The sequence below is a fragment of the Pelodiscus sinensis genome, chromosome 1 (genome assembly GCF_049634645.1).
Source record: "Pelodiscus sinensis isolate JC-2024 chromosome 1, ASM4963464v1, whole genome shotgun sequence".
NCBI classification, from domain to species: Eukaryota; Metazoa; Chordata; order Testudines; family Trionychidae; genus Pelodiscus; species Pelodiscus sinensis.
In genome coordinates this window covers 183,133,952-183,206,040 of record NC_134711.1, presented here as the reverse complement: position 1 = coordinate 183,206,040, position 72,089 = coordinate 183,133,952, and the positions used below count along the sequence as shown (strand labels likewise).

The 72,089-nt window shown below is 43.8% G+C and overlaps 2 protein-coding genes and 1 long non-coding RNA gene across 3 annotated transcripts in view; all 3 read right to left on the bottom strand.

Annotated features, from left to right (window-relative positions):
- Positions 1 to 24,636: 24,636 nt before the first annotated feature.
- On the bottom strand, positions 24,637 to 59,957 carry LOC142826956 (uncharacterized). Its single transcript, XR_012901248.1, has 3 exons — positions 59,840 to 59,957; positions 42,454 to 42,510; positions 24,637 to 25,637 (listed from the first exon to the last, which is right to left on the bottom strand). It is a non-coding gene; the product is annotated as an uncharacterized LOC142826956 (long non-coding RNA).
- On the bottom strand, positions 32,766 to 35,690 carry OLIG1 (oligodendrocyte transcription factor 1). Its single transcript, XM_075910959.1, has one exon. The coding sequence runs from the start codon at positions 35,688 to 35,690 to the stop codon at positions 35,007 to 35,009; it is 684 nt and encodes a 227-aa protein (XP_075767074.1). The 3' UTR covers positions 32,766 to 35,006.
- Positions 59,958 to 70,436: 10,479 nt separating the features above from the next.
- Positions 70,437 to 72,089, bottom strand: part of OLIG2 (oligodendrocyte transcription factor 2) — a 3,066-nt gene continuing 1,413 nt past the window's right edge. Inside the window, exon 2 of the mRNA XM_075920185.1 lies at positions 70,437 to 72,089. This exon is cut by the window's right edge and continues 303 nt beyond it. Coding sequence (XP_075776300.1) covers positions 71,477 to 72,089 — 613 coding nt within the window. The 3' untranslated portion in view covers positions 70,437 to 71,476.

Sequence of the window (72,089 nt, the reverse complement as noted above, 5' to 3'; positions counted from 1 at the left end):
TCAGCCCCCTGCCTCTCCGCCTGGCTGCCCTGGGGGCCGTGGAGGAGCCGCGGCAGTGCCCCGGCACCGGCGTGCCCCGCCGCGTCTGGCGTCTGGACACCAGCAGCGACTGGTGGGACCGCATCATCCTGGAGCGCTGGGAGGACTGACAGTGGACCCGGAACTTCAGGATGAGGAGGGACACCTTCCTGGAGCTCTGCGAGTGGCTCGCCCCTGCTCTGCGCAGAAGGGACACTCGCATGAGGCCTGCCATCCCCCTCCAGAAGCGGGTGGCCATCGCCCTCTGGAAGCTCTCCACGCCGGACAGCTACCGATCCGTCGGGAACCAGTTCGGCGTGGGGAGATCCACCGTCGGAGCAGTGTTCATGCAGGTATGGCACTCATTGGCCACTGCGCCGGGGGGAAGGAGGGCTGCAAGGAGGGGATGGGCCACCCCAGGGACAAAGGGGGGGCGGGAGGTGGCGAAAGCGCCCCGCACCGGAGGGGTCGGTCTGTCCCGGCCATACTACACGCCGCCAGGGGGGTTGCTTCCGGGAGTGGGGCGCGGGGCACTGCCAGGGCATGAATGCTCCCAGCCACCCGGGCGCCCCACTGATTGGCTCTTTGCTGTGTCTCTCTCCGCAGGTGGTCAAGGCCATCAACCGGGTGCTGCTCCGCAGAGTGGTCCGGGGATTCGGCGCCCTCAGCTTCCCCAACTGCGGGGGGGCCATCGACGGGATACACATCCCCATCCGTGCCCCGGAACACCAGGCGTCCCGTTATGTGAACAACAAGGGGTACTTCTCCATCCTCCTGCAGGCCGTGTGTGACCACCGGGGCCAGTTCACGGACATTAATTTGGGCTGGTCCGGCAAAGCACACGACGCCCGGGTGTACCGCAACTCCTCCGTGTGCCAGCGGCTGCAGGACGGGACCTTCTTCCCCGACCGCCACATCAGGGTCGGGGATGTGGACATGCCCGTGTGCCTGGTGGGGGATGCCACCTACCCACTGCAGCCGTGGCTGATGAAGCCCTACACGGGGCACCTCAATCCCTCCCGCCAGGCCTTCAATGCCAGGCTGACCAGGGCCCGCATCGTGGTGGAGGGGGCCTTCGGGCGACTGAAAGCCCGCTTTCGATGCCTCCTCACCCGTCTGGACCTGGCCGAGCACAACATCCCTCCCGTGGTGGCAGCATGTTGTGTGCTCCACAATTTATGTGAGAGAAAGGGGGAGGCTTTCCTGCCAGCCTGGATGGCTGAGGCTGACCGCATGGCTGGCCACTACGGTCAGCCCCACACCGCCACCGTCCGGGAAGCCCAGCGGGGGGCCGTCCGGATCCGCGAAGCCCTGTGGGAGAGCTTCCTGGTGGAGGAGGAGGACTGACCTCTCCCTTGCATGCCCCACTAGGGCCTTCTTCCACCCTACCCCCCTTCCCCTTTCCCCTCCCTACCTACTGTCAAATAAAGACACCTGTTTTTCAAACAAAAACGTCTTTTTATTTAACATAACTGGGGTGGGGGGAGGGAGGAAGGGGGGTGGGAGAGGGGAGGGGGAAACCTGGGACGAGGGAGCTGGAAGGGGAGGGAAGGGAGGAAGGGAAAGGAAAGCTCAGGGGTGGGGGTCCGGCTGCCTCTCCTGTCTCGCAACACTGTGGGTCCAGGGGCATTGGTGGGGAATGGTTGTGGAGGGTGGGGCAGGAGGGATGGGGGGTGTGGAGGAAGCAGGAGCGGGAGCAGGAGGGGGAGCAGGGGGAGCAGGAGCAGGAGCCAGAGCAGGAGGAATTGGGAAGCGGTCGAGCAGGCTCTGGAGGTGGCCTCGCAGGGCACAGCCCTGCTCCTCCAGAGCCTCCAAGCTCCTCCGGCGCAGCCTCAGGTCCTCCTGGACCCAGTGCTCCTGGATGCGGAGCTGGAGCTCCAGGAACCGGAGGTGCCGCCTTTGGTACTCCTCCTGGTTCCTGGCTCTCCTGCTGGCCTGGGCGCGGGCGGCTGCTGCAGGCGGGGTGGTGCGCCCTGCAGTCCCAGGTGCTGCGGCTGTGGTGAAACAAGACCAGCGGTCAATTACCCCAGGGGCCCAGGTGTGTGAAACCCAGCTCCCCTCTGCAAGGCCAGGGCCCCTGCAGGATCCCCAGCTGCTGCTCCGTGGTGGGCAAGGCCCAGGCGCACGGTCCCGGGGCCCCCTCTCGCCCCAGCCCCCCGTACACATAAGGGGAGCACGATGGTACTCACATGTGGACGCCTCCCCGGCCTCGGACGACACAGGCGAGTGGCTCTGTGGGATGCCTCGGGGGTCCTGGGTCCTGGGCAGGCTGCCGACAGGCTCCTGGCTCTTGGAGCCCTCTTCCTCCTCCTCCTCCTCCTCCTCCTCCGTGTCTGGGAGCGGTCCCTCTGCCCCGGGGTCTATCACCTCCCGGGGGGCAGGGACGGCATGAGCCCCCAGGATGCGGTCCAGAGCCTGGAAGTGGGGGCACGCCTCCGGGTCAGCCCCTGGCAGGCAGGCCCGGGAGTAGGACTGCCGCAAGTCCTTAATTTTCCAGCGCACCTGCTCCCGGCTGTGCTGGTGGCCCCTGGAGGCCAGGCTGGCAGCCATGCGGCCGTAGACAGCCGCGTTCCTGTGGCTAGTGCGGAGATCGTGGACATTGGAGGCTTCCCCCCAAACCTCGATGAGGTCCACGATCTCCGCACTAGACCACGCGGGTGCCCGCCTCTTGTGGCCCCGGGCAGGCTCCTGGGAGCCGCCAGGCTGGTCCCGGGAAGAGGGGGAGGGGTGGCGGGCATCGGGTTGCTGGCTCATGGGGTGTCAGCTGCTGGGTGTGCTGGCACGGGTGCTGGCAGCCTTGCAACTGGCACAAACCCCGTAGCCAGCCCGTGGCCCTTTAAGGGCTCCGGGGCCGGGAGGGGGGCAGACGAGTTTCCCTGGTGTTGGCCAGAGTGGCCACCAGGGCAAGCTGGGAAGGGCTAGCCTCCCACTAGTTCGAATTAAGGGTCTACACAGCCCTTAATTCGAACTAGTAAATTCGAACTAGGCTTAATCCTCGTGGAATGAGGTTTACCTAGCTCAAACTAAGCGCTCCGTTAGTTCGAATTAAATTCGAACTAACGGAGCGCTAGTGTAGCGCCTATGAAAGTTAGTTCGAACTAACGTCCGTTAGTTCGAACTAACTTTGTAGTGTAGACATACCCTGAGAGAGGAGTGTACGTGTGTTGGTATATCTATATTTATATCTTTATCTAAAATAATACAGGTTTTAAATCTCTCTAGTCTGGCACTCTCTGGTCTGGCAACATCCGTGGTCCGGCATAATGTTAGTTAGCCAGATGTCCACTTATCATGAGTGTGGTCAAGTTTCCCATTAGCTCATAAAGTCTGTTTACAGCCACCAGTCTTGGCTCTCAGTGTTTTGTGTTGTTATTTAGCTCTAATTTACCCCTAATGTCTTTTAAAAGCCTAGTAAGCAGTGGAAGTGTTGGTAATGCTGCTAGACTACATTGACATCCTATGGTTTGGCAAATTCTCTGGTTTGGCACTGGTCAGTTCCTGAGGGTGCCGGATTAGAGACACATACGTGTGTGTGTGTGTGTGTGTATATGTATATACAGGGCTCGACAAACCGCTGTTTCTACTCGCCCGTGGTGAGTAGATTTCAGCCGGTCGCTCCGTGCGCCCCATTCACTGGCACTGTGCGCATGCGCAGTGCTGGTCTGGCGCATGTGCGGTGCAGGGCTGGTGAGTAGATCTATATATCTATATACAAAGGGTTCGCTGCAGTTTGTCGAGCCCTGTATATATACATATATATATTGCCTTGGAGTAGGCAGAAAACTATTGCAGTCGCTTTATCAGAATCTGGAGAGCCACACAACTACTGGGACAAACACAGGAACAGATTCTGTCTCTCTCTCTCTCACACTCACACGGGTTTCTAGTTTGATTTTGGTCATGAAGATATTTGGGCCGAGTGCAGCCAGTCTCAAATGGGTGTTTTGATCTTTCAACACTTATTCTTTTAAATATTGCAAAGAGTAAATATAGAATCTTGGGACCTGTTATCTTAATCTCCCACTCACCCGCAGGAAAGATGTAAAATGGAAAGGCTAAATTGTGCCCTATAGGGATAAAGAACCCACTTTAGGGTATCATGATTTATGCCTACAAAAAGGAGAAGACATTTGAGCCTCAAATCAATACAACATTTGAGGATTCTGGGATTTTTTTTTAAAGAAAGAAAGAAAGAAAGAAAGAAAGAAAGAAAGAAAGAAAGAAAGAAAGAAAGAAAGAAAGAAAGAAAGAAAGAAAGAAAGAAAGAAAAAGAAAGAAAGAGGTAAATACTCATATTAGAAGTTTCTGAAGAAAGAAAAAGTTGTTGTCCTTGGGGATATGTGTATTTTCCCCAGGGAGTTTTGCTACTGGACAATCTCGGAGACTATGAAGTGATGTATTTAAAACACCATTGAAAGATAGGAAAACTGTGAAGAATCAGTGAAAGGCAAAGGTGCCTCTTTTCTGAGAAAATAACTCTACCTCCTACATTTAAAAAAAAAAGAGAAGTATGATTCTATATCCAACTGATAATTCTGCCTTCGGTGAATAACCTTTTAAATTAAAAAGTATTTCTTGCTGACAAACTGGCTTATGGTATTCTAATTATTTTGTACCTGACCATGCTGATTTTAAAAAATCCTTTAAAGATGTGTTGGTTGGATTTTAATTTTATTAATCTATGATTCTATCCCTAGGAGCCTGAGCTAGTAGAGGAGGAGGGAACCCAGTATAGGAGAGACCCCCTGGAGACCTCAGTTCTGTGACTGGAGAATTGTGCCCAAGAGTAAAGCTTGCATTTTAAAATGATATGTTATTACTTTGTCATGGTTATGCCTAAAGGCCTTGAGCTGAATCTGGGGGCTCCTTGTGCTAGGCACTGTATAGCTGAGTGACAATGTCTTTTGGATGCTTAAATCTACTAAAGCCGCTTCACGTAATGGAGCTACACTTTTTATGGCCACCTGGGCATTTTCAGTCCAGATCCTCTGAGTGAGAGGTTATAATTCAGTGGTGGATTAATAGCCTTTGTCATTGAAAATTATGTATATTTAAATGATTGAGTTCTGTCACATGCAAAGACACGGTTTGCATGCCCAAATCGAATTGCCACATGAACGCTATTTAGTGACTCAACCTAGGAGTGCAAAACTGAAGGGTATTTTTGTGCCTGAGGAAAATCATGGGTAGAAGTTTGTAGTCCTCGTTGAGGCACAGTGTAAATTTGGTTCTGAATTCAATGCAGATAACTAACAGTTAGGAGAAGATGCACTGGAAATGTCATACACATGTTACAGTCCTTTCTAGTGCTTAAAGCATTCCTGATTGTAGGGCCGTGGTTGTCATTTGGTTTCACAGGAAAAGCGGCTGAGCCAGGACAAGATCGGTGAAATGTTTTTCAGCAGTTGTGCCACAAGTTTGCATTGACATGGAGTGAGGAAAGTATCTTTCTGAGGCCCAGGAGGAGTCCCATTTGAAAAATACATCATATGTACTCTTAAGTTCTGTTACAAACAAACAGCATCCAAGGCATTCACCAGCACGACCCACTCCAGTCCCACCCCTCCTCCTCAGTGCTCTATCTTGGGTTTTCACCAATGAGGCTGCCCATAAACCTATCAGTCTGAACCTGCTCTAATGGCCAGTGGTGCCGGAACAATTTGTCTAGTGGGGTGCTGAGAGCCATTGAACCAAACTGTAAACCCTGTGTATTATGGTAACAACTTCAAGCCAAAGGGTGCTGCAGCCCCCAGCAATCCTAATTCCAGCACCTATGCTAATGGCCGGTAATGCCTTCACAATAAAAATGATAACCCTGATATAATATCACCTGTGCAACATTCATGCTATCTAGCATGCAACTCTACACTGATCTCAGCATCTCTGTCAAAGTGCCTTTCAGCCAGCTAGACATTTGGCTTACTTTTATTGTGAATGATTAACAGAAGTCTAAGTATTTCCACAAGTCAGTAAATATTCACATATCGGTATTGTCACTTTAAAAGGATTAGTCTCTTGAATAAGATCTATAATTCCTCTTCCTAAACTTTCTTTAAAAGATACAGAAATACAAGCACTGTATCCCCAAAGATAAATTGCCCTTTTTGGAGAATGACATTTCTTCCATTGAGATGGGCCTTTTTTTCTTGGTTTTTTTTCCCCCCATGAAGCAGCCATTCAGGTAGAGCAGTGCTGAGAGTGCCTTGTGAAAGCTGAAGAAACTATTTGTAAGGCTGTGGCAGACTTGGACATTCCAGTTGGCAATGAGGAGAAAGAGCTGCTTGTTTCTGGGGTACCAGAAAAAAAGGCTGGTGCAGGTGGTGATCCATCAGTAAAACATTGTTGGAAGAAAAGCTTGCAGGTGCTGATTCTGAAAATGGATGTGTACTTCCTGGATCTAGCACAAGTGAAAGAAGACTGCCAATACAAAACAGAACTGTACTGTTGCCTTAAGAGTGAATAAAAAAAGATGTTTCAAGGCTGTCGTCGGATCTGGATGGTTTGCCACAGAGGACAAAAAGTCTCCTATAAAATTTGATTTAAATAGTCCTATCTCACTTGTGCTCTTGGTGACCAGATTCAATTGTGCTGGTGTCCCCTATGCAGTATGATATCATAGTTTCAGAGGAAGGCTTTATGTAGAGGTCACATTAGTTTGTCCTGTGGATGTAATCATTTTTGTGTCACAGACAATGTTTTACTGTGAAGATATGGGCCAGATGGCTCAGCCACTTGCAGTCCAGAGCTAAACAGTGTCTTTATTGTTGGTGAATAAACAGAATCTATTGTCTGCTGCTCATGAAATTATAGTGTCCATCACTGTTTAAAGATGAAATGATAAATTATCACAGATAAGTAAAGAATATGTAAAACCAGAAATAAAAGGGTGTGGACCTCAAACCTTTCCCTGTTGTTGGTTGTTCTCTTGTCTTTATAAATATCTTTTAAAATATCAGCAGTTATTTCCACAGACCTTATTAAGCATTCAGATTCCCTCCTAACCACCTACCCCCATTAGTCACTAATTTGATCTGCAGCTCATGCCACTAGGGGCAGGAGGAACAAAACAAAACCCACCCAGAAAAATCTGTTTGATTTTTTTTTCTGTTAGTCATTTTATACTACTCTCACACGTAGCAGAAAGTTACACAGTTTTGTCTAAGCAACAAGATAAAATCTTTTACAAGCTACTTTTCAGAAATCTACAGACAGAAGATCCCTTCTTTTGTTTTGAGTATTGCAGGAACCGGTAATACAGACCCCACTCTCTGACATCTATGAACAATATATATCTCCTAGCAGAAGCAATGAAGGAGAAATTATTTGCTCTTTGGGTTAGCTAGTATTAATTGTTTTCTGGATACTCATGCCTATTCTAATAGTCTTTATGCTATGTGGAGAGAGCACATATTTTTCTAAGGAAACATATATTATCTATTTAAGATCACCCCAGCTGTGGCTTCTTATAGAGCAATGTCAGAAGTATTTCTTTCCTCTCTTTAATTGCTACCAAAGCCAACCTTGACTGGCAAGGAGAAAATCACTGACAGGTTTGGGTTCAGTCCAGACCTTCTCAGAGATTCTGTCAGCCAACTGTTTGGCAGTATGCAAATATATGTAAATTTGGGGACACTGGCTGAACACCTGCAGAAAGTGACCATCCTCACTTATGCTCTCCTCTACCTCCTATGTAAGTGGGGTTTTTGAAATGTGGCTTGGTCTCTTTCTGTCAGTTTATTATGTATTTGTCAGCAGAATGTTGGGCTGATAAAAACTGAACTGTACTCTTTGTCCTGAGGAGCTGCAAAGCTCCATGTGGAACTGCAAGTGCCAGGAATAGTAAGATGGCTCCTGTCCAGCCCTTGTGAATCCTTCTTTCTGTCTCTAGGACCTTAGTTTCAGTATCCAAACTCTTGTGGGCTTGCCATGTCAAGGAAGGCCTTCTGTTTGCCTGGGAGTAAAGATGGAGTTGCACCAAAACAAAAAAGCTCATTCTATCTCACAGCTGGAACTTTGGACTTGTAGGAATACAGTTGATCGCTGCATAAAATCTGCATCCAATTTGTACCAGCCAAGAAGAAATGAGGCACCTCCAGCGAACACAAAGCTACCAGCCACATATGTTTTCCAGCTCTGAATTGTACAATGGCTAGAAGAAGCCTGTTAGATACCGCACCCGTTAAAATCAGAGGGAGTTTTGCTATGGGCTTCACTGAAGCAGGATCTGGTCCTGAGCATCTGTATAATTATCACAGAGTGACACTTTCTTGCAGATTCCTTTCCCTGTATATTTTATAGCTCTGTATACCGTGCTCAAACATCAACTGTAATTAAAAGGAGTGTTTTAAGACTCCATTTTCAAAATCAAATACAGCACATAGAGGAAGGACCAATGCCATCAGGATCTCCACATGCCAGTTCAAAGTTTGGTTCACAATTATTGCTTAATAAGTAATAAGTGTTAATCTGATCTTGCAAAAACATATATACCAAAGGAATACAATGAAAAAAGTGAACACATTATTAAACTGACAAATCAGATTTAGTACAGTACAGAAGGTGGGGTGAGGGAGAGGAAGGGAGGGAATAGCTATTTATGAGTCAATGAATGGCTAATCAGGGGTGATAAGTGGGGAAGCTATCTTTGTAATGTTTAAGGTAATTAGCATCTTTGTTAAGGCCCATTCGTAAAGTGTCAAATTTAAGCATGAAAGAAAGTTCTGAAGTTTCCCTCTGTAATCTGGTGTTAAAGTCTCTTTGAAGTAAGATGCATGTAGTAAGGTTGTTAAGATTATGTACAGGTAGGTTGAAAGGAAAAGCAACTGGTTTTTCCTTGTGAAGATGTCTGATGTCTGATTTGTGGGCATTAATTCTTTGGCGAAGTGTCTTAAGGCATAGTTCCTCATGATCAGGCCTTGACAAAAATTTTAATCTACTCGCCCGTGGCGAGTAGATTACAACCTGGAATTGATGGCGCAGAGCGATCTGCGCATGCGCAGAGTGCAGAATTGCGTGGCTGGCAAGCAGGGCTCGCTGCTGTTTGGCGAGCCCTGCTCATGATTATCGCTCCCTGCCTTTGGTAGTCTCAAACTAGGCTGGGTTCTAATTTAGATGTGATCAAAGGTAGGGACAAGTCTGAGTCAAGTTCCTGGATTCTAAAACCCCTGGACTTTGAGGAAACTCAAAATCCAAAATTCTAAGCCAATTTTCAGTCAATGCAGAGTTTAAATTGCTAAACAATTCAACGAATGGCCAGTTCGACTAATGGCCAGTGTGTTCCGATTCCCCAGGTTGGGTGAAGTTATTGCAAAGGAACTTAATGCTCCCGCTGTGTTCTCTGGCATTATTTGAAGTAGGGTCACAACCCGAAGTCTTAATTTATTGCCAGATTCTGTCCTCTTGATTTACACCAGTATAACAAAATTACCCTAGTGAAGCTGGAGTAATTGACCATGTGGTCAAACAACCTAACGTGCACCCAAAGCAATGTGGAAGAGCTTGTGAACCGGATCATTGTCTTAGGCGAATCCTAAACAAAACACACTTACATGGAATTTGGGTTCCTCTCAGTTGCTTATCAAGTTGCAACCATCGTAAAATAATAAAGAAGAATATTTAAAGACTATAGACTAGATCACTAAAGCCATGGTGTTGATAGTTTACATGCTAGTTTGTTTACTCATCTTTGATGATGCAGGGCATTCGATTAGATGAGCATTTCCTAGGATGGCAGCCACAATTCCACTGGCACATGATTTTTTTTGTCTTACTGTGTGCTAAGGCAGCTCGGGTGTACCAGTTTTGACTCCCCGTGTAGTGCCATATCCAATTTAAATTCATTCTCTCTTTCTCTTAAAAGAGAAAAAGAAAATGCTCCGGCTCATTTTTCCTTACACTTTGGAGCCTAATGTAGCTGCATTTAAGTAGCTTTAATGTCCTTTCACTGATGCTGCTTGCAGGGTTGTGGCCACTCAGGCAGCAGTAAGTTTGAAAAAATGACCCGTCTACACCCAAACAATAACCAAATCCCCCTTTTTATGTTGGCAACGCCCACTGCTTTCTGTTCATTTCAGGACTCCCCACGTAGATGCAACTGTTTGACCAGCCTTCTTCTGAACAACTTAATTAAGCAAAAGAAAAAGTGTCAGTTTCTGCCAACCTCACAAAAACAGAACTGTGGGGGTAAAAAGGGTACACAGCATTAACCCACATTCCTGACCTGGCTAACTAAGGGAAAGCTTTGCTTTATAGCACTGCCAGGAATATTCTAATTCTGGGCTGCCATTCAAAGTATCAAGACATGTTGTTTTGCACATCACACCAAAACACAATCAAAGCAGCAGTAACCTGCGTTTTAGCTACTAGTATTGGAGTTAGCCTCAAAATGACAAATTCAGACAACTGTAAGATCAGATAACACAACTTCTCTCTCCCTTCCCTTTAACATAAGCCTGCAAGGCCAATTAATTTCTTAGACCATCTGGAAACAGGAGATCTTTTCTCCCTTCAGGAAGGCAATGTGCCATGGACAAGTACAAGGTGTTTCACTTGCTCCTTACACTGGATATTTGGTTTCTCTTTCTTCTCTAGATATTGCGAATGCCCAGGTTCACTACTCCTCCGGTGATAATTATATACCTGAAGCTTGATTCCTGCCAACAACAAAACAGAAGGTAACTATGATGTCCTTTGTTTCAGGGAGACCTGGGCTAACCCTTGTGGGATTTGTATACCTTACTCATGCTGAGTAGCGTCTTGCTCCACAAATGGTTCTATTGACTTTCACTTGGGAGCAAGGAGCTATTCAACCTGAGCAAAGATACCAGAATCTTGCCCTGAATATTCTAGAATCTGATCCTGCACCTCTGAGATAATGGGAGAGTCGCCATTAAGTCCATTCAGGCCTAATAAACCATCTTGTTAGTCTTTAAAGTGCTACATAGTCCTGTTTTTTGTTACAGGGCCAACCTTACCCAAATGCAGAATACGCAGCTGCATGGGGCACCTGAAAATTTGGGACATCACTGGGTCTTAATGTCCACCCATCTGCCTCTTCCTAGCTCTGTTCTGTGACTGCTGCAGCCTGGTAAGTCTAACTCAAGAAAGAAAACTGTTAATTTAAAAATGAAAAAGCCTGCCAGACCTATTAGCAGATCACTGAGCCTATGAAAGAGCCATTCAAGTAGTAATGAAACCATTTAACAGGCATTTGCCAACCCCAGGTATATAATGTCCTTTTTTGAATTTACTGCGTCAGTCAAGAGGCCCTGAGTTTAAAATTTTCTTTAAAAATATTTCATTAGTGTGTTGCTGAAGATAATAAAATCACATCTCTAAAAAATTGCCCCCTCCCCCGGCTGCCATTGCACATAGGGGCACCAGTGTAATAGTACTGCATAGGGCTCCATAAATCCTACGGATGGCCATGGAAGCACTATGGGGCTGTTTTGGTTAAACTTTGCCCTGAATTACACACTTGCATCCCTATGGGCCCTTTTTCTTTCTCCATTAAAAAACCCCATCAATAACAAAAACTAACATCTTCTGTTTTCCTTCAGAAACATTCCCAGACTTTTGCTGAGAGACTTCAGTGTTAGGCCCCAATCCTTCACAGGCTTACTCACAGACTTACACTCATGCTTGCTTTTACATGCTATGCCAAATACCACTGCGGACAGTGAGACTATTCATAGTCCATATAGTTAAACGTGTAGTCTTTGCAGGATCGAGCCCTCCATTTGTGCTCCCCCACAGCCTCCTATTTCTTTTTAACTGCATTTTGCAGTCCAGGAGTTGGTATTTCTCGGTAGTGACCTTGTACTCAAAGCTGGTCAGTAACCATTAAAATAATAGTAACTAACCCTGCCCCCACCCTCACCCCAACTCGAGCTCCTGTTTTACATCCGTTGTATGTCTTCCTGAAACGTTCCAGTTCTATCACTTGCAATCTGTTCATTAAGCACAATAAAATCCCAATCTCAGAAATTAAATGCATGAAACAGCTGTGATCTCCTGTAATCTTGGATGGGTTTTTTCCTTCAAAATTTGTAAATTCAAACAAATACGGGAACACACAAGGTATGTTATAGTGTGCTTCCCCACCCCAGTGAGAAAGTACAAATGTAATTATGCTCTAGACATGAAACACAGCTTTAGAGCATCTCTACAAAGGCTTAGAACTAGCCCCATCATATTCAGTGGTATTGCAGCTACCAGATTTAGGACAGAGTATTACTCTGTGTCCTCTTAGAACTGGAGCAGGGTATGTTATAAACATTCAATCAAAGACCATTTGCACCTGAATAAATGGCAACAGATAGAAGACATAACTTTTCCTGTTTGCTTTAGTTCAGAATAAGCTATTGCCTACGTTATCTGCACAGGCTTTTCTATGGATTAGCCTAAAGCATGGGGTGTGTGGCTGACATCAAGGCTGTAATGAATGTGAAATGACAACTGATCCAATATTAAAAGGAAAGAAATGAAAAATCTTGTTCGCAACCTCTGACTGTTTCATTCTTTTAACACAACAGTACAGGAACCATAGCCTTTATTGTGATTCATATCGGGGAGGCTTCTTAACAAGGCCAAGCTTGATAGGTGGCTCTTGTTGGATGAAATTTATGGCCTGGTACTTCCTCAGTAAGACTTCCCACGTTGAATTGTTGAACATTACTGACCCTGATGCCCAACACAAGGGGGGTGGGGATTTACACAGATGTCTGGTAACTGTGGAAGGTGCAAAAATCCAGAAGAACAACCTGCATCACATCCATTGGAAGCGGCTGGTTAACAAAGGTCAGGGGGAGGCCTGAGCCAGTGTGTGAGCCTCAGTGTTTTGGTGCAGTTTGTTTTTTGATTAGTGCAGTTCATGACCGGGCCATCCCACCTGAATAACAATCAGTCTGATTCACAACAAGCCCGAAGAGGGCAAGGATGCCTGCAGAGCTGTGCATATGGAGCCAAGTCCTGGGAAGTTTAGAACCTTCCCAAACCCAGATGGTTCTGTTTGACACGTTTGGCACAACCCCAGAAGTAACCTATGTGAGATAAAATCATCAGGATCTTGCCCTCAGCTATATTTACAGAAACAAAAGACATATGGGAAAGCTAGTGCTACTGTGGATTAATGAAAATGGATAAAATGGAGATTTGTTGCTGCAGGCATTAAAAATGGATGTCTGTAAATTTGCTTTCTTATATGACAATCACTTCCCTCACTATATTTCTTCTGTCTTGACACAGAAAAGTGCACCATCTCTTTGGCACTGCTACCAGAGGGAAAGGTGACACCAGGAGCCCAGTGACAGAAGGCTAAGACTATCAGACCTCTAAAGCAAGTATTTACAAGGGTAAAACATTGAGTGATAGGCAGAGAGGACTGGGTGCACAACTCCCCTTTGTTGCTAGTCTCCAGTTCAGTGCCTGCCAGTGAAAATCTCCATCTTTCTAATGATTATTTTCTGCCTCTGTCTACCTGAGCTACTGCCTATGTCTGCAACTGTACTAGCTGGATTTCTCAACTTAAGTGGGTCAAGGCTGGCCTGGGTCAGTATACATCCAGGTGCTTGAGGGTGATCTTTTGACTCACTGGCAGAGACCCAGCACTGCAGCATGGTGTTAGGGTTCACTGTGTTGTCAGAACTGCTGTCTTAGATGTGATGCAAAACTGAAGTCCTGGCCACGGGGAGCTATTTAAAATGTCCTAGCACTTCTTTGGGGGGGAAGAATAGGGATCTTAACTGTGGTGTCCTGGCCAAATTCCAGCTTGGGAATGTAACAAGCTGTCAGGTTCTAGGATCCTGCACAGAGGTGCACAGTTCTGCTGACTTACCCCAGCATGCAGACCAGCTGAGTCTGATGAGCTCCAGTACAGGAGCTTGCAAAAAGGGGGTTGTTGGAGGCAGAGACAACTAGGGATAGGAAAAGAGAAAAATCCTGTGAATAATCAGTCTCAGGAAGACAGGCTAAGATTTAGGAGTGCTGTTTAATAAAATATGCAGATCCAGAAAGGCAGTAAATTTCAAGTAGAAGATTTTGTGTGTGTGAGTGTGTGTGTGTGAGAGTGCGCGCGCGCGAGTGCTTACAAGATAATAGTACATGCTGCCTGTGCCATTTCCCCTACTCTTTCAACTGGACACAACAGCTTCCCTTTCTGTACAATTGTTATGTTGCACTCTACTTTAAAACTGGTGACACATTTCAGTGAAGGACTAAATATGGCTTATGTGCAACTCTTTTCCCTTTCAGTGCATGTTACTGTCCTTCAGGGTGAAATGTGCCATGTCAATGTGAGCCAATTTATTATTACCTGTCCTAGGACCTGAAACAGGTCCATATGAAGGAATGTGTGCGTGTGTGTGCTTTTTTTGTAAATGTGGACCACAAAGGTGTGACTGCACCCCCATGATTCCCCAAGTAAATGGGGATATCAGCCCCATCTGGCCAGAGCATGGGGGAGGAGGGCTCACGCAGCACGCTGCTCCTGCCTTCCCGTGGCCCATCGGGGCATGCTTGCTTGGGGAATTCTGGGGTGGGGAGGGGTTTCGCACCCTTCGCAAACCATCCCATCCCCCACATAGGGGCCTGTGGGAAAAAAAACAATAGAATTTATAATCTTGAATGTCCAAACCTATGGAACATATGAGCCAAATGATTAGAAACAAATCATGTTCACAAATAGCTCTTTGAAAATTGGGCTTTAAATCTCTATAGTCTCATGAGTATCCACCACATTTTTCAATAGTATATTTCGAATAATCTAAAAACGATTTCCTAATTAAGGTTAAAATATCAATTTAAATGTCAGGCTTTTTGATCATTTATACATTCTAAGTTTTAATGAGCCTCTCCTGTATATTCATGTTACTGGGATTATTTAAAGACATTTAATTGCATGTGTGTCCGTAATAAATAAAACTTTTCAGTAATATATCAAAACAAAGGGAAATAGTCAGGATTAAACCATTTCTAGTACTCTTATTTTCACATTTTTTGGGGGGCCTGATCCAAAGTGCCAAGAAATCAGGGATAGTCTTGCAATTTATTTGGGATCACCCATGCCACCGATGAGCCAACAAATCCATTAATACTTTGATATTTTAAAAATAAATATGCATTTTTGGCAGCTACAAAATGGAAGATGCTGCAGACCCTTCCTACAAGTGTAGTCCTTTCTACTATGTGCAGTCCCAATGCGTATGCCACAGTAAGTGCATGTAGGATCAGGCCCAAACCTGACCATTATTAATACAGACATAACAATGAGCATATGAGAAATGGCAGAGTTACATGCTTGCAGAAATATTCATATTTTCTGCTTGCATAGTCCCGGATTGTAGATTAAGAATTAGATCCTCCCATTTAATATATGGGGAGGGGCCAGAATCTGTCACTATTACCAATGTTTAGTAGTAACTTTTCTGATGAGTCAACCCACTAAAAGTGCTGGCATTTCTCATGGAGCAAGGGCTGGTCTATATTTAAAATTCTTCAGAGGCACAGCTGCGCTTCAGTGAAATGCTGCCTATGCTGAGGGGAGGAGTTCTCCTGTCAATATACATAATCCACCTCTTTGAGAGGCAGCAGCTCTGGTGTCAGGAGAATTCTCCCATAGACCCAGTGCTGTCTGCAGAAGAGAGTTAGATGGATTTAACTGTGTCACTCAGGGGCGTGGATTTTCCCCTGAATGACCTAGTTATATTGATCTAATTTCCTAGTGTAGACCAGCCTTTAGACACTTATTGTGAGTAAGAGTAGAAGAATATGGCTCTAAAATAACTAGTCTGGAAGCAATTTTGCCATCTTTGACCTTTTTTTAAGCTATTTTCTGTAATGTAAAGCAAGGCCCCAAGTACTACTTCTCAACCTCAGCTGAATCAGGACAAAATAAGCTGACCCTTACAGCACTAAATATATATTTAGAGTAAAGCCACGGTATTGTATGAATGTGAATTTGATGTTCCTGTGACACCGAACGTCATACAGAAGACCACGTTTATCTACACTCAGGCCTATTCCTTGCCTGTCTTTCCCCCATCCCCATATTAAAGGCTTTTGTTCTTCATTTAATTAATTTTTAGCACTTGCTATACGATTTTTATTGTCATCCAAAAAAAGATTCTGGTGCAAATGCCCAAATACCTAGCTATACCCAAAGCCCCATCCATTTTTTGTATGGATGGTGCCTAACACGGTGGGGCCACAATCTTTGACTGAGGCATCTGCATGATACTGCAACATACATTTTTTCAATGTTTATTTATATTTATATTGTGTTTTAAAAATTTTTGTAAGCCGCCTCGAATATTTTAAATAGAAAGGCAGGGTAAAATATTTTAAATAAATAATACATAATAACAAGGAAAGTGAAGGAAGGGCTACAGTAAGCTCATATTGGATATCAGGCAAGTTTTTCACTCGGGGTTGGGAAAGAAACAGCAGGTAATGAAGAGTGGCATCCTTTGGTGGAAGCCAACTTAGCTGACTGATGAGGGGGAATTGTGACTTCACTCTCTGCATGTGATATACCTGTGACAGGAATCAAGCACAGGGAAACAGGACAAGCATGGGAGATCACTAGCCAGCCACATTAATGACTTCATTTAGTGCAGAGATTAAGAAAATCATAAACTCAACTTATCACTTATTTTTTTGTGGTGGGGAGGAAGGGTTTGTGCAAAATTTGGATGAAGTAGATTTTATGGCTCTTTTTTTTTTTTTTTTTTTTTTTTTTAAATGCAACCTCAGCCTGGCCATTAATTGTGCAGGTGCAATTTTGCTCCTGCACCTAACTGTGCCTACAGAACAGGAGGCCTTGAAATCAGGCCCTGTTGAAGTGGATCACTAGGTACTGATGCCGCATAATGTCTTTTCCCCACCCTGCCTGGCTACATACCCACTAGAACCTTGGATCAGTTTTAGTTGTAGGCAAAGGAAACCTTGTAATTATTTTGGAGAGACAATTATCCTTAGAGGGAAGGACCCTACTGGTAGCACAAAAGAGAAGTAGAGAGCAGGGAAGTGAAGGGAGCAATATTCAGATAGGAAGAATCACAGAATTTAATGGTGTTGCATTTTAAAGATGTGTGTTTAAAAGTGATCAGCCACTGTATGGATGAAATAGCTGGAGTATTTACAAATGGTATTTTTATCAAATTATACATGACAAAATATTAATGAAAATGTAAAGTTTCGACCTTCAGCTTACTGCATTTGATGCAATAGTGATGTTGCATAAACAATGCGCTTTCCATCCTTCAAACTGCTGGAGAAAGTCAGTTGGTATGGCAGTTGCATTCCCTCTTCAGTTGCCTGAGAAACGTTTTGAATATCCTTACCAGCACCTCCTGTTTTCTAAGTCCCCCTTCTTGTACTTGAGTTCTTTTATTCCCTGAAGCCAGTGTCCGAAGGCACAGACTGAGGTTAAGACCTTGTTCCATATTCTGTACCACTTAGCAGATCCCTCTTCAGTGCTCTAACCCCAAACAGTAGATGATAGTGTTTAGTGACCTGTCACACTGGTACTTCAGTCTTTTGTTCTGTGAAATTGGCCTTCCTCTTTTTGATGTGAGAGGATTCAGACTGTTTCATTACAGCCATCAGCTTGCCTAGTAGTACACCAAGGTCAATGGAACAAGGAGAGAGCGAGCTGTTTCTCCATGAGCACCATCAGGTCTGAAATGCTTAGACTCCTTTGAATCATAGGTTAAGATCCCTTCAGGGCTGAGTGAGCTCTTCATGTTGGGAGGTAGACAGACAAGATCCCATGCTGTCTGCTGTGTGGTAGTCTTTTGGAAGAGGCTTTAAAAACCAAGTTCCTGTTAACTCTGCTTGGATATATACACATATGGAGACCTAAACTGATAATGGGTATCTTGGTACCAATTAAAGAACCGAAATAGTTTCAATTGCCGGTAAGGCCTGTATTCTTTGCTTCATCCTTCTTGTGCTTGTATTTTGTAGATTTTACTTTGGGCAGTTGGGGAGAGGAGTGGGAGAGAAAAGGGCTGGTAAGTCAGCGTGTATCACACTACACTGACTCCTCACTGAAGACCAGATCCCATTCTATATCTTGTCACTCACAAACAAACCTGTGAAAGGCTTTAAGGGCCTACACTGGATTTTTAAAGGTAGGAGATGGAAAACTATCTACAGCTGTATTTACTGCATGGCTTTGCCTTGACTGTCCCTTGTAGAGACCATGGCAGTAGAGCATCCTTACAATTGCAAAGACAAGAGTATCGCTGTGGCTTGGCCTTCAGCCGTGAGGAACCAGTGCTGTCTTCTTACCAGTGGAAGATGAACCCTGCCAGCTCATCAAAGTACTTTCCTTTCCTCTCTGGCACTGCCTCCAGCTTGCTTGGCTTATGCTTGAGACAGTTGTTGTTCTGCCATGTGACGGGGAACTGGGAAGATGTAGTGGTGGTGTCATTTGCTTCCTATGAGCATGTGACTAGAACTGAATGGAAAAACAAAAGGAAATTCTCTCAAATTTCCCCCATCAGTGTTCCCTCTGATCTTTTCCATCCATGTGCGTTTCTTTCCATTAATGTGCAGACTAAATTTTATGTACACTGAGGCATGTGCAAATGAACACCACCAACTGAAAGACAAAACCTAGCTGTGGGCACTCTGCTAATCAGCTGGGTGGCATATGAATTTCTCCTGAGTGGCCGCACAAGTGCATAGCTTACAGGGAACACTGCCCCTGTTTTCATTTGAAAAGCAAAATGCTTTGGATTGTGAACTATGAAAAAATTGGCTAGCATTATTGCTGTCATTGAAACTAGAGTGTTTGTAGTTATTCCCTCTGGGTTTTATATAGATACTTAGCTGTGTGGGTCTCTGCAGATGAAGACTATTGATGAGGTAGAGCAGTGGTTCCAAACCTGTGGTCCACGGACCCCTGGACGTCCACAACAGTACTGGAGGGGGTCAGCAGAAAATTTAGGAAAGAAAAGGAAAAGAAAAGTAAGGATTGGGCCCACCCTGGAACGGGGACTATCCACTACTAGGCACTTTTTGCCTAGGGCTCATTGTTCATGACCGGCCACATGCACGCTGCCTCCCGCCCTTGGGATGGGATATTGATACTCTGGGAGGCACCATCCCTCCTCCCGCCACCACCTGCGCTGCCATTTATGCTCCAGGCCTTCCTCCCTCCCAGTCCCACGGTGGGCCTGATCCTTCCTTTTCCTTTCCTTTTCTTTTTTTTTCTCCCCCGGGGTTCCATGCCCACCCAAGGGAAGAGTGCTGGGGCAGGAGCTGCCTTGGGCCATAGGTCACCCCTCACCGTATTCTCTGTGGATGGGCAAGTGATTGAAGGGGTGGGAGCTGAGGAAGCAACACAGGCCAATGAACGTGCTGGCCACTACTTTCTGCCGCTCCCCGTGGTGGTGAGGGGTCTGTAAACATTTTAACAGATTGAAAAGGGTCCGTATGCTCGAAAAGGCTGGGGACCACTGAGGCAGCGTGCTTCTCTAACCCAAACTGTTGAGTAATGAGCACAACTCACTGAGGGAGATTCTCTCAGCTCCTGCTTGAAATGGCTGGGGGGCCAGCAGGTCTCTGGGTTATTTCTGTTGAAGGCAGCTGAGGGATCCAGTAGAATCAGTACTGAATGTCTTACTACTGTCCCTTTCTATAACATCATCCATCAGTGTCACTAATATTGTCAGTCCATCAGAAACCAGTGCAGTTTCTTTGCCAAAGGCAGGCCTGGAGCCTGACTGAGATTGGTTCTGGCTATTGGACTATTGTATGCGTCTGGGCCTTTGATAAAATGCCATGCTCCAGGATGTAGTGGTGATAGGACAGGACTAAAGTGTTGATTGTTTGCCTTGAAGAAGCAGTTTGCACACGAGGCATGGACATTCCTCAATGGTCTGAGTCTTTTCTGGCATGATAGGGCCAATACTGGATGAATTTTGTATAAGTCCTTCCTTCTGCGCTGGTGGGTGAGTGCTCCTTGGGTTTGAAGTCAGACACAAGCATTTTGGGTTTTCTACTTGTCCTATTGTCCGGAACTAGTCTGCTGATCATCATTTGGTGGCTTCTAAGTTAGAGGTATAATACATTTTATTTTGTTTCCTCTTCAGGGCTCCTGTGCTGTAGGCGATCCAGTTCTGAGACACTATCTCTGCTCTTGGCTCTCCCTCCATTTCCAACTGGTGCAAATTATTTGATTTCATTGGTATAAGCCCATGTTCATGTTGTGGTTAAGGCCATCTCTATGCTACCTAAACAATTGTGTCAGAAGACTCAATTACATCACAAGTGCCTTCTGGCCCAGTCACAGCATGATTCCATACTGTGTTGTGGTTGAGGCTGTACACTTATGTCATATTCAGGTGGAAGCACTGAAAACAATTTCCAAACCTGGTTTAAAATGGAGCTGATGACTGACCCAGTATCCTGGATCTCATACTCTGGAACTCAGCAGAAGTTCAGGTCTGTCCAAGTTCATCTTCAGTGTATGTGGAATGTGCTTGCTACTAGTTTGACTTGGTGCTAGCTTCTATCTCAGAAATGGGTACATTTCAGAGATGCTCTAGTTTGTGAAGTGCTCTGGACTCATTGTGGTTTTTCACTAAAAGAGAGATACCTGAGTCCTTCTGAAATTGCCTCTCTCACCTACAGTCCCCAACTTAAACCCCTCCAGCGCATTATTAACAATCTACAACCTGTCCTGGAAAATGACCGCTCACTCTCACAGGCCTTGGGGGACAGGCCAATCCTCACCTACAGAAAACCCCCTAACCTCAAACAAATTATTTCCAGCCACCACACAGCACACCTCCATTATACTCACCCAGGAACTCACCCCTGCAATCAGACCCAGTGACAACTCTGTCCACACATCTACACAAGTGACATCATCATAGGACCTAACCACATAAACCACCTTATCAGAGGCTTTACAACTATACATCTATTAATGTGATCTAGAATTCTAGAGCATCAAGTGCCAGCCTTCTGCTGTGTATATTGGCCAAACTGGACAGTCTCTACAACAGTGGTCCCCAACCTTTTCAGGTTGTCGGGCGCCAGGGGGCGTGGCCATTCGCCCGCCGGGCGCCAGGGGGCGGGGACACTTGCCCGCCCGGGGGCGGCCCCCCCCAGCCACATGCCCAGGGGCGGGGCCCCCCCCATAGCCAAGCGCCCGGGGCTGGGGCCCCCCCCATAGCCACGCGCCCGGGGCCGGCGCTCCCCCCGGGGACAGGGCCAAGGCCGGGGCCGGCGCTGGGGCCAAGGCACGCACGGCGCCCCCGGGGGCGGGGCCAAGGCCGGCGCCGGAGCCGGCAAGGGCACGCGCAGTGCCCCCGGGGGCGGGGCCAAGGCCGGGGCTGGCGCCGGGGCCAGGGCACGCACGGCGCCCCCGGGGGCGGGGCCAAGGCCGGCGCCGGAGCCGGCAAGGGCACGCGGAGTGCCCCCGGGGGCAGGGCCAAGGCCGGGTCCAGCACCGGGGCCAGGCACGCGCGGCGCACCCAGGTTGGGGACCACGGCTCTTGCAGGTGGGGCTGCATGGCAGGTGGCTGCCCCATGTTTCAGGGCTGCTGCTGGGGCCACGGTGCAGCTGCTCCTAGGCCAGCACAGCAGTGCTAAAAATAGCACTACAGCCTGCCCAGGTGCAGCCATAACACAACCCAGGCAGAGGGTGGGAATCCCAGGCTGCAGTGGGTCTGCTGGGGAGAGTCCCTGGCAGCAGTGGGGGTCAGTGTGGTGGGGGCGATGATCCAGCGGCCAAGGTCCTGCTTCCTGGCCCGGGACACATGGCGGGGGAGCTGTCCTGTGTGCCACAGTTGGAGCTGGGCTGCAGTGAGGCTGCGCACCCTGCATGCATGATGTCAATATTGGTGCACAAGACAAAACTTACTCTGCTCATGGATGGAAAATCTTAGAGGGAACACTGGTTGGCTAGTTTAGATTTGGAGTCAGATTCTTCAAACACCTCTGCTTCTGTGTAACATTACTCATGTGAGTAGAGTTAATCACATGCTTAAGCATTTATAGGTTTAGACCCATAGAATGTTGTTTTGGGGCATTCATATCTTGGTGAGTAATAAACCTAGGAGTTTTGAAATGTAAGCCTGCTCCCCCCATCTCATAAGCATGTTAAGGATCTTAGTGTTCTGAAGATCTGCTTTTCTGCACTATTGAAGACGGGTTAGTTAGATACTAACTGCAATGGATGTTAGTGAGAGCTGCAGACATTGCTGAACATCAAGACCAAAGGAACTCAGAATAACCCAGGAGGAAGATTAAAATATCCTGAACATTTCAAAAAATCTCCATGTTACTCTATAGCATAAACTAAAACTTTGAATGCTTCAGAAATGGGATGAATGGAAAATTCATTTCTTGTAAGGTGTCAAGCTAGGAACCTGCAGTGGTACCTCTGGGGGCAGATGAAAAATACAACTACAGGTCACTATAACAGGTTTCTGTAGCTATCTGATTACAGCTATTCTGTTCTTGTTGACCTTCGTGGCTGTGTTTTTTTGTTTTGTTTTGTGGGTTTTTTTACTTGAAAGAATTAAAAAGTACAGATTCTATGAATAAATATAACTCTTAGCTCCATCTTATTAACCAAAAGCAATTTAGGGATAAATACAGTGAGTGTTAACAAAAAGCAAAGAATAGAAAATTGTTTAAGTGGCCAAAGAAACTTTATCCCATTGTGATGCAAGCCAAGCTATGCCAGCTATATGTAAATGTATGCAGTAGTCTCTGTGCATGTGTCCACTTTGAAGTTGCCATCTGAATTTAATTCTGCCTTTGTGATTAAATCAGGCCATTACGTTTAATCTCACTTAATAGTAAGAAACGTTCTTTGTTGTTTTCTATAGGCAACATATTCTGCCCCTAACATATACAGCTTGGCATTCACACTTTACTATTAATCCCCGATGGCTGATAATTGCTTCATCTCCAAGTTCTCTGTCCAATTCACAAGGGAACTGATTGCAACTATTCTTCCCCTATACATTAATGCACTGTTTTGGTCTTACTTCTTTGGCTCAGTGAACCCTATCAAGCTGTCCACATTTTCTGGGCATGTGGGCGTATTGTAAGTTGTTAAATTAAATTCTGAGCTGACCCCCTAAACACCAGAATCTATTAGCACTGCAAGTTAGCTGATTGACAAGTGGGGCTACTTTTCCACTCAAAATCCTGAAATAGAAAACAGGCTAAATAAGGCTGAATATTTGGTTTCTAGTGAAAATCTAAGGTCTTCTGCCTGCTGCCTTTCTACTTACATTTTCATTACTACTGCAGAATCAGTTGTATTATTGCCATTGTGTTGCTTCATTGATCTTACATATGTCAGTTGTGATATTTCTCTGGAGAGGCGGGGGAAAAGACAGTCATTGGGACTTACCTTTATTTTTCCTGAATCTAAAAGTGAATGTGGAAATTTCTTTTAATATGTTCAGTAGAAGTTATGGTTATTGCTATTTTCCCCAGAAGACAATTTGATTTCATAATTACTAGCTGCTATAATGTAGCCCAAGACTGCCCTGGTTTTCACAGAAATGTAAAAGAATTTACACAGATCCCTGCTGGGGGAACTACTTAAACAGAACAGGAAATTCTGAAACAGAAATACCAGCAATTTGAAATGTGTTCTTAAATATCTCATTTGTTTTCTCCTTCCTTTATCAAGAATTTCACATTAAAACAGATTTGTAGGCTTTTTTGCCAACAGAGAAATAGGCTGACAAAGTGAAAAGAGACACAACTATGAAAAAAACTTCTATTAAGTTCCACAGTTAAGAAGACTTAATTTTGTTCCCTCCATAGCCACTAAGGATGAAAATCAACTTATTAAGTTAATATCTCATAACTATTTACATCTCAGGTTTGCAGCTATCTATTTCTTTCTCATCCAGTTTTTAAATTCTAGTCACTATAACAATAATAATACTTTCCTAGAATTTATCATCCAAAGATTCCAAGTGTTAAACAAATATTAGTTAATGAAGCGTCACAACATCCCTGAGAGGGGAAGGATGAGAAATGAAATTAAAAATATCCACATCAGCTATTTTTATGGTGTACAACAAGAATATCTAAAGTTATAACAGTAACAATTATTTTAAAAAACAACTGTTTTGGAAAGACTATAAACCTTCACACTTGATGGTATAAGCCAGCTTCTTACTACTGAAGGATAGGAAGTCCTATAAGGATCAGTTCTCACTCCAGTCCTAGTCATGCAACCACTAGATGAACTAGTTAGTAAAATAATGTGGCTCAAATGCCAGCAATATGCAGATTACACATAGCTCTACCTATCCTTACCACATATAACCACAGTACTACCACTGAGATGACCCAATGGTTGGATGAGATCAGTTCATGGATGAAGAACACTTGGTTGGAGCTGAATCTCAGCAAGAAAGAAGATAGGTTGATGGGCAGAATCTTCTGCTTCTAAGTCCTTCTCTGAGCTGCCCTCTCCTATATAAACATAAAATACTGTGTGCATTTAGAAATTGGCAAGAAGCCATAACTGTGGAAACCCTTCCCCCTCCCTCTGTCCCCGCCAGCAGACCACGTCTTGTAGATATTTTCTGAAGGAGGACAATGTTGTTTTTAGTAAAAATCCACCCATAGACTATAAAATAATTCTCTATCATATTAATACCAATGAACTTGCATATACAGCCAGCCAAGCCCAGCAAAGGAAAGGTATCCTACTTCATAATAAAGCACAATTTAAAAACAGTGTTAAATAGTCTCCTTTCTCAGTTAAAATCAAGCGTGGAGTGTTTTAGGATACCTCCTCTAATATATCCTCCCCCGCTCCCCAAGGATTATCTCTCCTTCAAACTAACAGGAAAGTCACATAGTGCAATAGAAGAGTACAATGCAATCTCTTTCCTCAATGCTTATAACCTAGAGCTGTACTAGATACTCTCCGCCCTGTCCTTTCACTTATTTACCCATCTGCTCTTTATTTCTTAGCCTTCCACTTAGCCTTAAACTCTAGACCTGCCTCAAAATATTCACTCTTTGGTTTAGTGGGGTTGCCAGAAGACTTGGTGCTCAATGAGTGGTCTGAAATCAGTTACATTTATTAGCCGCTTCTAGATAGATTATTAGTTTTAAAATGCAGACTTGGCTCAAAGTTGTGTTTTGCCATAACACCTCCTAGGATTTACTGAGATTTCTGCAGTTTATGCTGTATGCTGTATAGTATTTCCATAAACATGAGGGCACATATGCTCTGGTGCTGAATAATTTATTCAGAGTGAGTCTCTACACCCAATGATTTTCAATAGTTCACTCCAAATCAGTGTCTATCAAACACGGCACAGATGCTAGCTTGATCCCATTTCAACCCTCCCTTTGGCTCGTAGTAATCTGATTCCTGTGAGACAGTTTAATTAATTAATTAATTAGTTTTCATTGGTAGGTTGTTGTACACTACAGTGTCTTCCGTGAAAAATCACTTTATTCACATCATAAAAGCAATCCTGTCCAAGCACACAATTCAATCTTACTCACTACAGCCAAATAGTGTCTTCAATGGGTGGAGACCCCACTCCTGAAACAGGAATCTGATTCAATGAAAGTAGAAGATGATGTCACTGTGGTTTTCAGGGGCTCTTCTAAAAGAAAAATGATTGGCAAAGAGTTAAATGGCCCAATTCATAACCCCGGCTAATATGGTCTTGTGTGAGAGATTTCTATTGCAATGAGCACGCTGCAACTTCTGTATCCCAAAAGTATTTGAATGCTGTTTAATAAATCAATAATGTCTTATTAAATTATCTGTCTAGATACTTATATGATCTTCATTATTGTTCTTTCTGAGCTGTGTTCCATCATTATTCTTAATGATGTTACTTTGGATAAGATAATGGATTATATAGAGAGAGCTGGCAGACACCTGCATTTAAGGTTGCCTGACACTCCCCATTTCAGGTTATCTAGAAGGAATATCAATTAAAAATTGCATCCATATGATGAGACTTTGATCAAAATGTCAATGCTGGTGATAATATACATAATATTCAGACAACAGATATGAGAAACTTGTTTTGCAAAACATCTTGCTCCTCATCAATAACAAAACCCACACCACATAGCAGTTCATCTATGTTATTTCTGTAAGTAGATTTTTAATATTTAGTAGAGTTTAAAATATCACAAGATGTCCTTTCTAACTACTGATGTTACCCTGCAAAATCAAGCAGTTATACTACAGCATCACTGGGAAAGCTTCATTTTAAAAGTTGGGAATCCGTTAAGCACGGTTATATTTGCTAGTTTATTTTAATTGAACAACTAGCATTTGTCCTAATAATTTTTCTATAGTGCCTTCCATCTGAGGATCTCAATGCATTTTACAAACATTAATGAATTTAGCCTCACAGAGCCATGCAAGCATTATTATTCTCATGAAGTCTGAATCTACAATACTAATCAGATTTCTTGACTCCATGTACTGTGCCCTAACCACATTAGTGTGAAATTCACACCTGTGCAGGGAGGCCAGCACTAGTTTATGCACAATTTGGGCACGTCTACACTGTAGGACAACAGCTGGACTAAGATACAGAACTTCATCTACGTCAATTGCGTAGCTGAAGTTGAAATAGCTTAATCTGGCTTTTGGAGCCGTCTATACAGCAGGAACTGGAAGGAGTAACCTTACTCCTTGCGAAATGAAGGTTACAGGAGTCAGAATAAGAAGTCCTCCAGCTCGACATTATTTTGAAATAACGGCTTGCTGTGTAGACGTGCACTTTATTTTGAAGTAATGTTAGTTATTCCAAAATAACGCTGCTGTGTAGACTTACCTCTTGGGTCCTATTTAAATCCTCAAAATAGGTCTTAAGAGAGACTTAAGTGGTACATAAGCCTCGTGACTAGCCCTCCGGTCAGGGTGAATTTAATCCTTCTAGATTATCTAGAAAACTATGCAAAATGTTGGTAGCAAAACCTGAAACTCTACCTAGTTTTGTGATAAACTTTGTCTAAATTTTGGGTGCTGGGGAAAAGTTTCTAGTTTCAGATAGAAACCAGGCAAAACTCAGCACATTTAAAGGAATTTTTGCTTCATTTTTTAAAATACATTTATTACTAGCTTCAGAGGGTAGCCGAGTTAGTCTGTACTGGTAAACTGAAAAAATAATAAGCAATCTGGTAGCACTTTATAGACTAACAAAACACGTGGATGGTATCATGAGCTTTCATGGATCATCTGAAGAAGTGGGTTGTGCCCACGAAAGCTCATGATGCCATCTACATGTTTTGTTAGTCTATAAAGTGCTACCAGACTACTTGTTGTTTTTTCAATTTATTACTAGCAGAGTTTCAGAGCAACAGCTTATTCTATACATCACATCACCTAATTTTTAAATCCTAGCTGTGAATTTTCTCCTTGACTTGTCACTTGTGATCAGATATTGTCCCGTCATAATTACAGCCACTGAGGCACCAGCTGAAATTCTCAGCAGGCCCGCTGATGGGGACAGGGTGGGGGAAAGGGCAGTTGCCCTGAGGCCCAGCAATTCAAAGGGGCCCGGTTATTAGGTACAGAAGCTGATTTAAAGGATATGTTACAAACCATAGTTAATAGTTCTGCAATGTCACATTTGAGTTCTTTCAGAACTCTTGGGTGATGTCATCTGGTCTTGGTGACTTTTTACTGTTAAGTTTATAACTTTATGCATAGGAGGATGGCTTAAAAACAGGGTAGATGGTAGGTTGGAGGGGAAAAAAACCTATTTGATGTTCAAATCAGTGTGTTTTTAACCTCGCTATGACTTTAATGCACCACTTATTGCAATGAAGGAGGGGGACAGTAATTGTGGTGGCTATATGCCAGCCAGGGAACTTTTTTGGGTGTAGGTTTTTCCCCCAGAGACCATTTCTGTCCAAATACAAGTTCCCTTTATTTGGCTATGGCAAAATAGAGAATTGGGTCTTATTCTTTGATAATCAGACAAAGAAATTCAGTATATGCACAGTTACATCCTCATCCTAGCTCTATCCAATGTTTCCAAGTTTTTAGTACCTATTTCTGCCCATCAAAAAATATAGATAGATATATTCAAAGCCAGTTGTCTACAAATTAGCGAACCTCCCATCAGTCTTAGGGCACTGCAAGAATCAGGAATAAAAGATCAAGCATTTGAACAACAAATGGGTTTTTTTCTGCTTTCTATCATCTATCCTGTTTTAAGCAATCCTCCCATCCATAAAAGTAAGTCAACTGATGCTGGTTTTGTGTTATGAAATACAAATTTGCAGGTAGAACAAGATCTGTCTGGTTCATTTTAAAGAGAAAAGTTCATTTGAATTTTACAACTGACCTATACTCCTTTTGTTTATACAGTCAAGAACATGCTTTGTTTCAAGTGGTCTTAATTTGTTCAGGGATAAATTGTGCATGTCTTGGAGACCTTTTGGAAAATATCACTAGAAGGACAGGGTTATACCACATTTTCCTGATGCTATTAATTAGAATAATCTATTTCTCTCCTCACTTTATACCACTTTATTTTCTATAATCTGCCTGAGACTACAGTGGAAGCTGTGATTCTGTCATCCATTCTTACACAGAAGTCATGGAAAGAGGAAAGCTATTGCTTTCTATTGCCAATGAGTGACTATAGAGGGACCTTGAGAAAGTACTGTCAATTTTGGGATGAATACATTTCTTATCCAATGATCTGGCCTAATTTATGTTCATCTTTTCGTACAATGGTATTATTCAGTTCTAATGTTTGAGTTGCTGGTCAGGTGAGTTTATAGAGAAAGAATAGTAGATCAAGTGGGAGTGTGCATGCAATGGAATGCTTTCAATCACAGCTCAATCTTCTGGTTAGCCCTATCTGAGATCAGAGATGTGATTTTTAGAAAGCTCTGATTAACCAATAGTCTAATGTCAAAGTCCTTAGTGTTTCCATGAAAATGTGAGCTGCATCCAGCACTTTGACTGATTGTATTGTAGCGCCTTTTTTTTCCAGAATGAAAGCTGCTGGTTTTGGTTTTTTTTTAAACCAATAATGAATAACCTGTAAAATGGGGTGAAATTACACACTCTCTCTGTTGTAGAATGTTTTGAGATCTCTGGAAAAAGAGCATAATAGAACAGCTAAACGGTGCCACTGGTTATCTGCCAAATATTGGGTAAAATAGTGAGGGGATAATTTTACAAGCCTTATAAATCGCATCAACTTTGATGTCAAAACCATATCAAAGCAACATCACAGAAACAAATTTAGTCAGTATTTCTAAAATTCTATTGTGAAATGCTTTTATTAGAAGAAAGATGATTAAAAACTTTACAAAGAAATTTACAAAAACAATAGCGAGTTTGGCTTTAGAGAAGGATATAATTATTTATTTTCATAGGACCTGGTGCTGCAGTCTTTACTCATGCAAATTCCTGTTCAAGTAAAGAATGCTAGATCAGGCCTGAAGATGCTTATTACTTTGAAAGAACTGTGTCTAGAACTCTTTGAGTGGTTTAGTGATGTCACATTCACATAACAGTCAGCAGTGCTCCAAATATCAGTGTGTTTCTAGGTGTCGAGTGAGTGCCATGGCACTCATTTCACTTCTTCAATTTTTAGTGCCACCAAACCTACAGACTTTAGACTAACAACACCCAAGTTGTTCCACAGTCATCTTAAAGCCTGGCAAGTTAGATACTTGGGTCACTTCTTAGTGAGTGCCGATAACTTTAATTGGTGTAGCTTTATCAATAACAGGAAAGATACACTAACTAATGTGTTTTTATGGTGTTGTTACAGGAGATCTCTAATACCTCTTTTTAAATAAAGCAGACTATAAAAAAACTCATAGGTAGGCTCCTATGAGAAGAAAATTAAAGGGAAAAAAGTTCAAATGAGCTGGCAGTTTTCAGGGAACAATATTAAAGGTACAATTGTAGACTATCCCAAGGAAAGGAAAAACAGGAAGAATAGTCAGAGGCCAGTATGGCTCCATCAAGAACTCTTTAAAAATATGAAAGATCAAAATAGAATCTTATAAAAAGTAGACCCATGGATGAATTGCTAAGGAGGAGTACAAAAGAACATTGCAGACGTGTAGGGACAAAACCAGAAAGGTTAAGGCGCAAAATGAGTAAAAGGAATAAGAATAGCTCCTTTAGGGTGCATTTATTTCAAAATAATAATGCAAGCATCTACACAGCCATTCCATTATTTCTAAACAATTTCTAAATAACCGACAGCTTATTCTGAAATCTGTAAACCTCATTCTATAAGGAATAACGCCTATTCTGAAATAGCTATTTCAAAATAAGGCATGTGTAGATGCTCCACTGCTGCTATTTTGAAATAGCCCCTCACCAGGGCCATTATAAGTTATTCCTCCCCAGTGCCTCCTGGGGCTCTAAATCAAGATAGCATGTCTACATTAGGGAAGCCTGCCTCAGACTAATTTTGAGGATTTCCTGCAGTGTAGACGTGCTATTTCAAAATAAGCTACTTCAGAATAACTATTCCGAAATAGCTTATTTCGAAATAAGTGTGCAAGGTAGATCTACCCTTAAATACTTTAGGAGTGAGATGGAAGACAAAAGAATGCACAGGTCCTTTAGTTAGTAGGGGAGGAGAGCTAATAACATCAAGAAGTTGAGGTGTTTAATGCCTACTTTGCTTCAGTCTACAATAAAAAGTTAGTTGTGACCCGATATCTAGCACAATTATTATTAACAAGAGGGAAGGAATACAATCCGGAATGGGTTAAAGAGTATTTAGGTCAGTTAGGCAGGGCTTGATTAAATTCATCCAAGGTTACTGAAAGAACTAGCTATGGAATAGACCAGTCAGCCTAACTTTGATACTTGGAAAGATATAACTTGTTCCTGTTCAACAATTAATTTATAAGAACCTAGAGAATAATAGAATTATAAACCATAACCAGCATGTATTTGTCAAGAACAAATTATTGCCAAGCCAATTTCCTTTTTTTGACAGAAATGGGTAGGGGGAAATAATAGATATAATCTAGCTTGTTTTCACTAAGGCTTTGACATAAGTAAACTATGTGCATGTCATGTTGCACTATGGAAATGGTGTCTAGGACAGGTTTAGAATTCAAATAGGAGAACAGGTCTGAATTCAACAAGAGGAATTTCAATAAAAATAAGTGCAAAGTAATTCATTTAGAAAAATAAAACGCATAATTACAAAATGGGGAAATAACTGTCTAGTTAGGTGATAGTACTGCTGGAAAAAGATATGTGGTTCTAATGGATCACAAAATGAATGAATCAAAACTGTGATGCAGTTGTGAGAGCGGCCAATATCATTCTGGGGTGTACTAACAGGAATGTTGTATGTAAAGGTACGTCTAGACTACATGTCTCTGTCGCCAGAGGCATGTAGATTAGGCTACCCGACATAGTAAAATGAAGCGGCGATTTAAATAATCGCTGCTTCATTTAAATTTACATGGCTGCCGTGCTGAGCCGACAAACAGCTGATCAGCTGTTTGTCGGCTCAGCGCGATAGTCTGGACGCGCGGGTGTCGACATCAAAGGTATTTGTCGACCACCCAGGTATGCCTCCTGGGATGAGGTTTACCTGGGTGGTTGACAAATACCTTTGATGTCGGCAGGGGAGCGTCCAGACTATCGCACTGAGCCGACAAACAGCTGATCAGCAGCCGACAAACAGCTGATCAGCTGTTTGTCGGCTCAGCGCGGCAGCCATGTAAATTTAAATGAAGCGGTGATTATTTAAATCGCCGCTTCATTTTACTATGTCGGGTAGCCTAATCTACATGCCTCTGGCGACAGAGGCATGTAGTCTAGATGTACCCTAAGACACAAGAGGTAATTGTCCCTCACTACAGGGCACTGGTGAGGCCTCAGTTGGGCTATATCTACACTGCAGGCTTCTTGCACAAGAACGGCTGTTCTTGCGCAAAAACTTGTGGCGCGTCTATACTGCACATGCATTCTTGCACAAGTAAATTTACAGTAAAGCGTCAAAACAGAGGGTTTCTTGTGCAAGAGTTATTCCTCTCCCCATGAGGAATAAGCCCTCTTGCGCAAGAGCTTTTGCTCAAGAAGGCAGTGTGGACGTGCAACAGGGGTTTTTTTGCGCAAGAAACCTGTGGCTAAAATGGCCATCAGAGCTTTCTTGCGCAAGAGAGCATCCACACTGCCATGGACACTCTTGCGCAAAAGCACATGGCAGTGTGGATGCAGTCTTGCGCAAGACCTTGCAGAAGCCTGCAGTGTAGACGTAGCTTTGAAGTACTGTGTCCAATTCTGGATGCCACACAAGTTAGAAAGAGTCAGGAGGAAAGCAACAAAAATGATTAAAGGTTTAGAAAATCTATCTATCAGGAAATGTTAAAAAGAGACAAAACCACTGAGGGAAGGGGCATGATAACCATCCTCAAATATGTTAAGCTATGTTGAAGAGAAGGCAGATCAGTCATTTTCCATGTTCACTGAAGGCAAGACAAGCAATAGTGGGTTTCATCTGCAGTAAGGGAGATTATGTTAAATATTAGGAAAAAAGCTTTCCAACTCTGAATATGTTTCCAAGGGAGGCTGTGGAATCCCTATTACTGGCAGTTTCTAAGAACAGATTGGACAAACACCTGTTGGGGTGGGCTAGGTTTACTTGATCCTGTCTCAGTACAGACGGCTGGATTTCATCACTTCTGAAGTTCCCTTCTAGCCCTACATTTCTATGATTTTCTTTGGAGTAGGAATCCAGCTCTATCTTTGTTTATAAAAAAAAAATCCTACTTATTTTTTCCAGGCGATAGCTCGCTTTAACACTTTATTTATTAAGTTATGTCCCGAACATCAAGAAATAAGTACAATTTGATCATTAATAGTTGTAATCAGGTAATTATTGTCAGGTGACTAAGAACATCTCATTCAATCATTAACAAGAGAGCTGAAAGGATGCAGGAAATTGTGATTTTTATTATTACTGTGTATTTCCAAGTAAAAGGGTCACACAGTGATGTTACAGTTAAAAATGGTATTAAAATAAACTATATAGAACTACAACAAAGAAAAACAATTTCCAGAAATAAATGCATAACAAACATTTAAAAACAATGTTTACGATATTTCACTTGTATTAGTATACAGTCTGTTGAGGATTCCTGTTCTTTGCAGTGTCTTTTAACTGATGCACAGGCTGGCTATGGAGAAACACTCTGCTTTCTGTACTTTTCAAAAACCTTTGTTTAAAAGCCAGTGTTTCAGAACGGACCTTGTCCATACTTAAAGATCTGCCATCATAAAATTCCTCTGAAGCCATGATCACCAAAGTATGAGCGGGGAGCTTTAGCTTCTCTAAAATGGTGGTCCTATCTTATTTTCCTCTCAGATATTGAGTTTTTTGATTATCTTCTCTGGTAATGCATATAGTCAGGAATGCACTCTCTCCTACTTTAGTACAGTTGTGGTATTTATTTGGGTTCAGGGTGGCATTATGTTTGCAAGCCACACAAATAACTACTCCAGAAATACAATAAGCTGCTTCCTGGAAACAAGAATTTAAAAAACACCTCTTCCTGCTCTAAAAAAATCAGATTCCTAAAGACAGAGGTCTGTCCCATCTAGTCCTACATTTGTATGATTCTAAATGATAGCAAGTAGCTAACAAGTTGGGTTCTGCTTAGGTTACTGAAAGAGAAAATCACTGCATACAAAAAGCAATGTCTTCTTTTAAAACCATTTCCTAGAACACACCTTAAACTCTTATAATTATAAGGAGTCCTGTGGCATCTTAAAGGCTGATTTATTTGGGCATAAGCTTTTGTTGGCAAAAGCCCACATTTTATGGCCAAATAAATCTGTTAGTCTGTATCCGCAGGAACAGGGGAGGCGTCCTGTGATACCTTAAAGACCAACAGGGCTAGTCTTCTGGTTCTTATAATTATGACATGCATGCTGTTTAAGACCTGTTACGTTGTTACCGTAAATGCTAGATCAGAGGTTCCCAACTTTTTTCGGTCCCCGTACTCCCATGGCTTTTAGTAAACCTTCCCATACCCCCATTCAATATGAAAGGAAATATATTTTAGACTCTAGAATACACAACTTTTTTCACTAACACTACTACTTTTGGAATATTTCAATTAGGATAATCTAATTATTTACCAAATATTTCCCGTACCCCCTTGACAAGCTTTCTCGTACCCCCTAGGAGTACATGTACCCCAGGGTTGTGAGTTCAATCCTTGTGGAGGCCATTTAGGGATTTGTGGCAAAAATTCTTCAGGGGTGGTACTTGGTCCTGCTGTGAAGGCAGGGGACTGGACTGGATGACCTTTCAAGGTCCCTTCCAGTTCTAGGAGATAGGCAATCTCCATTATTATTATATATAATTATATTTATTATTTAGGTTGGGAACCCCTGTGCTAGATCAATAAGCCAGAGTGCAACCCCATCTACAGTAATTAGATACTCTCCTAGCTAAAGAAAACATTGTAGACGATGCTCCATTAAACGGATCTTTTAGGCATTATTCTCCATATCTCCGACTCCAGTGCCAAAGTGACGTTTGGCCGCTCCTCCCCCGTCACCTGTGGAATGGCTGCAGGGGGTCCCTCCCCGGGCAATCCTGCAGAGTGACGGATACCGCGAGGCCAGGCCAGAGCTGGCTCGTCCCCAATTGCCTCTCCAGCTCTTGGGCGTGGCGCCTGCAAGCCGCGGGAGAGCGGTGCCCCGCGCGAGTTCTCCCCGCCCGTGGGTGGGGCGCTCGCCTTTCTGCTGCGGCCGCCCCGGGGCAGCTCGGCAAGCAGGCTCTTGAGCACAGGCGGCCGCAGTCCAGCAAGTCAGGCCTGGCCTCCGCGGCCCTTCCCACCCGCTGCAGGGCAGGAAGGAACCAGGGCGCGCGTGTTGCGTCCCGCTGCCCGGCCTCGGAGCGCGCCGAAAACCCCAGCGCTCCTGAGCCCGACGCCCTTAGTCCCCGGCCCGGCACGCCCCCCTCCCCGAGTCCCATGGCTCCCGCCGCCCCTCACTTGGAGAACTGGCTCTGCACGGCGGCTAGGCTGAGGCTGGAGGGGATGAAGTGAGGGAACTTGCAGACGGCGCATGTGCACAGGCTGGCGGCTCCGGCCAAGTGCAGCTGGCTGCACTGCTGCTCCTCCAGGGACAGCGAGAGGTATTTGCTGGCGGAGCGCAGGCTGTCCGGGTGGTTCACGTTGCCCGGGGTCAGCAGCACAGAGCCCGGCGCCGCGAAGAGGGGCAGCCCGGCCAGCAGCAGCCGGGGCCCGGAGCCGCTCATCTCCCCAATGATCCGCCTGAGCTCCTGCAGCGAGCTGCCCAGCAAGAGGATGTAGTTCCTGGCCAAGAGCAGCGTGGCGATCTTGGAGAGCTTCCTGCCCGGCGAGCTCTGGCAGTGGGCTGCGGAGTAGGGCATGATCACCTCCCGCAGCGCGTCCATGGCCAGGTTCAGGTCCTGCATCCTCTTCCGCTCCCGGCTGTTGATCTTTCGCCTCAGCTGTTGCTGCTCCTTCTTCTGCTCAGTCTTGCTGCCGCCACCTCTGGCATTACCCAGCCCCTGCTGCTGCTCAGGAGCAGGCTCCGGCTTCTCATGCGCTGGCTTGGAGAGCAAGGTGGAGGAGGGCTGCCTGTAGCCAACCAGCTCATAGAGGGCTGTCCCCAGCTGCACCTCACCTGGCCGCTGTTGCCTCAACATGGTGCCCCCCCCCCCCCCCCCCCGCCTTCAGACAAGGCTGCAAAGCTGCATCGTGCGGGGGCCAGCCCGCGAGCCGCAGTGCGCGCGAGGACGGGGCTGCCCTTCGCACTAATCTCACGTCACCTAAGGTGGCCACAGGGGGTAGGAAACATTTGCCGCCAGGAGCTGGCCGCTCAGGTCTGGGGAAGGGAAGGATCCAGCCGGGCCCCTTTAAATCCATTTCTCCCACTTTGGGCAAAGGGGTGGCAGCGGGCAGCCAATGGGAGCGCACCGCTGGGCCGAGTCGGGCTCTCGTTGGTTGCCGCTTGCTGCGGGGAGGAAGAGTTGCCCTTGGCAAACAAGAAGAAGTTTATTGTAAGGATTGCTCGGCAGTTCTGTGGCCCAGGAGCACTGCCACCCCGGAGCTCATTTCCCTCCCGGGGGGGGGGGGGGCCTTTCTGCCTTGCCAGACAGCTTCCTTTGTTGAGACACTCTGTTTTCTCCCTATATTTCTTCCCCTCCCCTCTTTGGGCTCTGACTGCTTCCAAGAATTTTAATGTCTGCCAAGGGAGTGAAAAGAGAGTTTATTTCTAAACTGACTCCCCCTTTTCCAAGCATATAAAGCAGTGTCTGGATTGTCTCTCTTTGCTTCCATTGCTCTTTTCAAAAGCTTTTCAAGATTCCCTGTTCCTCCAGTTATTATTAGAGATGGGCTTTCCCCCCCCCCCCCAAAAAAATAGATTAAACCAACCATAAAATTTGGATGATGGATGGAATACCCCATATCAAGTCTTAGATCCAGAATCTTTGCTCAGGCCCATCTCTGCCTACTGAATTATTATTTACTTTTGTGTATGTCTTAGATAGGCAGCGTAGTTGTAGCTGTGTTTTGTCCCAGGATATTAGGCAGAGGAGATTGGTGAAGTAATATCTTTATTAGATCAATTCTGTTGGTGAGAGAGAGAGAGGGAAACTTTTGAACTACACAGAGCTCTTCAAGCTGGAAAGCTTGAATCTCTATTAGACAGCAGCTAAACTACCTATAAATTCTGATTAAACATGAGTGAGAGTATCACAGTTTTTTGTATGGCATATTGATCATTCTACAGCCACAGTTTAAAACTAGCAGTTTAACAGTAACATAAAAATAGAAATAGATAAGTAGATTTCATATATTCTACAAATCATAGTAATTTTTCATGGGTTTCAGTATGAGAAATATGCATGTAACCACTAAATAGAACACAGTATTGCATTGATTTTTTTTTATTTTCAACTAAAATTAAATGTAATAATGTACACTGAACTCAATGAAAGTCTTTCCATTCATTTCTGTGTACTTGGAATCAAGCCCTTAATGCCGTTTAGGGTTTGTTTTTTGGGAGGGGGTGGGGGAAAGCAGTCGAAGGCAGTGCTTCGGCTGAGAAGAAACTTCAATAGAAGAACAAATCTACTTTTTTAAAATGTGTGTTTACTGGGAATAGGTTTTTAAAGACATCCATTTCTAGGTCACCTGTTCAGATCCAGACCAGTTCGTCAGGGAGCAAAACTCGTGACCCTCTCACAGTTATTCATCAATCTATAGGAAATGAGTTGGTAGGCTCAATGAATGTTCCCTTTAATTTTTTTGCCCAGGTGCAGAATGAACAGCTGCAAGAGCACAACTTACGTGCTGGGAAAAGAAATACAGAAAGCAAATTCAAGGATATGCTTAATGACAAAGAGAGTCTGTGCTTCTCTCAGAAGTAGTAACAAAGTGGAAGTCAAACGTTTGTAGATAGAGCACAAAATAAACATGGAACACAGTGTGATGTACATTTAGAGGGTTTTCGTAGGTGCCCTTTACTAAAACCTGCCACATTACTAAAAGACAGGTTGGGATAATTTTCCTGTCATCAATAATTTGACCCTATTGCTCATAAAAATACTTCTAAAGAGCAAATGTTGCATGTGGAATTTGGAACAGATAACAGAGCTCTAAATGTATCCCAAAAATACTTACGGGAAAAATGAGCTACAGACATCACTTCTACTCCTGTTTCAAATTACCCAAGTAAAACACTGGGCTCGGTTGGCAGTCTGCTGAGCAGACTTTTCAGGCACAAAGTAAAATAATTTCCAGCAAAAGGCATGCCATATGTTTTTTTGCTCCAATGCTGTTGCTTCCCTCCTTGCTTTTGAGGATATATATTTTTGTTTTAAATGGGAGAATTAATTAATAGGTGCTTCAGAGACTGAAGGCTCTATCTAATAAGCACCTGATTTTCAATAGTTTTTTTTGAAAATAGGAATATTCTCCACAGTACTCCTCACAACAATATGTACATCAGCTTAACACACTGTATTCAAACAAGAAGCTTTGTGCACTCTGGAAGGGTCAGAAGAAGGTTTCAAAGAGGGTTCTGCCTCTGAAATTCATGCTGTTAGTTATTTGTGGGATGAACTGGCCACATAACATTGATGGCTGTACCTTGGACAGAGTCAAAAAACATGTCAGGCTATTGACTAAGAATCCATGTACTCATAGAACTGAAACAATGGTGACTCTTTCCTTAACATCATTTCCATCAGGTAGTTAGATTAAAGCCTACACTATTTGATGCCTGTTTAAACTCCATAAGCCAAGTAGTCTCATGAGTTAATGTCTCTTCTCCTGTCAAGGAAGTATGGAGAAGATAGAAATAGTCCATGACTGTAGCTGATATCCAGGGGTTCCACTGCCAGCAGAGAGCGACTGAAAAGGCTCTGTGGCAGCCCTCTCCTAAGCCCTGACATAGGGAGCATATGAAAGAAGTGTGGATGTTTGGAGTGTACCACATTCCAGCAATTCTTAGATGGCAAATGGTCCACAGGAGGCCACTGCAGCCAGAACATAAATTAGAGCGCTCCTAAGCTGACCTATCCGAAGGCTGAGGTAAGCCCTCAGCTGACCCAACAATACAAGGAGTGTGCAAGGATGGCTTAGAGCTATTTTTTGTTACTTCCCTGCTTTCTTATAGTTGCTACACCAAACCCAGGAAGGCGGGAACAGGCCCTGTTTTGTAACAAACTCCTCCTTTCTCCAATCTGAGTTTCTGACCAGAGGAGCCATTGTCAAGAATGAGGCAGAAATTAAATCTTTTTTCTGCTCGTACCAGTTGAAGCTGGGTAAGGAGAACATTTAGAAAGTACATAAGTTTCTTCCTCCCCTTCCTTCTGTTTCTAATTTTCCTTTCTCCAATTATTTATTATTGATGATAATGATTTGTATTCTAGTAGAGCCCAAGGGTCCAAACTGTGTCCGGGTTGTGTGCCTACTGTGTTAGGTTCTATACAGGCACACACATGCACATTCACACACTTTCCATTTTCCTTTCTCTTCTTATGAAAGATAATGGTGATAACAATTCAATATAACACACCAGTCTCAAAGCCGTAGAATTACTGCTCAGACTTTTTTCATAGAAAATGACTTCAATATTTTTTCTGTGTGAAAAAAAAAACCCATGTTAAAACTCAGTAGCTGTTGAATTTCTGCTGGTGAAATTCAATGATCATCCTTTTAAGATAAAATAAAACAAAACCGAGGAGAGAAGAGACAGAAAGAGCAGAAAGGAAAATGCCATTTGTTCTCAGAATCTCTCACATTTGCAATGTAAAAAAGTCTCAAGAGGGATCGCTGGGTTAGTCTGTAACTTTAGAAATACTTAGATGTGTAGTACTTTACAGACTAACAAATTATATATATAGTATCATGAGCTTTCATGGGCAAAACCCACTTCCTCAGATGAACAGATGAGCTCCACTCTACTTGTCTGAAGACTTGGGTTTTGCCCATGAAAGTTCATGATACTATATTTGCAATGTAGCTACTGGAAATTACAGTCATGGTACATGCCCTAGACTTGGCAGACCTTTACCACAATTGTTTACAGGTGCAATGGTGGATTTGTTATGGCTGGCTAAGCTGGACTCCTTTTGGACAGAATGCAAGCAGGAAAGAATGGGAAAGCAGGAGCAGGAATAGGTGAAATTACACATAATAGGAATCTCAAATTTGCACCATAAGTGTTGTGTAGAATGTTGAACTTGATTAAGGTGATGATGTCATCTTATTCGCTCTCTTTCTCAGACTGATCAAAACATCTTTCAGGATTAGGACAACATCTGATGATTGTAATATGGGAGCGGTAAGGATTTCTGGGGTTCCCCTTGTTCCCAATCGCATTTTAGATGGGGAAGGGAGCTGCTTTTAGTGGTGCAACTTCCTCTTCTGGGACTTGCTTTCCTCCTCCTGGTGCTGCCACTACTAGATAAATAGGTTAAGGGAAAGGAAGGGGGTGGGGAGGAAGGAAGGAGAACAGTTGATCGATTTGTATGGGGGATGGAGTGGGAGAAACAGCTAGTAGGTTTGAGTGATTTCTAATGGTGAATGCTACTGACCTCATAAAATTACTCCTGATTTAAACCCATGTTAGTGAAAATGCAATCATGTTCACCATCTATACTGCCAGAGGCAACTAGTGTAAGCCCTGGTCTACACTATTTCAAAATAACCCCCCAACGTTGAATTTATAAGCAGAGCCTTCACACTACTGAGCCCGTTATTTCAAAATAACGGGCCACAGAATTTGAAATCTGTACTCTTGCTTTTTATCAGGAGTAATGCTAATTCCAAAATAGTTATTTTGAAATCATGGTAGTTTGGACACACTAGTGCCACTATTTTGAAATAATTACTCCCCAGAGTAATTCAAACTAATAACTCCCCAGTGCTTCCTGGGACTCCAAGTCTGAGGTAGCGCATCCACATTAACACAGCCTATCTCAAACTAATTTTGATGTTTCCCCCCAGTGTGGACATGCTAGTTTGAATTTGTTAAATTGGGAGTTAAGTCGAATTTAGTAATTTTAAAATGCTTTCCTAGTGTAGACATGGCCTAAGTGTTTTGTAGCAGGACTGGACTGATGCATGAGAGCCTAATGTTATGTTTGGTTCACATCCAGGGTTGGATTACCCAATAGGCAGACTAAGCACGTGCTTAGGGCACCAGCAAAACAAGGGCACCAACAAAAGTGAGATTTTACGGTATAGTATTGTTTTTATTTTGAATTGCATATGGGGGGGCACCATAATCTTTTCAGTGCTTAGGGCCTCTAAAGGTCTTAATCCGGCCCTGTTCACATCAACTCCCACGAAGACAAGTATGTGTTTCTAGGTTTGTGTACACATTAATATATTAGCTCTACCTTTCGTTATCTGTGGGGAAGAGGGTGAAACCAAGATGATGAAAAGGCATCAGAAGACTATCTGAATCATGTTGCTCATAGTTAGTAAAGCACAAATCAGTTATTTCCCTTTTATCAGATGAGAGCCATATTTTGTAGATCAAAACCAAACTAATGTATAGCTTTTGATAGGAAAAGGACTGAATTTTAAAAGTTCACAGAGCAGATTGTACTTTTCAGCAAAGATCTTCAAACCCCATATCTAATATTTAGTCAAATTTGGTGTTTTTACATGAAATTTCAGATTCACATTCCATTTTCAGGATTCATTCATATGAACAGAGTAGTAATCCAATGAATCTGCTGAAAATGATTTCTTGATGAGATCGCATCAGTTATCGATTTTAGTTAAATATGGCTGTTAAAAACAATATCATTATTCCAAGAGCATTGTTTTTATTTTGCTGTGATATCAGTAGCTTTAAAGCATACACAAATACAAAGTTTAAAGCAAAAAATATTTTACTTCTGCAGCAATTAACTACATGCTGCTTAAATATATAATATCTTAACATATTCCAATAATACACACAAAAATTTACTTTCTCTTTCACCTACTGAAAACCAATATGATAAGGCAATTTTGCAAATTGAAATATAAAATGAATATAAAGTAAAGGTGGAAGTTCATTTTTCTTTACACAAACAATTTTAAACTAGGGGATAAAATGTTCACTTTAACTTCAATATAATTGGAAATAAAAATTGCATTAGTGAGTAAAATAAATATCCAGTCTTTCTTAAAATAAAGTAATCCAATATGCCGTGAAATCATACACCTGCATGCGTGCACACACACACAAAATCAATTTAAAAGAGTTGGCTTTCTTCACTAGAAAAATATGCATTGAGTATCTCAAGTCAGTAGACTAAGCCAAATGCTATAGAGGTTTACACTGTTACAGTAAAAAGAGACAAGTTGCTTGAAAGGCTGTGGCTAATTTAGAACACAATGCCCAATGTCATGGTCAGTTTTGTTGCAAAAAATTGGCAGTTTAACTCAGAGTCTCAGTCAGCCCAAAAAGATGTGAGTGCTTCTGGCTGAAACAGCTTTGCTTATTGGATGTTCCAAACTGTTAAAACAAGCCCTTTTCATAGTGATACATGGCCAAGTGTGTTCAAAGAAATGAGGGGGAAAAACAAAGGTAGCTCTGAAGTCATTTCCCTGCACTGAATCCAGCCATCCGGTTTCACTCTTTCCCCATTGAATGAACAGAATGCAACAGGAAGAACAGAAATGAAAGAGAACAAACAGGCCGAATGTTCTGGCAGGGAGCTAGAGAGAAAGAGGGAAGACAGAGGCCACTAGATGCTAAACTTCTATTCTTTGTTCTTAGAAAGGAATGAATGATTAATTATAGAAATCCAAAAGGTAATAAATGTGCCTAACTGAAGTGCTGTGGCCAAGTTCCTAGAACACCTGCATAACAGTAGGCTTTGTAAATCAAAAGCACTTCTCTCTTTATGGAGAGTAGACAGGATATAGGGAATAGAAGGATACTGTTCAAAACTTCACCTGGTTTGCTTTCTGCTGGCTTGAAATCCTTGTCATCTATCCCTGTCTACTTTCTTTCTGTAAGAAGCAAAAGGATAGTCAGCTAAGGAAGAAAGCAAGTTGTTCCAAGTGCCTAAAGAGGGTGGTACCAGGTTCTGACATAACTAGGGAATGTAATTTTACTAATACATTTAAAATTGCTACTGAGATCAATATTTCCATAAAAACAATTTTATTAATGAACCATATGAAACCAAATGTTTAATATACAAGTAGGATGCATACATACTATGTAAACGTGTATTACAGTTGGGATTTTCTATATTACTTAAGGGAGGTAGGTGCCTAAATCCCATTAAAATTCAATGGGGTTTGATGCTTGTCTCCATTAGGCCCCTTTCAAAATACCATCCTACAACACTGTGGCCCACAATTCAGCAAGGTGATAGCTGCAAAGCCTACAAAATTAAAAAAGCCTTAATAGTTGATGGAATTAAACAAGGCCCATGAGAAATTAAGTAACCCCCTCTGCTCAGGTTCATAAACATGGAAGTTCCGGGGGGTGGGAAGGAGAGGAGGTGGATCCAAATTAGAACTTTTTGAGTCTTGTTTAATTTTAAAGACTATTACTAATTTTTTCTGTGCTCTTTAACTACCCTTGAGCCTTACAGTTGCAATTAGGCTCTTATGTAGTATAAATCACACAGTTACAGAGAAAATAAAGTTTGCTTCTATCTTCCACTTAGCAGAATTTATATGATATACAGTACTTTGTATATCTAAGCTACACAGTGGGGAGAAGAGATGTGCCTCTTACACCTCTTGGCTAAAATAACTGTAGTCACAGGAAAGGAGAGTAAATCTAGTCTTCCTTGAAGTCATCACTGCTTGCACCCTTCAGTGTGTCTGTTTTTCCCTTGTCCTCAGAATGACCTGCTTCAGAATCATTTTAGGCTTGCTACTATGAAGTGCTGAGACCACTCAGCTCCCATTCATATAATTGGGAATTTGAATTGAACAGCATCTTGAAAGATGGGTTCTTGTGTGAATTCGGTGCTTGTGAAAGGGAAAATATAAGAATGAATCATTTCTGTACTTAGTGCTAACAGCACAGCTCTGCCTATGTACCACAGTTCTAACATATGACACATCTGTAGCATTTCTGGCCATATCCCCAGCTTCAAATCATACAGGGAAAACTGTCCTTTCCAAGATGCTCTATGAGTCCTCTTTCCCCTGCAGTGCTACCACTGTTTTCAATGGGCTTTCTACTCACAGAAAGAGGTGTTGAGTGTGCAGCAGAAATGTGTTCTTGGAACAGAAGAGAGTCTGGCCCAGATTTGGAAAGGTATTTAAGTGTTACTCCACTTGGTGTTGCAAAGCCTTAGAGAATTGGACATCTATGTCCCATTTTCTAAAGTGACTTAGGTACATGAATTGCATTGAAAGTCAATGTGGCTTAGGTTCCTAAGGCACTTTTTAAAATACTTATCTAAATCTCTTAAGCCTTGCAACACTAAATGGAGCAATACCTAAATCACTGTTAAAAATGTGGGCTTTTGTCCTATACATGGTCATTTTGTAATGTGCCCAAATCCCATTTGCAATAGAATTATTATGGAAAGAAGGATTTTTGGCTAATATACCAGACAACCAAAATATTTTAAATAAAAACACAATGCAAAAATAATTTGCATTCTTTTCATGGACACGTACCCAGAAGGATTTGATAAAGTATGAAAAATAAGAAATTCACCAACCCGATAAAAATCACCAATACAATATTGCTGCAAACTGCATAATGGGGGTTTCCTAATAAATACCTCCAGATTCAGTGTATAAGCTCCCACTCCTTCCCAAGAGCTGCCTCTTTGAGATGTGTCCTCACAGTGAGGCCATGGCATGTTTGCATATGAGACATATTGGCGATCGATAGATTACTTAGCAGTCTTCAAAGGGTTAAGTATTACTTCACCACCTGGATGTAATCTATAATGTTTTCCAAAATCCAGGAACATAGAGCAGCAAAACTCACATACTTGACTTCTTTCTTTTCAAATTGACTATAAAGATATTAGATGTATATACTATTTGGTATTAATTAGCTACATAAAATCATTTGGCATGTAGACAGCTTGGGAAATAACGGGTGGTCTTATTTTTTTCTTTTTGTGAATTTTCTTTTAGTGTGTGTATCTATGTATGTAATACATAAAAAGTGTATATGCACATATATAACTCATATGTACTCATGCATGCATTCTCAGTGTATATATTATACACACATACAAGAGAAAATAAATATTTTATTAAAAAACCTGGTGTGCTTAGTCATCCAGCTTTGTTTGTTCTGTTATGTTTGTTTTTAGCAAATTTTATTATGTTACTTGAGCATTCAAGTTTGTATATAAGCAAAATGAAGATAGGTGTGTTTGTGTGTACAATTTATTTATTTGTTTGTTTAAAATATTTGAGGAGGCTTAGAAAATTTTTTAAAGCACTATATATAGATATAGATGTAGATGTACATATAGATAGGTATATTAAAATACAGGACCCCAAGGGGGGGGCAAAAAACCTGATAAAACACCTTAAGTGGAGGGACACCCCCGCCCAAACACCAATAAAAGCACGGGTAAAAAGGGTGGCTTTGGCCTGGCGCTGAAACAGTGCCAATAATGCTAAGATGAGAAAGAGCTGATTTTTTTGTCTGTGGTATTATGTCTTAGTAGCACCAGATGTTTTATGTTAATGATAGAATGAAAATTGACAGTGGCAGGAAACTACTTGAGGGGAAGCTTTTTCCAGCATCAAAAGAGCTGTCATCTTGCAACGTACTGAAATAAAAAGCACGTTAAATGTCTTCTCCTGAAGAGTTTGGTTAGTTTTGCTGAGAGTAGAATTCTTTTGGCTAAATTTACAACAGTGCATTACAAGAAGAGAAGTGATTTTAGGGATTGTATTTTTCAGATGCTTGCTATATAAAGCAAAAATACCAGCGAGACAGAAAGATATAGCGCACTACAGTAATCTCAAGCAGAATATATAGATACAATAATTAGCAGCCACTTCTCATATGAGGCCCAGAATTCTACAATAAAAATGAATTACTTCTCCCTTATACTTAGATCAGTTCAGCCAAAATCACTGCGGGCCATGCAATAGTAAATAGTGTGAATTAGTCCTCATTGTATTCTTCTTTAGCAAGTCTTCATTAGAGATAAACAAAAAAATGTAGTTTTCTGTCTAAAGTAAACCCACATTTTGATGAGGGACACGTCTAGACTGGCGTGATTTTGCGCAAATACCTTTAATGGAAGTTTTTCCGTTAAAAGTATTTGCTCAAGAGAGCATCTACACTGGCATGTGCCTTTGTGCAAAAGATTTCCTTTTGCGCAAAAGCATCTGTGCCAGTGTAGACACTCTCTCACACAAGAAAGCTCCGATGGCCATTTTAGCCATTGGGCTTTTTTGCGCAAGAAATTAACGTTGCTGTCTACACTGGCCCTCTTGCGCAAGAATACTTGCACAAGAGGGCTTATCCCTCAGCGGGAGCATCAGAGTATTTGCGCAAGAACCACTGGTTTTGTACATTACAAAGTCAGTGTTCTTGCGCAAATACTCGCTGCCAGTGTAGACAGGCGGCAAGATTTTGCGCAAAAGAATGCCAGTCTAGACGCTGCCTAAGTGTATTTTTGACTTTTGATAAAGGTGTCTGTAGTATGTCACTTTTTGTGTGTATTTATAAATTTGGATAAAACCCAAGTGAATAAAAATTATTGAACTAGAAGGCACTTATTTACTAAATGTAAATGTGTGACGTGCAATGATAATGGTCCTAAGAATCAAGTTGCTTCTGTCTTGTTGGCCTAGGTTATTGATGTCTCAAGGTGCAAGAGAAGACCTCAACAAACTGGCTTCACTCTTGCCTGAGGGAGCAAATCTTTACAGTATGCTGAGCTAGCTTGTCAAGAAGGCACAAGAATTCCAGCACCTCATTCTCTTTGCATTTGTGGATATGAAAGAAGCTTTTTGATTCTGTTGAGAAGGAGTTGCTTTGGTTGATTTTGAAATGTGCAGGCCTCTTTGACAAGCTCTGTAGAATATTCCATCTTTTATATGGTCACTTCTCAAACTGAATTCTTGTAAAAGGGAAAAGAACTGCCGTCTTTTGAACTAGGTCGTGTGTTTGGCAAGGATATGTTCTGCCCCAGAAGTTTTCAGTGCCATCATAGATTATGCCCTTAATTGGGCACTAAGTAAATGCATTTTGGGCATACACCTTCATGATTACAATCTCACTAAATGTCAATTTAGTCAACAATGTAGCACTACTTATTGAATTGATGGGTGAATTGGTTTGAGGCATTTAATAATCTGGAAAACTCAGTGGGAAAAATTGACCTGAAAATGAATTGGGGTAAAACCAAAAATCTTCTTTCAATGATTTTTTAATCCAACTCCTTAATGGGTAATGACCTAGCTGAGATTGTTGATAACATGGGCTGCATTCAGGGTGCGTCTACACAGCACCCTTACCTTGATATAAGCTCCGCAATTTGCGCTCCACAAATTGCATAGCTTATTTCAAGGTAATTTCAAAATACAGTAGCTTATTCTGAAATTTTAAGCTATCTACACAATGTCAAATTTCGAAGTAAAGCGCTATTCCAACAAGTCCCTTAACCCTCGTGGAACAAGAGTTACAGGGATGCTGGAATAGCATGCCCGTTATTTCAAAATAATGGGCACATTTAAATACACATAATTGCTATTTCAGGATACTTCCAGTAACCTGAAATAACGCCGCTGTCTAGATGTAGCATTAGAGAGAATTTGAAGCTCACAGTGCAACAGCATCAAGGTGCCCCATCCATAATTCTTTGGCAAACCAAACATCCTGGTAAGTAATGAGATGAAGCTGAAGATACAGAGTGTTTCAGCAATCAGTATCCTGATCTAGGGGAATGAAACCTGGCTCTTCACAATCAAAACTGAAAAGAAATTAGTCACCATCCAGATGAAGCATTTTCAGATGACTGAAAATGCCAAGTTGTATGAAGAGATCTGTTTTCTCACTATTCAAGTCCTGATCAAACAATCACCAATACTCTCTAAGGTAGTATGAGCATCTGTGGGAATCATATTGGGCTTTGATCAAGGAAAAGCAGGAGGGAAAATGACCTGCAGAAGCCCTAAATTCCCTTTTGGCATCAAAGGCACCCTAATTTGTAACTAATCATCCAACCATGTTAGTAGTAAAAAACGTTTTAAATGTTTATTTGTTTAAAAAAATGAAAAGGTTGTTTACAATTATTAGTGTTTAGTCCTTTATCTTGTCAGCACTCATCTGGGGTACCCAGAGACTGCGTGTTATTTAGGGCCTGATCCATGTTGAATAATGGAAAGTTTCTCACTGACTTCAGTGTGGTGAGGTGTATGGTTTGGGGGAAGAGAAGAAAATGTTAATTTAACAGTTGACCTTAAAGTGAGGGTTTTATTTCATGTGCTACCAGAGACAGAAGAATGGACATCCAGTATCCAAAATCAACCCACCTCTGAGATGTGATTCAGGTCTGTGTCTTTTGTTGATTCTTTTGTAGAAGTGAAGGAGTTTTCTTACTCTGAACCCCTAAAATCTGAGTGGGTTCAGATCCAATCTCTTGCTTGGAATAATGATTTTAAAGGTTTTGGTACTTCAGCCTAAATTACATTAATGACAACGTGAACCCTTTAAAAATGTTAATTAGTTAAAAATCACAGATTGACTCCTTTAACGTGATTGTTTTTTCATAAATTAAGTGAGGCAGTAAATCATGTTTAACGCAGAAAGGCTCTGTCATGCTGAGAGCAAATCCATGCTGGGACAAATGTTTGTCAAGTGTGACAAACTTTTCAGCACTGTTGTAGCTAACAAGTTTCATCACTGTTTGTGTCCAACATATATCAGGTTTTAAAAATCAAGAAAATTCAGAAACCACGCTGTAAACTACCCTCTCTAGCCAATCCATCACATGGTTGCTGAACTCAGTTATAGCATGGTTTATAACCATGTTGTGTGTGGCTTATTTGGCTGCAGCAACCATTCTCAAACTGCCCTAATTCTGCTTTGTGCTCTGTCCAGTCTCAGGGATCCATTGACCTAGTTGACATTGACAAGACTGTGCCTAAAAGGCAAGTCCCGTATCAAAATTTTTATATGCTGGATATCTATGTCTATAGAGAGAGAAAATAAAATTCAATTGATCTAAGATTTTATTCTGTTAGCACACACGATTGTTGTCAACAGGCATCTAATTTCCTTCTATCAGCAGCATCCCTATATGAGGCTGGCATTTTTTTCTAAGAATAGGCATACCATCTCAGCAGAATGCTAATTCTCTCCTGAAGCAGACCAAGTGAAAGTATACTGGAGACTTTGGAAAAAGTTTTAACTGCTAAAGATGGAGGGTTGGCCATTGAAGATGGGCTTTGGTAAGGATTTTGCTGTATATCTTTCAATATAGCAAACAGTCTTCTTATCTAGTGACACACAAGCACTTTAAAACATCATGGAATTTGGTTTCCTTTGTAATAGAAGCAATTGTATTTATTCTCAAGTTTCGATTTGTCCATTTTTTGAAAACATGTCTCTAATATATTAATTGCCCACATAAGCAGAGGGAAAAGGGAGCAGCTATGAGGTGAAAAAAGAAAAGCCATACCTCTTGTATGCATAACAAAGAGAAAGACTGCTGTGAATGATTGGCGGGACCATCAAACAATATTCATCTGCAAGCCACAGCCAATCTACAGTGTATATTATTTCTAGCATGATGTAAGGCTGTGATCTGAAAGACATATGCCTTTGCTTAACACTGTGAATAGTGCCACTGAAGTCAGTGAGACTGCTCCTAGATATTAAAGTTAAGCATGTGTATAAGTTTTTGCAGGATCAAAGTCAAGTTAGATTCAAGTGTATGAGATTTACTTGGGCAACTGGCAATCTTCTGTATTATCTCTGGTATACAGTGAAGATGGCAGAATTTTCTTTCATTGTATTGTTTACAGTTATATTTATTCAGAAGCTTACATTTTTATGAGAAAATATGGATAGCAAATACTGGTTGAATATCAGTGATCCAGCACAAAGAATATCTTCTCCTGAGAAGAACGCATTTTGAAATCTCCTCAGTACGTAATTTTCCCATGCAGTTTACCAACTGTAGTTTGTAATGATGTAAAGTTTTCCAAAAGAACAAAGAGAAGTAACAATAGATATCCAGATAGTGTTTTGATGGCTTTATGTAGATTTTTTTTCCCACTGAGCACTCATACTATTTAAAAATAATAATATTTAAGTTGGAAAGAAAAAAAGCCAAGCAATAACAATATTCAAATATAAATTCATTGCTGAAGAGTAATTGTGCTATTTTTGGCAGTTGCAGGTGACAACCCTAACGAGTCCCCATAAGCAGATGAGAAGTTTATAGGCTGTTAATAAACTGTAACCAATCAGTGAATGCTGGCTGATTGTGTTCAAGCTGTTTGGGGCCACAGGTCCTTGGGAGAGCTTGCACTTGCTCTCTCTTTATTTCAATATAGCAGAAACATTAAAGCATGTGGCAGACTCTTGATGTTTGTTGTAGTGAATAGACATATGTCCCTCACACTAGCATGTAGAATATCTAATTAAGTTACACAATGATAGCTTATACCCAGGGGCAGTTGCAAACAAGACACTGTCACACTTTTAGAAATACAAACAAAATGAAAATTGGCTCTTAATACATTATAATGAATATATTTTCAATGCATTAAACTTCATTTACCAACACATACAAAAGGCTGTACTGATCTCTGCTAATATAATCTTATAATTTTTTTTGCAAAAGTGTTGCCTTGTATAGCTAGGTTTAAAGACAATTTTGTTAATTAACTACCTATATTTTCCCTCTTTAGTTGTCTCAAGAAATGAAATCTTAATTGTAAATATATTATGTCATTTTAAGTCAGTCCTCAATAGTACAGTTCTTAAAGGCTTCATGTAAGAATAGTACCCTGGTTTTGTGGGATGTGTATGTTATTGATTGAAAAACATATGTATGTCCCCTACCCCACCTTTCTCATGACTAGTTTTACACACTTAAACAAGAAAAAGAAAACCACTCCAAATCTGAATGGTGGCAATAATTATTTTCTTATACTGTGGCTGGTGGAGAACAAGCTCTGCTATGATGGACTTTGGGTTCAGTTCTGCTACCCAGTGACTAAGGTTTAATCTATTAACAGTTTGTAGTGAGATTGTCAGTCAGGGGTTTGATTTTTAAAGTGCTATAGTTCCTAGCATGAATGCAGTTATACCTTTATAAAGTTACTCTCTATTAGTATAGATAATTCCTCTTCCTGTATGTGTAACTTCCTTACCAGTATAACTGTGCCCACACTTGGGTGTTATGTTACTTTACATGGGTATAGTTAAAGTGGTAAAACTGTTGCTTGTAGACAAAGCCTCAGAAGTATGCACCCTTATTGCTAGGGTTTTGTTCTTTCTTTCTTTGGTTTGGTTCCAGTAATTTTCAAGTTTGGTTCAGAAGCAGGTGTAGAATCCAGTTTTCCAGGGCTATGTTCTTAACCACACAATTATCCTTTCTCTTCCTGCAGCTTCCTGCAATTCATGGCACATCTTCTACCTTTTACCACAAATGAGAGAGGAGTGCTACCCACAGCAGCCTCCTTCACTATATAATCCTGGCTCATCCTCACAGGAGATTCATCCTTTGTACTGAATGAGGCAGGGTTCTTCAGAAAACAGATGTGTAATGTAATTTGAGACTATCATAATGCATATGCAAAAAGAGACTGGTTAAGATTGCCTAAGAAACCTTATATCTTGCTTTTCCTAATTTATGAGAGCTTGACATTGCAGCCTTAAATTTATTTTTACCATACTTTTTATGCACTAGAGAATATTTTAATCAGGAAAATTATATAGCACATACTGTAAATGACTTTACGTGTGGTAGGGCTCCATAACCTTTGCAGCCTTTCTAAACAGGATCCATCTCTGTTTCATCTCTGTTCATCACCACTGTCCCAGTGACAGTGCCAGCAGCCACAGCACCACAAAAGCAGTGAGAAAATGCTTTTATTCTGTCCAGGAGGTGCTGATCAGGGATGGGGGAGAGTGGGAGGAAGAGAAAAGGTGCTTCAAGTCACCTTTGCACCCTCAGGATTCTGGGATTCTCAATATAACTCTAACACAGCCATCTGCCTGGGGATTGCCCCATAATCTAGAGCGGTCCAGAATTCCTATAGTGCTATGTGCTGTGGCCTATGCTGTGTCCATATTGGAGAAACCTGAGCCTTGTATAGCAGCTCTGTGTGTGTGTGTGTGTGTGTGTGTGTGTGCGCGTGCGTGTGTGTGTGCGTGCGCACGCATGTGCATATGTGCATTAGTGCACGTGAATAGTGGAGTGAAGAAAGGTAGAATCACTTCTAGACTTTTCTAAACTAAAGCTGAAGCATCAGAACCATGCCTTTTAGTTAGCACAATAATATATCAATTGCAGTTTAGCTGCACTAATATAATTTTTGCTAGATTAACTATCTTATTTAGAATACTGTATATAGAATTTTTGTTCTGATAATAAGGGTACTTTCTATTTTGTTTCTTTAACATATAGGGGCAAATTCTGCTTGGTTACATCAACAAAATCATATTCAAGTTTAATGAGATACCACTGATGTAATTGAGAGCAGAATGTGGCCCATGCTTTCTAAATGAGTGAAAGAGCATGATATTTCAAGCAGACAAAGATATCCACATTTTACTAAAAATAGAATTTAACAATTGAATTCTGCATCTGTAAAAATCTTAGACAATCCTGACAGGGTGATCATTCTGCAGGCTGGTGATGTTTCGTGACATTGATTGATTGATTTTTTTCCTGCTAATAGGATCAACACTGAGAATATATTAAACTAAAAGGCACACTTCTGACTTTCAGGAAACACTGTGTATTGGGCCTGATCCAATTGTATTGGTTTTGGCAGGGGAATACAATGATTGATGATAGCTAGAGAGTTGAGGGCTGCTTAGAAGACGAGTTTGATTCCTTTGCCTTAGAGGTCTCTCCATGTGCATGACACTAGTCCCCTGCTAGGATAGGGACATGCATAAGAAGGGACAATGGAGCCGGGTGGCCCATCCAGATAACCCCTTTTAATGCGTATGGTGAGATCTGACCTGCCAGTTCAAGAAGAGAAGGCAAATGGCTGATGGGAAATTAATTCTCAGGAGTTTGTCAAGACATCTCCAACAAGTGAAGATAAATGGCAGAACAAAACTTCTAAAGATAAACCAAGAATAGGGATGAATGAAAAAGAGAAACACTGTTTTGCATTTACATCCATCTTTTGGGGGAGAGAGAGGCTTTAGGTGAACTCTATGCTTGTGGAGGATATCAATGTATGTGTAATAACTTTGTACTTTTCATAAAACTCCTGATATATCTGACTATCATTAGACTGTCAGAAAAGTTTGTGTGATACATAGGTACACATTAATCTCTTTAATCTCTTTGTTCAAGCCAATGAATTTAGCTTTTACAAAACTCAGACTCCCATCTTGAGCTCACTGAAGGATCCTGTTTAGAAAGGCTGCAAAGGTTATGGAGCCCTACCACACGTAGAGTCACTTACAGTATGTGCTATATAATTTTCCTGATTAAAATATTCTCTAGTGCATAAAAAGTATGGTACAAATAAAGTTAAGGCTGCAATGTCAAGCTCTCAAAAGTTAAGAGAAGCAAGACATAAGGTTTCTTAAGCAATCTTAATCAGCCTCTTTTTGCATATGCATTATGATAGTCTCAAATTACATTACAGGTCTGTTTTCTGAAGAACCTTGCCTCATTCAGTACAAAGGATGAATCTCCTCTGAGGATGAGCCAGGATTATATAGTGAAGGAGGCTGCTGTGGGTAGCACTCCTCTCTGATTTGTGGTAGAAGGTAGAAGATGTGCCATGAATTGCAGGAAACTGCAGGAAAAGAAAGGATAATCTTGTGGTTAAGAACATAGCCCTGGAAAACTGGATTCTACACCTGCTTCTGAACCAAACTTGAAAATGACTGGAACCAAACCAAAGAAAGAAAGAACAAACTCCTAGCAATAGCGGTGCCTACTTCTGAGGCTTTGTCTACAAGCAACAGTTTTACCACTTTAACTATACCCATGTAAAGTAACATAACACCCAAGTGTGGGCACAGTTATACTGGTAAGGAAGTTATACATACAGGAAGAGGAATTATCCATACTAATAGAGAGTAACTTTATAAAGGTATAACTGCATTCACGCTAGGAACTATACCACAATACACATGAAAATCACATTGACTCTCTGGAAGCCACTGGAAGTCTGGCTTCTCTAGCTTGTGTGTGATCAACCTCTCAAAAGGGAGTTATCTCTAAACCCTGGATGTAATAAATGGGGCAAAGTGTCACTGAGGAGAAGTTATGGTAATTTATTGTGATGGCTGTCAACAAAATGCTTTTTATTCAAAATCGATGTGCCTCTCTGCCTCATATAAGCAGAAGGTAATTCGGCCCTTGCCAATGAAACTGACAGCTTCTGCTCAGCATAGACTATGGGAAACTGTAACTCTACAGATAAGACTTATATTTTAAAAGCTGTCTGAGGGGATATGGACAATTAATTTTAATGGGAATTGGGCATCCAAATTCCTTTAGACAGCTATGTAAATCTTATCCCAAATATTAAGGATTAATTAAGTAATATAAAGAGTCAAAGAAACTATATTTTAATTTAAAAAGCAGACATTTACTAAATGCTGTTGATTAATAACACTATACAGACATGTTATTAAAACACCCTAATCTTAAAATGGTTTGGTTTTAACCAGGGTCGGGAAACGTTTATGGAAGATCAACTTCTTCCATGATACCATCTATAAGTTTGGTTAGTCTATAAAGTGCTCCCAGACTATTTGTTGTTTTTGAAGTTTATTCTTTTGAAAGATTTGGGGGGGGGGGAGTTGCTTAGATTGTGGCTGTTATCTTCGACCTTAACTGCGAGGCAACTACCATTGTGTAAACAGTATTAAACCCATCACTCTGTACTCTTGTATCAGTTAGGACAGGACTAATTTTTAAAGGTTCTTATCTTTATTTAACTATACTGCCCCGTGCCTTAGTTTCAAATGTTCTTCTTGCGTTAGGGGGTGTGTGTGTATTTGCATGTAGAAAAGGGAGCCCTAGGCCACGTTTCATGCCTTGTGTAAGCTATTTCCCCATAAGCAGCAGCAAGCTATGCAGATGTATGGGTGGACATTGTCAGGCGTCCCTCGGGGCAACCAACTTCCCCGCTACTAGCAAAGGGGGTGGGGGGAGTCCCCGCTGACGGACTTGTTTGAAACTGGAAACTCCACAAGCCCGCTCTGTGAGCCCCAGCCTAGACAGGCGCGTTAGGAGGTATTCTCTCAACCATCTGTTGCAGACTGAACTGCATTAGCCCATTCACACAGTGCTCTCTGCCTCCACGCCGTGCTGCATGGAGCGAATGCGGCGGGGGCCACAGCTGGGTTTCGCAGACAGCTGCGGGTTCGACACTCCCCAAATTGGAACGTTCCCCTAACCTGCCCCCGGCCCCGATTAACGCGTGTACCGCACCTAGTGGCCTCGGGCCTTCAGAGCACTGATCGCCGCCTGGGAGCAAAGGGCTGTTTATGCGGCTGAAGAAACCTTTGGTTCTGCGGGTGACTTGCCCGCTGGGTTGCCCGGCGCGTTCTACTCTAGCTAGTGTCGCTTGCTCTCGGTTGGCGAAAGGGGTTAAAAAGGGAGTCTCCGACTTCAGTCCCCTTCATCTTCCAGTGACTGTTACGGCTTGAGATTTTGGTCTTTTGCGCCCCCCCCCCCTCCGTCCCCCATTCCCAAGCGCAATATAGACGTAAGGAGACAGGGTTCACCTTTAGTGACCGTGGCTAGGGGGGAATGGTACTTGTTCACCCTTTGTTACATGCGGTGATACTGTTTCACCCTCCCGGCACCAACAGCCTGCACAGCGCGATCAGCCTGTTGTGTGGGAGTGCGGGGAAGTGTTTGGGGTCTGCGGCTGTATCTAGCTGATGAAAGACCAGAGGGAGGGACTCTGGAGCGAGCTGCTGGTTGTCTGACAAACGCTCACCCCGCTCGATTCAAAGAAGAGGGGTCGATAGGGTTTTTAACCTACAAACGCTTTTGTCACCCATCAAAACTCCTTGGACTGCTCAGAAAAAAGAAGGGGGAAACCGTGTCCCTCCAAATTCAAATGATGGAATCGGTTTCCTTTCCCTCGAATTTGAAATGGAGCCGTGTTCTGTGTCCACGGCTGTCCCCTGTTTTTACCACATTTCGTTTGGAGTGAGGATAGTTTTCAGTGAGAACATGTGGCAAGTTTTGCTGGTGGTGGGTTTTTAGTAAACAATTACAAATGATTTTGGCGCGCATACGAATGCAAAATCTTGTCAAAACATTACAGGGGCTATCACAAAACTCGGATTTTGTGTTAAATGTCAGCGATGTGGAAGAAAAGGTTCATTTTTGTGAAAAGGCTATTTTCTCAGGGAGAAACAACCCGCAGTCTCTGTGAGACGTTTTGAGCAGCTCTAATGGTTCGTGCGTGGGTAGAGGTTGCAAGAACAGGTTTCTCTCGGTGCAATACAGCGTTCATTTTCCACTGCCATGCAGCCACCTCTGGGATAAAACACAGCACCTGGTATAGGCATCTGTAAGCCAGGAAGCCTCTCTGGCTTCCATTGAAACTGCAGGGGACGCAAGGGGAAGGGCGGGGAAGAGGCCAGGGAACAAATTCTGCCGGTCAGCTGGGATGGAATTTATCTGGTGGTGGTTTCACACACACACTTGTGCAAAACAGACGTATACCCTTGAGCGATCACCAATGGTGAGGACCTTTGCGTTAGCAATTTAGACAGACTGCAGAAGAAATCTGGTTTTCGTTGCCACTGAGGATGCTCTCGAGTTGTCATGGTTTTCTTACACAGTCCTTGTACAAGTGAGAACAAACACGCTGGCTTTAGAGCGTGAGACTTTTTAAGACGAGACTTTCCGAAGTCAGCTAATCATGGAAAAGGGAAATAAAATTGTTTCCCCCTTCCCCAAATATTCTGCATAGTTTTGTTATAAAATCCTAATACTGGCTAAACCCCCCTTGCTGCATATAACACGAGCAGTTCTTGCTATGGTGCCCACATCCAGTGCATCTGTGAAGACTGATATATATGGTATGGGGGAAGAAAGTTACGGCAGTGTTTGTATTGTAAGATAAATATGTGGTCTATGAGTTTGCTGAGGGGAAGTCTCCAGTTTCTGGTGCATTTAAGAAAAATTCAGTCTTCCTGTGCGCCTGAAGGGGAGGGATCTTTTATGCACATCTTTTATTCCAGGACGCAGAACAATGATGTCTGGCTGTGACTATGGTATGAGAAATCCCGGGGTCCTGATTTACATCCTCTAACTTCGTTGGACTCGGCGACAGGGCCTGGAAGCAAGCCGGGCCAGGATGGGTTCTTCTGCCTCAACGCTTGTGTTTGCATTGCAGCGTCTGAGCGAGACAGAGCCTGCGCGAGGCATCCAGGCAGCGAAAGTAATAACCCCCAAAGGCCGGCTGGGCGTGGCTGAGTCCCGCCACTGCGGCTTTGCTCCATGACGGCAGCCAGAGCAAAAGCGCTGATGCTGCTAATTGGAGGGAGGTTGCTTGCTGCCCTTCCGAGCCGCAGGTTGAAGAAGAGCTTATTTACATCTCTCCCTGGAGAGCGAGGCACTCTGCTGGCCCTGCCTCCGCGCAGCCAGCCCGAACCCTAAACAGCCTCCTTGCCCAGCCGACCAGCCTTCCAGCTTCATTCGTATTCGGGGCAACGCTGGAATCCCAGCGCACCTGCAGCCCCTCTTTCCCAGCCCAGCGCTTCCCAGCCTTCCCTGCTTAATAAGAGACAGGACTATGTAGCACTTTAAAGACTAACAAGATGGTTTATTAGGTGATGAGCTTTCGTGGGCCAGACCCACTTCCTCAGATCAAATAGTGGAAGAAAATTGGCACAACCATGTATACCAAAGGATACAATCAACAAAAGTGAACACATATAAAATTGACAAATCGGATTTTAAAACAGAAGGGCTGCATAGTCCTGTCTTTTGTTTCAGCAAGACCAGAGTAACAGGCTACATCTCTATTACTGCTTAATAAGGATACACTTCCCCACTCAGATCACCTCGCCAGCTCCATTTAAGCACCAGGCTCACTTTGTGCCCAGAACCCAGAGTTGCCAAACTCGGTGCTACAATTAAAGTGCTACATTGTCCTGCATTTTGCTTCGGTTTCCTTTGCGAGAGTGTAGATCCCGTCGCAGTTTCTCTTACCTAGAACAGCGCGTGTTATTCGGGCGTTTAAATACATAGTCTGTGCTTTTTCTACGGTGCGCGTTTTATTAATTCCCCTGCCCCTGTCTCTTTTGGGAGGCTCTGGCTCCGCTCACAACTGGGATTAGAAGAGAGCAAGAGTAGAGTTTTTGAGCTCCCTTCACAACGCCCAATTAGAAGTTTATTAGGAGATTATGTCCTAGGACAAGAGTCAACACGGGCCGCTTCGCTTTGTCAGTTTGAAGGAACTGGTGCGTCTCATCGTGCTTCAATGGTGGTGTCGTTCCTCGTGGGAAGTAGTAAAGCAAATTAATGCTTCCAAAATGTGTGTGTGGGGGGAGAAGGGAACCGTGTTTCTAGAACTAGCCCATGTGCAGTAGGGGAAACAGGTTATTTTCCTAGTTCGCTTGGTCGAAGGCGAGATGTGTTCAGAAAGTAAAAGAAAATAGTTCTGTGCGGGTTTTGGAACGAATAGTCATTCCCATTAATAAAAAACCGGCTTTAGATAAAATCCGTTTTTACCCCAAGGGCACCACTGGGGATGCTCCTTAAGGGTCCGGTTAGGAAAACCAGGACTTGTTCTTCCCCAGCTGGTCTAATTGTACAAAGGCGAGAGCTCAACCCCAAACCAAAGCAATTTCTTGCTTCTGTCTGGAAGATCTCAGTATCAACGGGCACCGGGCATCGTAGGAAGGTTCCGGTTACCCGGAAACCCGGTATAAAATTCCTTTAAACATCTCACCCTATGAGAAACAAGCTAATGGGAGGGCAGATTTGCTGCATCTCTTTCCAGGGTATGTGTCCCCGGAGCCTGTAGTCTTCTTCCATTGCTCCGCAGCAAATTCTCAACGACTGGCCTGCAGGTGCGTCGGGCTTCAACGATTAGAATTCGCCTGATGTGGATCAGGAACATACAGCACAACCAATCCAATTGGCTACAAAACTAGCAAAGGAAACAGACCCTCCAACTTTTTTGCAAATTACCAACCCCCCCCCCCCCAAACCGTTTAGATTTCCGGTCTGCACATCATCTATGTCCCTTGCAGTCGTCGCAGAAATCTAGGCTCAGAGGCTCATTCTCAGCTCGGATGTATGGCTCTGCTTGATTCTGCTTGTGATCCCCTCCCCGCCCCCACCTGCGGTTCACCTCCCCCGCCCCAGCACATCTGAACGCGTAACCTGGTCCCGCTAATCTGGCCAGCCTTCGATGCCCCTCACGCTTTGTGAGCGAGGCAGAAGAGAAGCACGATCTCTCCTAACGAGGAGAAAGCAAATCGGAGGCTGTCTAATCGAGGCTGTGTTTGGTGACCGTAAACCAGTAAATCACAGTTTGCAGTGGATTCGTGTGGTGGCTTCCACCGTTTCATTTACGTTAGGGGTGTCTCTGCATTCCCGGTTTTAACTGCGTCCGCAAAAACCCTACCCGGAGATTTCCCTTTCGAATCATATTTTGTTGCTCTGGATCTGGCCCGACTCTTGCAGGTTCGGAACAGAATTCTCGGACTAATTCGAAACTGAAGTAAAGCGGCGCGTTGCTTTTCACGTTTCCTTTGCATGTAAACACGCCCGGGGCTGAGATGGCAGATGGAAGGATCAGGGAAACTGTTACAAGCGCACCCAAGCGCCCAGGTAACCAGCTGCATTAGTCCCCAGCTAACTGCACCTTTTCTCCCACACACGCAGCGCTGTAATGTGTGTTTCAAACACCAGCTTGGAAGAAACCATTGGGCCATGGCATAGTTCCTTGCCCAGAAGGTGATGGAATATTTATAGAACCATAGAAACCTAGGGCTAGATGAGACCTCCGGAGGTCACCGAGTCCAGCCCCCTGCCCAAGCAGAACCAACCCCAACTAAATCATCCCAGCCAGGGCTTTGCCAATCCGCGATTTAATAACCTCTAAGGATGGAGATTCCACCATCTCCCTAGGTAACCCATTCATTTGGGCTGCTGTACATTTAGTGATTCTAATATATTGAAATGCTCAGCACCTTGTTCTTAGCATCTTCTCCAACGCTCGGTGAAGTCCCCATGAGGGTCTTTGGATTACTTCAGTGGGCTTCGGATCCGGTCAGTATTGGGGGTACAGCCTGACTATTTCCAGGCGCGGTCCAACACACGTGAATGGAATGGCCAATGCACTGTTCTTCGCCAATTGTGACACTCCCCGGGTCACATCCTGCAGGGAGACTGGAGCTGCCGCTTGGAGAGGAGAGCAAACATAGTAGTGGGAGAATGATTCCAGTGGAGCTTCTTCGAGTTACATTAGCTGAGTGAGGCTCTGGTCCTCTTGTTTTTGGGACTCATCCCCAGCAGTTTAGGGCACACACACGCTCTAGGAGCAGGCAAGGGCTTCAGTTTCTCTCAGGTCCCAATGAGCAGATTTTTTTTCCTTTGGGCTAGATCCTGTGGCTTTTGCTCAAGTGAATCTAATGCGATTCTTCAACCTGGGGAGGAATTAGACCATTTGTGAGGCGTCTGGAAATGTTAGGAAGCAGGGACCAAATTTTACTCTTGTGAGTTGTCCAATTATTTTTCGCTACTCACCCTCTTTTGCTGTTTCTATCCTTAAAACAGCCATTCAGGGAAACTGAGGCCCACAGGATTTATGACAAACTCATAAATGAGAAAATTCTGAGCTCTGGAAACGAGGCACAAAATGGATCAGTTTTGAAGAATTTTAAGTCGATTTTAACAGCTGTTGTTGTGAATGAAATGACATTAGGAAATGAAAACAGATGGTTGTGTAGGGGTGGATGCCCTAGAGCTAAAAGCTGAGAACTATATACTGGACTTTCCATTAAATTAACTGAACACACTGGAATAAATCGTGGGATCCGCCCATATATATAACCATTCAAATGCGAATCAACTCCTGGGTTCTGCAAAGGGTTACTCAGTGCCTAACCTGTGGAAGGCAAAGGGTGAAATACTGCCTCCATTAAAGTCAATGTGGATTTTGCCATTGACTTTTAAACAGGGCCATGATTTCACTCAGTAGGTCTGACATTTCCCCATGCAAAGCACGTGAGAACATCTGGGCAGGATGTGGCCCTAAGGCTCACTGTGGTGGTCTTTTCCTCTTTCCCGTGTCCGTTCTCTGCTCATTTGTGTTGTGGTCCTTTCAACCACACATCCACTCTGGTGCTAATGAATGGATTATTGTGGGGAGGACGGGGACTGTCGGGGCTTTTCAAAGTCCAGTTTTCAGAAGGCTGTGGGCCGCATCTTGGAGTCCAGGAAGGAACCTAAACAAAGACAGAACGATCCAAACGCAGGCTCTAGCTTTTTGGATAACCGATACAGTTATAAGCCATCTAAGCATATGGAGCCCTGACTGAGAAAGAAAGAAAGAAAGAAAGAAAGAAAGAAAGAAAGAAAGAAAGAAAGAAAGAAAGAAAGAAAGAAAGAAAGAAAGAAAGAAAGAAAGAAAGAAAGAAAGAAAGAAAGAAAGAAAGAAAGAAAGCACTAGGAAAGTCATGTAAGGTGTGTTTGTATACAACTTCCTGGGACAGACATTTTTTTGGCCCTGCAGATGAATATAACCTATGAATAGCTTACCAGGTTAACAATAGCAGGTCTGAGAAAAAGGAGGGGATTTGATCTAATTTGCTGGGAACCACCTCCAGCCCTGATCCAAAGCCCACTGAAGTCAATGGAAAAGGTTTCATTTCATTGTCTTCAAGGAGCTCTGGCTTTAAATGCACCTGAAATCCTAGGGCTCGATTCTTCATCACTTGCACTCCCAGTCAACCAGTAGCCTTTGGGGTGAACCAGAAACACAGGAAGTGGCCCAATTTGGTATTGGTGATTTGTCCCATCATGTCCTTACCTATATACAGCTTCTCTTCTTTCCTCACCGGTCTAGAGCCGTGGCGCACAACCTTTTGAGACTAGGGTACCTCTTTTACCAGTCTGATTTGTCTTTGTAGCTTCAAGGTACACCTTACTTATACTATTTCCTTACCAAATCAGTCATAAAATACACAAAAGTGTCACGGTCCGCTATTACTGACAAACTGCTGACTTTCTGATTTTACCCTGTAATTATAACACATTCCAAGGAAGTAATTATAACACAGATCAATTGGAATATAAACAATGTAGTTGTATGCCAATGCATAGTCTATAGAGCAGTATGCCCAAGTCATTGTTTGAGAATATAGTGTGCACTGAATTGGCTAGTGCTTTTATGTAGCCTGTTGTAACACCAAACACCTATCTACCTGCGTTGATGTACCCCAGGAAGGCCTCTGCGGACTCCTGGTTAAGAACCACTGGGAGGCTTAAATGATGCAGTTCACATGTGCGAGGTGCTATAAAGTAAATCTAACCTGGTGTACTTGGAAGCATATGGATCATCCCACCACTACCGCCAACTCTGTAACTCTATATGAGTCAAACATCAGCTTAATCTACAGTAAATATAATAAGTGGAGCCCTGTGGGGGCATTTGCCTGTGCTAAGCCAGGAGGGGAACATATGGGCATAGCATAGGGCTGATGGGATGGGAGCTAAAATAAAGTCAGCTAATGTCATTGACGGGTAAAGTGAAAGGCCAGGCAGGCACATTGAGGTGGGAAGCAAGTCACTGAACAGCTGGCAGCTGGCTCTGTGGGCTGGTCTTGTGGGAGTGCGGTGAAGGGGGAAAGGATAGGACTATCCCCCCAGTTTCTCCGCTCCACTGCAGGGGTTCAAAAAGGGAGCAGGCTTTCTGATTGGTTCCACTCTTTCCCCGTGTGACTCTATCACCCTTTGCACCTCTGTGGCACCCCGCAGCCAGCACAGGACAGTTCTTTCCGGAGGTTAAGTCAGCCTTATAACAGCCCCAGCCTGGAGAAGTACTTATCCTACACCACCGGCCAGGGAAACAGAGACCCTGGGGGATAAATATCTCATATGGAATTAGTGACAAAAGGGCTGCCTTCCTCCTGCCCCCCCTGGCTACCTTGCTGGGGGGGAGAGAGGGGAGGCTTTTTTTTCAGGATGGAGCCAGATCCCGCAGACCTTCCATATAATAAGTGGGATTGTTCAGCGGGCTAAAAATGGAAGGACCAGGGAAAATTCCTTCGCTTCCTGAATGCAGGCTGTGCGAGGGAGGAGTTCCCTTGAAAGTGTGAAGTTTACACTGAAGCGTTTCCTCCCTTTGCCTGAAAGCCTGTGGCAAACGCTCCTTCCAGCTTGAAGATGACCATTCCGCTGTCCAGACTGGTGCAAAGCAGGGCAGTTCCAGATTCCTTTCTGCCCCTATAGCTACATGCACTTCCGGTTAGCTACTTGCATCCCATCCCACAGGGCGCCATTTAGGAGCTGAGGGGAGGAGGCAGGCCCGACTTATCCATTAGGCAGAGTAGGCACAGTGCCTAGGGCCCATGATACTTTTAGGGGCCCATGAAAATGTTTTAATTTCTTTTAAAACCAGAAGGAAAAAAATGAACTTTTAGGGTCGAAGAAAATATTTTAATTTTTTTCTCACATCAGAAAAAAATGAAACTTTTAGGGCCCACAAAAATCTATTACATTTTGCCTAAAACAGAAGAAAAATGTTGAAGTTTTTAAAGTTATATCAAAAATAATTTTAAATATTTTTGTTTGTGGAGAAAGGGGCCCATGAAGGCAAAAGTGCCCAGGGCCCACGAAAGTCATAATGCAGCCCTGGGAGAGGGGGGGCTGTGAACCCCTGGATTTCATGCTTGAGGTCTGCTTAAAAGCCCATGCCCTGACTCCAGGAGGCAATTCTTAAATGCAACAGTTTGGGCTGCTTGCAGCTTTGCCTTTGGAGGAGGGAGTTTGTTATAAAAAGAGGGAGGGGGATTAAGAATAACAAAAGGTTGGTTATTCAGGTAATTGAAGGACTATTAGATCATCATGGAAACATTACCTGGTAGTGATACTCCATTTAAAAGAAAGGGGAGGGGGAGTATAGGAATGAGTGTTGTGCTGCAGGGATTTGCATTTGGAGCACTGCTGTTAAACTTCTCATAAATGTTCTTGAAAAACAGGTTAATAACAATTAATGGAAAGGTGATTGCAATGAGTTACAAAGGGATCTCATAAAACTGGCTGACTGAGCAACACAGAGGCAGCTGGAATTCAGTGTTTATAAGTGTGAAGTAATGCACATGGGAAAATATAATACTAACTATAGATACAAAAAAAATTGTCTAAAAAATAGCTATTTCCAAACAAGCAAGAGATCTTGGAATCCTTGTTGATAGTCCCCTGAAAACATCTGCTCAATGTGCAGTGGGAGTTTAAAAACTAAAAAGCTAACTGAATATTGGGAACCATTAGGAAAGGAATAGATAAGACAAAATACCATATCACCTCTATATAAAATCATTATATGCCCACATCTTGAATATTGTTTGCAGATCTGATCACCCCATCTAAAGATTAAATTTGGAAAAGGTACAGAAAGGGCAACAGAAATGGTTAGGGGTAAGGTACAGCTTCCGTATGAGGAGAGATTAACCTTTCAGCTTGGAAAAGAAATGATTAAAGAACAGAAGGAAATATGTTAGAGGTCTAGAAAATCATGAAAGGTATGGAAAAATAGAATAAGGAAATGTTATTCATTTATTCACTAACATAACACAAGAAAATGACCCAATTAAATGTATAGGCAGTATATTTTAAACCAACAAAGTAGGTGATAGGGGATGGATCATGATGATTGCCTCTTTTGTTTCTTCCTGCTGAAGGATCTGGGATTGGCCTGTCAGAAGACAGGTTACAGGGCTAGAAGGATCATTGGGGATATTTTGGAAGTCTAGAAAATTATGAATGACGTGGAAAAATAGAATACGGAAATGTTATTCATTCCTTCATTAACGAGACACAAGAAGATGACCAGATTAAATTTACGGACAGCAGATGTAAAACAAACACAATACATTATGTTTTCACAGTCAACCGGTAGAACTCCTTGTCAGGAGATGGTGGAAAGGCCCAAACTATAACAGGGTTCCAATAAGAACAAAATAAGTTCAAGGAGAACAAGTCCATCAATGACAACCAGCTTCTGGATGGTGTCCCTAGCTTATGTTTGCCAGAAGCTGAGAATGGGTGATCATGATGATTGCCTCTTCTGTTTATTCCTCCTGAAGCACCTGACATTGGCCACTGTTGGAAGACAGGATACTGGGTTAGAAGGAACATTTAGTCTGACCCAGTATGGCTTCTGAAATGTATCTGTCCCCTGCTACAATCCACTAGACCCCACACCCCTTCCAGAGCTGAGAGAGAGCCCAGGAGTCCTGACGGGTCTGTCTCTCGCCCCAGAGTTATTAACAAAGTAAGAAGATACATTAAAATGTTAAGGCTACCTAGTGTCCCTTAAGTGACTTGCAACAAGATGTCAGAATATGTTAGTGTTAGAGCTGAGTGGGTCTAATATTTATTTAATTCTTTTTCTTTTACAGAGGCAGGGCTGGACAATTTAGGTAATCTACTCACCAGGGGCGAGTAGATTATAGCACTGCATGGTGCTGCAGTGTGATCAGCGCATGTGCAGTGCTGTCTGCGCATGCTCAGCGTGCTGAACCGGGCGGCTGGCGAGTGGGGCTCGCCGTGGCTTGGCGAGCCCTGTATATAGGAATTAGATACAGTGCTCCTGCTAACTGCTAAGTTGTCTGCCAAAAAAGGAGAGTTTTCCACTGCCTTAGTAGCCCCCTGACAGAAATGATGTGGGGGGGGGGGGGAAGGCAGGAGGAATTGGTTCTCAGCCCCCATTTGTTGCTTGGCTTGTACTGAGCCTCCTCAGTGCCACTGCTGAAACCGCTGTCCCCAGTCTAGATCCCATTCTCTCACTCTCCCCTTCCCCCCTTCACGGCATGTACATCCCCCTCCCCTTACCAAACCGGCGCTCCTGCCCACTCCACCGCAACCATGTCTAACGGGGAGCGATCTCACCGGGCATGGTCAGGATCCGACAACACTCTCTTTAGCCCCGCCCCGACGGGCCCTGCCCTCCTGCTCTGGGAGGGGTCCCAGTCCTGGGAGCTGCTGACAAGCCTCCCCCTGCCCGTCACGAGCTTCCCCCGCTCTTAGCGGAGCTCCCGGCCCTCGCTGCCCGGCCTCTCCCCTGGTGCGGAGTGTGCGTGCGCGAGAGCCCCCTGCCCCTGCAGCCATCACCCGACCGCGAGCGCCCGGAGGTAGGCGCCGGGCGCCAAAGCCCAGCGGGAGGAACGCGGCCGCCCCGCCTCCTTCGCGCCACCTGTCTCGGGGGAAGGCCCCCTGGGTTAGCAGGATGCGGCGCGCGAGGCAGCCGCGCAGGTTTAGTAGCTGCTGGCCTCGGCTGCATCTCGGCATCTGTCAGGCCGCTAATTGTTGCCTTTAATAGAGACAAAGGGCCGCTCCTAATGGTGCTCCCCGTGAGTCTCACCTGCTCCTGCCCCTCCCGCGGCAGCGCTAATTGGGGAAGCGGCTCCGCTTCCCGGGCTTCCCCAGTGCAGACGGCTACGGAGGCGGCGGTCCCATGCCAGAGTCCATCGGGCCGGCAGAGGGATGGGGGTTTTTTTTTCCAAGCGGTGCTGGGTACCCGCCGCTCAGCTCGGCTTCGCTCTGAAATAGGCTCCTCGTGGCCTTTTAACCTGGAGGGTCTTTCCAGCCTCCTCTTGTAACTCAGCACGGCGCCGGGCTGCTTTGGAGGCCGCACTGCAGCATCGTCTGCCCCCGGGGAAGTGCGGCCTGGGAGCTGGCTCTTTGCTGGCTTGGAAGGCAGCAGCTGGGGGCGCGATCTCTAGTCGGGGGAGGGGGGGGGGGAAGTGTCGTTTGCAAGATAGTGGCGGGATCCGACCATTACTGCTAGCGCGGGTTCCTAAGCGGTGCCCCTGGGACAGCGGGTGACCGGATTCCTTCCCGCAAAGAAGAGAGCCGGTGCGGTAGCTGTCATGCACAAAGCACTCCCTGCCGAAAGGGCCTGCCATGCCAGGCCTTACTTTGAGGGGTTGGCGTTCGCAGTGCCCTGTTAAACTCGCAGGCCTAAAGCAGTGATCCTTCAACCCTGCGAAGGGCAAACTTCGAGATATTCGGGGGGGGGGGGGGAGAAAGGCGGGTAATTCTTCAGAGTTAGTAGCATCGGTACAGATGGCGGCTAAGAAGAAGTGGGTTGTGCCCACGAAAACTCACGATCCCATCTACATGTTTCGTTAGTCTATGAAGTGCTACCAGACCATTTGTTGTTTTTTAAGTTGATCTTGAAAATAAAAGCACCGGGTTTCATGCCAACTACGCTCTGATAAAGAGAGAGGGGAATTCTTCTGCTAAGGGCTGCTAATAATACCTTGTTAGCCGTCTGAAAATACTGTGGAGGGAAAACCCAGGGCTGCTTGTTCTTTCTACTGAAGGATATTTGTGTTAGAAACCAGTCCCATATTTTGCACGTTGGGTGCCAGCAAAACACTCCCTGGGCTAAATGTTGTCCCCACGGAAGTCAACGCGGCCGGATTTCACTCCCTGGGTCCTATATTCCGTGTACAGCGGTCTGCAGCTTGATGGACTCCAGACTGCAGGCCGAATGGGGGTAACGCGGGCTATGTGCCTGAGCCCCTATATTACAGACACACTCACCTGTCTCTGTGACCTTGTGCCCAGGGCGGAGAGACCCTATCGTTCCGTCCCTGCACGCTGGGGATGGCACACCGAATAGCTTTGTGGCTGGCGTTTTCTTCCCACCCCTTTTCTGCTGGCGCGGCTCACCCCAGGCCCTTTCTGCTGCTGCTCTGAGAAGGTTGGTGCTGCTATAGCTCACAGTGCTACCCGTTTAACTCTGAAGACGGTGATGGGGCGAAAAGCCTATAAACTCCACTTACTGTTAAGCAAAACAACAACTAGAGAAGAACGGCCAGACCGGGTCAGACCAAAGGTCCATCTAGCCTAGTGTCCTGTCTGCCGACAGGGGCCAATGCCAGACCCCCAGAGGGGGTGAACAGATACAGGTAATCATCACATGATCCCTCTCCAGTCTCCGACAAACCGAGGCCAGGGACACTAGCTTTTGTGCGTGGGCTGTTCGATTTTATCCCCCCCTTTTCAAGCCATGAAGATTGCTGTATAAGGGAGAGGACAGCTGTAGAACTGGCAAATAAGCGCGTAAGGGCGAGGGCTATTTAAGGACAATCCTTCTTAACCCGTGCCCTGAGAACAGAAGAAACTCCTTTCTTTGCTGCAGCAGGGGACTGGGCGACGGGGCCTGCCCGCGTCCTAACGAAGGTGGGAGGGTGAGGCGGGGAAGAACGCACGTGTGAGTGGCTAAGTGGAGCTTGGCCCCACAACGCTTATGCTTATAGAAAGTCTGTAAGGTGCCACAGGACTCCTCGCTTTTTGCATTTATTCCTCACCTTATCTAATGGACCCCGTTGGTCCTCCACACTGGAAATCCCAATGGATGCTCTGGTCACCTTCAAACAGAGCGCCACGTTAACTTGCGGCAGAGGGGGTGGTGTCTCCGGACATCTTCCCAACTGCTTTTCCCTAGAGTCTCCTTGGGGACACTGGGGGGGGGGGGGGGCGATATGTTATGTAGCGATGGATCGGCTTCACCAGACCTGCTTGTGTCTGAGATGGCATTTGCTGCTCAGAGTAATCCTGGCCACGGTCAAAATTAGCACACGAAACAATTGCTAATGGTCTCTGTCTGTCTGGTATGTTACCCGAGCCCAAAATACCGTCTGGAGCCTTAAGCGCCGTCTCTTGCTATGCCAGTTTCTCACTGCCAGATACAATGCCCTGCCAGCAGGATCCTGCACACATCGGGAATTTAGCCACGGTCTCTGGTGGGAAGCAGGATTTGGCCCCTCTGTGGGTAGGAACTAGCTTAACGCATTGCCACCAGTTCCTAGCAGGGGGTTAAAAGCGATATCTGCGCACAGGGAAGGGCTGTTAGTTGCCCCCACTTCCAGGGAGTGCGATCCACCATGTGGCGTTTGTGTGGCAAGGTTTTGCCTTGAAATGTGGTGATAACATTAAGAGAGAAGTTTTAAATCTCTCCCTCTCTTCTTCTCCCATGGAAGCTGTGAGGCTGCCTGGTCTTAGTGGAGTGAGAGAATTTTAGCCCATCACATGAATTTACGTCCCTCTTCTCTGCTCCTCACTTTTTAAAAGTCCTATTGCTCCTTGACGGAGAAAAAGGGGTTTATCTGGACAAGCAAATTCAGAAAATTCCAGTCCTCCTGGAAAATCATGGAGCAAGTTTCTCGGGCTCCCTGCCCTTCCTTAGAGAGACACCCAGGTCTAATACCTCGAAAGCTGCAGGATTCTTACGCAAGCAAAAACTGGGATGTCCAAGCCCGCGCTGAAATATGCTTTGGGCATCGCTTCAAAATATTCAATGCTTGAATAAAAATGCCCCCGAAGAACTTAAATCTATTCCCTGCCCTGGCAGGTTTTGGCAGCACAAAGCCGCCTTCTGGAATATCTGCGTGTCAACATCAAGGAGTTTTTATGTCATTTTTGAAAATGGCTCTGGAAAAAAGACAAGACTTGCCGGCCAGATGCCGTGCACCTTCGGATTAAAGTCCACTGGCGTTTTGCCTAAATAAAAAACTCAGACTCTGGAGCCACTGAAGTGTTTGCAGAAGTAGGAGCAGGAAACTAAGTGTGTGCGTGTGTGAACGGGCGCGCGGGCAATCCTATTGCTAAAGAAGCTCTCTGCACTATTCAATAGACAGGCGTGTTAGTGTGGGGGGAGTGCAGTAAAATCTAGTGCGTTAAGTGAAGTGGTAATAAAGCTGAAAGCGCTAAGGAAGAGTGAAATGGGAAAATGAGGGAGCCGATCCTGCTCCGATGAAATCAGATGGGATTGCTGCTATTTCTTTCTGCGGGATTCGACTCGAACCCAGGGTGTGGTGTCAAATCTTAAGTATATTTACACCCAAAGCAAAACTGCATATTTGCAAAGTTTTTTGGTTTTGTTTGTTTTTTGCTAAGAAGAGGAGTTAATTTTTTTAGAAGTGAAGAAATACGGCGTCCTTTCGAGTGCAAACCATATCCCCAAACCTTCCTTTTAAATCAAATTAATCATTTTTAAGTTGGAGGTATAAAGCACACGAGAACTAAAATGTTGTTCCAATATTTTGTTGTGTCTGGCTATCTCGGCACAGGATAGTTTAATATGCAAATACATCGATACACAATGAAGTAGAAATCTCCCAAATCAACTTTTTTTTGTCTAACGTCTCTTATTTTGAATTATTTAAACAACGACCACGAAACACCAACCTTTCAATATTTTCTTCTCCTGTCTTTACTAAATGCTGAGTTTTGTTTAAGAAACTCCTAAAAGTTTGGACGACAAACACTGATATAATTGATAATTATTATTCTTGCTACTTAGAGGACTAAAGGGGAAACAGTTTGTATCGCAACTTGGTATGAGTGTTCGGAAAAAAAGCTGGAAGTATTACATTAAAATGTTCTAAATCCTTTTCGATCTGTTTCTGGTCTATTTAAGCATGATGCCGTGTTATTTTTTTCTAAAAGTAAGTAAGTCCTGTTCTTCTTCACCCCGGGCCTCTAGAATTCTCAGAACATAAATGGGTGGAAAAAAGCAATGTACTTAAAATGTTTTTTATTTAAAATCTCAACAGTAGATCACTCATTTTGTTTTTGCAACCAAACAAGTAATAAATATTATTTAGCAACTTTTTTTTACAAAAATAAACAGATGATAAAATCTCTGCAAGGGGCAGTAATAAGAAAAATTGTTATTTCAGAAACAAGCCCAAGTTCTCAGTATTGCAACACAGGCAGCTTGGAGTTCCTACATAGACAGCGCATTAAAGAGTTTTGTAACTTTGTTAATGGTGGCAGAAAAGAAAAACGTGTTATACACTAAACCAAAACAAAAAAGCCCTTTACCATTCAAAGGTTTCCAGTACAAGTGCACAAACAGAAAGCTCAAGCATAAGGGACTTGCATCATCATCGGACAGTGTATTTACAAATCCAACCCCCCGGAAACTTTGCAGGCTACATTTACATCTAAAGCCTTCATTCTTGGAGATTAGGTTGGTAGGAAGTGACCAGCCGGGTGCTCCGAATAACTGCCTTACAGTTCTTAGTATCTGAACCAGAAAACGTTGAATATGTAAAAATAATAAAGACAAACAAGCAAAACACCCTCTGCAATGTTGGTGATTTCCGTTGAGAAGAATCTCTAACTATTTTCAACTCCTATCCAAGTTACAAAAGACGCACATGTATGTCGTGTAAAAATGCTCTGTGCGTTTACACACTTGCTATTGAAACTGGACAGAACACCAAGTGCTGCACGGCAGGCTGGCCCCCTCCTTTCCCTGCTGGAGGAGAGAGGAGCAGTTCTGCGTAGAGGAAGAAGGAACTGGATTTTGTTCCCCTCGCTTTCTGCCGGGGCTTCAGTGATTGAGCGCCTTCGGTCCCGCTCGCTACGGTGGAACTTGCCTGAAAGTGCCCCGGGACCAGCCTGTGAGTGGGGGAGGGTGCATTTAAAAATGGTGGATGAGCCCGGTATGTCCTTGTAAGTCCTTATCTGTGCCTGTGCGGGAGGCCCCCAGAGAGTCTGTGTCCCCCGAATGTGCCCGCGTCTCCTCCGGGCCAGGAGTCTCTCTCCCCATCCCCACCGTGCTTCGGCAGCTCCCCTCCGCCTGCTCACTTGGTGTCGGTGGCTAATCTGGGCAGGCTGGCTGTGCTCATGCTGGAGACGTGGTGGTGAGGCGGCGCGGGCACCTGGCACATGCTGCACGGGCAGGGCATCCCTCCCCAGTGCTGGAAGCTGCTGCCCAGCGGGGCCGAGGCGGCGGCGGCCGAAGGCGACTTGAGGAGCCCATGCGGGGGTCGGATGGAGCTGACCGCGGAGAGGCCGGATCCCGGCAGGGAGGCGCTGGAGACGGCAGCGGGGGGCAAGATGGGGTGGTGCACGGGGTGGGAGGCGGGGTGGCCGGGGTGCCCCGGGAGCTGGGCGGAGTGGGCGGCCATGCCCCCCGGGCAGGCGGAGGGGTGGAAGCCGGCGTGGTGGCCGCCGTAGATCTCGCTCACCAAGCGCTTCATCTCCTCCAGCGAGTTGGTGAGCATGAGGATGTAGTTGCGCGCCAGCAGCAGCGTGGCGATCTTGGAGAGCTTGCGCACCGAGGGCCCGTGAGCATAGGGCATCACCTCCCGCAGCCCGTCCATGGCGATGTTCAGGTCGTGCATCCGCTTGCGCTCCCGGCTGTTGATCTTCAGCCGCAGCTGCTGCAGCTCGGGCTCCGTCATCTGCTTCTTG

Bases quoted from the DNA above. Each gene is read 5' to 3' on its own strand.
- OLIG1 (XM_075910959.1), bottom strand. From the start codon at position 35,690: ATGTTGAGGCAACAGCGGCCAGGTGAGGTGCAGCTGGGGACAGCCCTC.